This window comes from Myxocyprinus asiaticus, chromosome 27 (assembly GCF_019703515.2).
Source record: "Myxocyprinus asiaticus isolate MX2 ecotype Aquarium Trade chromosome 27, UBuf_Myxa_2, whole genome shotgun sequence".
Classification (NCBI taxonomy): domain Eukaryota; kingdom Metazoa; phylum Chordata; class Actinopteri; order Cypriniformes; family Catostomidae; genus Myxocyprinus; species Myxocyprinus asiaticus.
In genome coordinates this window covers 15,761,070-15,832,484 of record NC_059370.1, presented here as the reverse complement: position 1 = coordinate 15,832,484, position 71,415 = coordinate 15,761,070, and the positions used below count along the sequence as shown (strand labels likewise).

General features: G+C 37.4%; 5 protein-coding genes across 10 annotated transcripts in view; 2 read left to right on the top strand and 3 right to left on the bottom strand.

Moving 5' to 3' along the window:
• Positions 1-19,915, bottom strand: part of LOC127418023 (uncharacterized) — a 21,980-nt gene extending 2,065 nt beyond the window's left edge. Inside the window, exons 1-4 of one of the 2 annotated variants that reach the window (XM_051658335.1) lie at positions 19,290-19,915; positions 2,927-3,095; positions 1,327-1,530; positions 1-969 (exon numbers count right to left, since the gene is read on the bottom strand). The exon at positions 1-969 is cut by the window's left edge and continues 2,065 nt beyond it. In XM_051658335.1, coding sequence (XP_051514295.1) covers positions 1-969; positions 1,327-1,530; positions 2,927-3,095; positions 19,290-19,526 — 1,579 coding nt within the window. In that variant the 5' untranslated portion in view covers positions 19,527-19,915. Of the gene's footprint in view, positions 970-1,326; positions 1,531-2,926; positions 3,096-16,584; positions 16,689-19,289 lie in introns of those variants that run through there. The other variant, XM_051658336.1, reaches the window with a different exon arrangement.
• A 3,830-nt stretch (positions 19,916-23,745) lies between these two features.
• LOC127417739 (microtubule-associated proteins 1A/1B light chain 3C-like) lies at positions 23,746-28,583 on the top strand. Of its 2 annotated transcripts, none has more exons than XM_051657927.1 (4): positions 23,746-23,994; positions 26,975-27,030; positions 27,513-27,619; positions 27,899-28,583. In XM_051657927.1, the coding sequence occupies exons 1-4, from the start codon at positions 23,937-23,939 to the stop codon at positions 28,053-28,055; spliced, it is 378 nt and encodes a 125-aa protein (XP_051513887.1). In that variant the 5' UTR covers positions 23,746-23,936; the 3' UTR covers positions 28,056-28,583. The 2 variants fall into 2 exon arrangements, with proteins under 2 accessions (XP_051513887.1, XP_051513886.1); XM_051657926.1 differs by having other exon boundaries at positions 23,752-23,994; positions 27,896-28,583.
• A 2,818-nt stretch (positions 28,584-31,401) lies between these two features.
• On the bottom strand, positions 31,402-43,089 carry LOC127417736 (EH domain-containing protein 1-like). The gene is made up of 5 exons (XM_051657923.1): positions 42,537-43,089; positions 39,107-39,204; positions 35,300-35,712; positions 34,794-34,958; positions 31,402-32,635 (listed from the first exon to the last, which is right to left on the bottom strand). The coding sequence occupies exons 1-5, from the start codon at positions 42,932-42,934 to the stop codon at positions 32,108-32,110; spliced, it is 1,602 nt and encodes a 533-aa protein (XP_051513883.1). The 5' UTR covers positions 42,935-43,089; the 3' UTR covers positions 31,402-32,107.
• A 6,346-nt stretch (positions 43,090-49,435) lies between these two features.
• LOC127417737 (UBX domain-containing protein 1-like) lies at positions 49,436-57,915 on the top strand. 2 transcript variants are annotated; one of them, XM_051657924.1, is made up of 10 exons: positions 49,436-51,198; positions 51,743-51,805; positions 51,887-51,940; positions 52,055-52,176; positions 54,632-54,707; positions 54,782-54,973; positions 55,123-55,174; positions 57,010-57,132; positions 57,326-57,503; positions 57,619-57,915. In XM_051657924.1, exons 1-10 carry the CDS (start codon positions 51,110-51,112, stop codon positions 57,657-57,659), a joined length of 990 nt encoding a protein of 329 aa, XP_051513884.1. In that variant the 5' UTR covers positions 49,436-51,109; the 3' UTR covers positions 57,660-57,915. The 2 variants fall into 2 exon arrangements, with proteins under 2 accessions (XP_051513884.1, XP_051513885.1); XM_051657925.1 differs by lacking the exon at positions 49,436-51,198 and adding an exon at positions 51,205-51,380.
• Positions 57,916-58,065: 150 nt separating this feature from the next.
• Positions 58,066-70,470, bottom strand: LOC127417735 (pre-mRNA-processing factor 39-like). Of its 3 annotated transcripts, XR_007893323.1 has the most exons (15): positions 70,395-70,470; positions 69,736-69,965; positions 69,513-69,638; positions 66,184-66,302; positions 64,107-64,274; positions 63,556-63,739; positions 63,364-63,468; positions 63,008-63,244; positions 62,724-62,850; positions 62,306-62,577; positions 60,804-60,988; positions 60,567-60,638; positions 60,305-60,476; positions 59,604-59,812; positions 58,066-59,050 (listed from the first exon to the last, which is right to left on the bottom strand). XR_007893323.1 is itself a non-coding variant. In XM_051657921.1 (14 exons), the coding sequence occupies exons 1-14, from the start codon at positions 70,450-70,452 to the stop codon at positions 59,732-59,734; spliced, it is 2,136 nt and encodes a 711-aa protein (XP_051513881.1). In that variant the 5' UTR covers positions 70,453-70,470; the 3' UTR covers positions 59,302-59,731. The 3 variants fall into 3 exon arrangements, 2 of the variants coding, with proteins under 2 accessions (XP_051513881.1, XP_051513882.1); XM_051657921.1 differs by lacking the exon at positions 58,066-59,050 and having other exon boundaries at positions 59,302-59,812; XM_051657922.1 differs by lacking the exon at positions 58,066-59,050 and having other exon boundaries at positions 59,302-59,809.
• Between the last annotated feature and the right edge of the window lie 945 nt (positions 70,471-71,415).

The following is a 71,415-nucleotide window of genomic DNA, read 5'->3' as shown; positions in this document are numbered from 1 at the left end:
TAGGAGGGCTATCTGATGCTTTGGATAGAGGACAACCTTCTGCCTCTTCTCTTGAGATGCCATTCCAGTCTAATGACTTTGAGAAGCCCATTGGGCTAAAGGTCTTTCCAGATATCTCTAGAGACCCACGATGGTTCACTGAGGAAGGGCAGGTCGAGATCCTTGATCTCCTACTCCAGTTTGGAGTGCTGGTGATGGTAGATGTAGAAGAGGAAGGGGAAGCAGTTGGAGTGACTATGCTGGCGGAGAGATGCCCACATGATCCCGACACCTCCCTTGTCACATTTTTAGCATCAAAACTCTTGTTCAGGTTTGGATTGAGGTTTAAATTCAGATTCAAGTGTAAGCTGATGTTAAAATCCTCTCCCGTTACAGAGGGCAAGTTTCCAAGGTTGATGGAATTGCGACTTGCCCGTTTACCAATACTGCTCAGGCTGACTCTTGCGGAATTGCCCAGTATAGACTTACATGGAGTCACACTACCTCCAGAGAGGCTGGAGGAGGAAGCACTTCTCGGGTGGACTCCCTCATAACCAGCACCTGCAATGGTCCTTTGGGGTCCACGACTGGCAGTTTCAGCTGCCACCCTGCTGTGATGCTGGTGGACTAATCTGTTGATGTATTGCTCCAGCTGAGTAAATGAAAGAGAGAGTGGGGGTTGGCCCTTCATGGGAGGTTGCTCAAGTGCTGGCTCCACAGGTTGCTCACTTTCTGGGCTCGGGGAGAGGCGAATGGGGGAAGATTCCTGGCAGGAGGTGAACAGGGGGCTCTGGAGGGCCACAGCATGGAGTGGACTAGGGTAAGGGTAAACCTCTTTTGTCTTCCGAGAGACAAGGTTTGAGCAGAATTTGGGGTCCAGCTGAAGCTGTGGACTGGAGTTGGAAAAAGGTAAAAGAGAGCTTGGATGTATCCCTCCCAGACTAGAACACAGGTCTGTCAGGAACATGAGACTACTGATCTCTAGATCCCCTGTTCATGAAGAATGAAGAATATATGTAATACAAAATATGTGCTGTGATTTATAATGATTCAAATGATTTCAAAGGATTCACTGTTTACCATACAATTAACTGTGTAACTACATTTATTAGAAGACAGTATAGAATAAAATAGACCAAACATGAATGATTACAAGGGTGAGCCTATGAAACCATGCCATGCAATATCGAAAGACAAAATAATAATAATAATGAGACTCTGCATTACAAATGAAGCCTATTTTAGAACCATTAAAATATATTAAGAAATACGACCCAGACATGTTCTAGACAGGTTTCATGAGATTCACCCAAGACTTTATAGCACACTAGACAGAAGTCATCATACCAGTAGAAAAGGGCCTTCTGTCTTGTTTCTCCACTGTCCCCTCAGGACAGTCTGCAATCTGCGATTCAGACTCCCTCCAATGAGTGGCACTGTGATCCAGTGAGCGAGGCCTACAACTTCCTTTCACTGACCCTCCAGGGGCTGCCTCACTGGATACTGAATAACTAGAGTCTGACAGAGAGCTCCCACTGACAGAGTAGAAACCTGTGGTCAAGAGAATGATAGATGAACATAAGAGTGTTGGGGCCAGCAATGTTTCAGGGATGACAGATTATATAAATGATGGGATTGCAATAAAAGGCCAAGGTTAATGTTTGCCAAAATGAAAGGAGAACTGCCAAAACACAGAAATTGCATGTCATGTTGAAGTTGAAAGTTCAACATTGAGCATTTGATTTACACAGAGCCCCAAGTGAACCAAGGTATGAGTCATAATCTTGTGGGAAACTATTTTAGGACTATTTTATGCAGGCTTGTTCCTCAGGCAAGGTTTAGATGGGAACTGCTTTTGATTTAGATATTTTGCATAGTTTCACTTAGACTGATCTCTACAAATCTCTACAAACTTTCCCAAACAGGTTCCAGGGTGTTGTGTAATTTTTTGTTACTTGTGCAAAGCTGCAGTGTGCAATTTGTTTAATGTTAAAATACAACCCCAACTCTATTCACCCTGTGCTATTTGGAAAGCACTACAAAAAAAAAAAAAAAAAAACATAGGACAATGGCAAACCAAAAAATGCCCGGATTACAAGTGCCTGGCTGTGTAAGCAGAGAGTGTGGGTGCTAGATTGGCCTGCCAGTAATCTGACCTGTCTCCAGTTCAGAATGTGTGACATATCATGAAGCACAAAATATGGCAATAAAGGCCCTGTACGATTTCATAGCTGAAGACATGCATAATGGATTAAAGAGGGAAAATTCCACATGGTAAGCTTAACAAACTTGTGTCTTCAGTGCCTAAACAATTACTACATGTTATTAGAAGAAATGGTGGTTACACAGTGGTAAACAATCTACTGTCCCAACTTTTTTTGTAGCATGTTGCAATCATCTGATTTGAAATGATTGCATATAAAAAAAAAATACTAAAAAAAATTCACAAGGTAAAATGTAAAATACTGTGTTGTAATGCTTTCAATATAACACAGTGTGAATAGAATTTACAAATCACTACTTTTTGTTCTTATTAGCATTTTTCATACTGTTGGACCATTGTTTTTTTAGAATTGCAGATTTCTTTGAAATTATTTGCATCCAAAGCCACAAATAATATATGTTTAAATATAAGGTATAATTGATGCATAATACAAGTTGTTTCAGACTGGTCATCCATGTATGCAGCTGAATAACATGCACTGCCAAAAATAACCAGCTGTGACTAAATTATATAATGCTCCAAATGCCAAATACTCAAAATAGAAACAATGTTGTTGAGCAATGATTAATCACACTCTCTGTGAATAAAGAGGGCTTTAGAGAACCCAGTTCAATTGTTAAAGTTTCAAGTAGATATAAAAAGGTATTCTATAGCGCTTTAAATGACAATTCTTTTTTTCTTTCTTTCTTTTTTTTTTTTTTTTTTTTTTTTGAATATCAGCACCTGAACTGGGTCTGGAGTCACAGTCTAGCAGTGTGGTGCCGGGGAGGTCTGGGGTGGGAGAGGACAGAAGATCAGATGGGATGTCCCAAGACAAAGTGGACCAGTGTGAGCTTATCCTCTCTCCTGTAGCGCTGATAAAAGGCAGATCCGGGTTTGCAGGGGTCAGACTCTGAAACAGATGGCAGAGCCATGTTACTACAAGTTAGGGTGAAAACACAAAGTCATACATCTGTGATGTTCATTTACAAAACAGAATACCTGCAAGGGAAAATATACTATTAGTCAGTGGCTTTATGATGTCCAAGTCTTAAATAATAGCTCAGACCGATTATAGAACATCAAGGGAACACTTTGGTTAAAGTTCACTTCTGCTCAGAATCTCTTATCTGTAACAAAAAGTGTTTACTGGGGTTAGCTGTTTGTGATCCCCCAACCTCCCCCTGTCCAAAGGAATCTCCCCTAACATCACTTCTAAAGTATCCCATCAAACAAATGACTATTGTGCATATCCCGTTAAGTCTGATCAACCTTCTGCCAGACTTTTAGACAGACAATGCAGGTGATGCATTGCTGAAATGAAAGAGTTGGGGGAGGGCCGTTAATAAGCAGAGAGTTGAGAAAGACAGATGATGAAACAAAGGAGAGAGGGTGAAAAGAAGGGGGGATAATGGGTATTGAAAGAGAGACTTTGACTAGGCTTATCTCTGCTCCAGCAGTTCAACCACAATTCCTTTCTTGCACTCTAAAAATATACATGGTATGGGAGCAAAAAGTGGGAGTAAAGAATATTAAAGGAATGTTCCAGGTTCAATACAAGTTTAGATTAATTGACCACATTTGTGACATAATGTTGATTACCACAGAAAATAATTTGGAATTGTCCCTTGTTTATTAAAAAAAGCAAAAATCGGGGAGTCATGTGACGCTACGCGAAGGTTGGTCACTTAAAGGCGAGCTCCGCTTAAACTTTGCTACAATTAACTTTTAAGAAATATTAACCGGCTGAGAACTGTAATAGTTTTGTTTGCTAACTGGAGGGCAGGATGGTGAAAAATTCAAAATCGTCAGACTGTGGGGACATTAAAAAGCACTTACATTCTCAAGACGTTCTCACGCGTCGACACCTCACAGGATCAAGATGGCAGAGGTCCAGTTGATGGTGGCAGTGAGCTTCATGATGTAGGTCGGGAGATCTCAAACATTTATGCAGCGCTGACGAAAATCTCGACTGACTTGGAGGGCCTCGCAGAAATACGTCGAACGATCACATCTATGGAGGCGAAAATTTCCACCCTGATCACAAGAATGGATGATGTTGAAAAACAGGTTGAGTTTCTGGAATCGGCCAAAAGAGAGCTACAGGCTAACCCGCCTGCTACGAAGGCTGATGTGGAACACGTGTAAGAAAAACTAGAGAATATGGAAAATCGGAGAAGGCGTAATAATGTTCGTTTCGTTGGAATCCCCAAGAGAAAGGAAGGTCAAGATATGACGTTTACTAGATCGACTCAAGCAAAGCGCAACGGACTCAAAGAGTGTAAAAAATTGCTTCACCAACAGAAGGTGGGTTTCGCACTGCTTTTTCCTGCTAAGCTGATATCTAATGCCAAGGGTGGTCGCAAGATTTTACATGCCCACAACAAGCTATGTCCTTCATTGAATCAATGGTGTGAGTGGGTAATTTTGCCTGCACTCAGTCACCAATATAGACTACACATCGTGCATTTTACTGATGCAGCCTGAGAGGGTATATTATTCTGTTGGCTGCCCACTGACTCTCGCTCTACTCTTTTTTTCTTTATTGACTTATTGTTGAGTTCATTTGTTCATTTTGTGGGTTCGATGTGATTATTTACTGAGGCTTATTTTATGGAATACATTTCTGTGCAATTTAATGGCATGGTTTATGTAAATAAAAACAAAAACAAAACAAAGAGAAAAAAAACACCGGACTTGAGCAATCCGGTAGCAATAGTGTTGCGGAAAATCTTGTGAGAATGCATGGACCGTCGGATTTCCAGGGGACGGATGTCAGTTTGGATTGTTGTGTGCAGGGCTGAAGCGCATTTTTTCTTTTTTTCTGTTCAGTGGTATGTTCAAGATTTGATTGTTACATCAATGTTGGAAAGTGGTCTATATAATTTTGCCTTGGGTACACAATCAATCTTTACATGTCAATATGTCCCACTTTAATATAGGTAAAATGTTTCTCTCCATGTGGAATGTTAATGGGCTGGGGCACCCTATAAAAAGGAAGGTAGGTTGTTTCTTTCCTTAAGCGTAAAAAAATATGATATAGTGTTTCTTCAAGAAATGCACATTTCTTCACAGGAAGCTGAAATACTTGGTAGGGCATGGGGTGAGCATGTGTTTTGCAGTGCTGGTTTGAGTAAGAGCAAGGGAGTCATAACATTGATAAGTAAGTATTTACAATTCAAATGTCTCAAAGAGATCAAAGATAATTTAGGAAGATTTATTATTGTTTTGGTTGAAATACAGGGGCAAAACCTTATTTTGGCTAATATTTATGCACCCAACGCTGATGATCAGAACTTGTTTTATAGATCTTGAGGAGAAGCTACAAGCAGCTGGGATCCTTCATGATATGGTTTTGGGCGGAGGCTTCAATCTCTTAATGGATCTAGTCTTTGATCATAGTGATGCAAAAGTGTGTAGACCCTTTAGAAGTAAATCTTGGTCTTACAGACATTTGGAGACTTCTGAATCCATCTGGGAGGGACTACATCTTTTTTTTCATCAGTTCATAAGATTTACTCTAGAACAGATTTTTCTAAATCACATATTCCATCTAACACTGACTGCTCAAGTGGGAACATTTTAGTTTCAGTTCATGCTTTGGTATGTTTAGAGATGTTGCCGCATATAGAGAAAAGAAAATCATATAGATGGTGCTTTAATACATCCCTACTTCAAGACCCTGAATTTCAACAAATAAGACAGAAGTAAATGTTTATGTAGAAACCAACTGGTCCTCTGTGTCCTCTGTGGGCATGGCATGGGAGGTGCTTAAGGTAGTTCTTAGGTGTGGATCAGACAATATGCCTCATTCATTAAAAAGATCAAAGAACAAGAATTCATAGAATTGGAAAAGAGTATTAAAAGTGTTGAAAAAGAGCTGAAGCGCTGAATGTCAAAATATAGGTACAATACTATTCTGTCACAAAAGGTTGAGTTTTGGTTATTCAGGGCAAGACAAGACATATTTTGAGTCGGGGGACAAAGCAGGGAATCTCTTGCCAGATTCATAAAACAGAGAGAGTTTTTTTCCCACCAATCCTTCAGTGATGTCTTCAGGAGGCAATATATTTAATTCTGCCACAGATATGAATAAAGCCTTTAAAGAATTCTATTTCAATATTTATAGCTCCACGTCTTTGTCTATTGATAAGGATATTAGCAACTTCATAGAGCAATTAGAACTTCCTAAATTGACGAATGATAAAAAACAAAAAAAACTCTCTTGACAACTGGTAAGGCACTCAACTGGTAAGGCACCAGGGCCAGATGATTTTGCCACAGAATTTTTTAGATCTTATGTCACAGAACTGGCTCCACTTATGTTGGAAGTTTACACAAAGTCATTAAAGAAAGGTGAACTACCACCAACCATGATGCAAGCAAAAGTTAAGGACCCAGATGAATGTAAAAGTTATCGTCCAATTTCCCTGATCCAGTTAAATGTAAAAATATTGTTTAAAATTCTTGCTAATCGATTAAGTAGAGTAATTACATCTATTATACATATATATCAAGTGGGGTTTATTCATGGTCGTAGTTATTCTGATAATATTAGATGTTTTATAATATTATGTGGTCAGTAGCGAATGATCAGACCCTGATCACTGCCATCTCACTTGACATTGAGAAGGTGTTTGATAGGGTAGAATGGGACTATCTTTTTAGATTTCGGAAATGTACGGGTTTGGGAACACTTGTATTGGGTGTATTAAGTTACTTTATAAACAACCGTTAGCAGCAGTGCAAACTAATGGATTCATTTCAGATTATTTTTCTCTTGGTAGGGGAACCTGGCAAGGCTGTCCTCTCTCCCCTTTATTGTTCTGTCTTGCCCTGGAACCATTAGCAGTCGCAATAAGAAAATAGGACGATTGTCCTGGTGTTGTAGCAAAGGAGGTGTGGTGTATAAACCTCTACTCTACACAGATGATATATTATTATTTGTCTCCGACCCTAGTAGATCTATGCCTAGCCTCCATCAAATTATTAATTCCTTTTCCAAATTTTCAGGATATAGGGTGAATTGGTCTAAATCGGAAGCTCTTTCAATGGCCCAAGCAAGGCATTAGTTATTTAGGCATTTTATTTCCAGCAAATCTGATAGATTTAGTTAGAGTTCATTTTGACCCATTAATGAAAAGGTTCTTGTGTGATGTGGATTTGGCTATGGCTGGGAAGGTCAATGTTATACAAATGAATTGTATCCCAAAATTCAATTATCTACTACAGTCTCTCCCCTTAGAAGTTCCTCTTTCTTATTCTAAACAATCTAATAGAATATCTAAGTCCTTTATTTGGAATGTTAAACAACCTCAGTTGTATTTCAATAAGTTACATAGACCAATTGACAAAGGAGATTTAGGCCTCCCCCCAAAAAATGTATTACTATGCTTTTAATCTTAGACACTTGGCCCATTGGTCTCTTCCACCTGAGAGAGCCCCTCCCTGGTACTACATTGAACAAGCAATCCTTGCCCCAATCTCGCCATTGCAAAGCATTTCTATCAGTATGGAAAAGGTTTCCCGTTTGTTCAATTTTGATATTTACCTAAATATTTCCTCAAGCATATGGCTGAACCCCAAATTGTGTATTAAAAAGTACCCCTTTTGCCAGAAAGAATGGATCGAGAGGGGTGTTGCTACACTTGGTGACCTTTATGAAAACGGAGCTTTGAGATCATTTGAAAATATAACACAGAAATTTGGGGTTTGTAGGTCTCAATTTTTCAGGTACTTTCAGTTGTGCCATTTACTTTTTACTATTTTTGGTGGCAGTACACAGCCCTCTAAAGCTGCAGACACCCACTGTATGGTACTCACAGCCTTTGGAAAGTGGCATGAAGCGTCAGTATATTATTCCTCGTTGATTCAGAGTCTTGGTGACGGGGCCTTAACAGCTCATAAGAGGTTATGGGAAAAATATTTGAACTTGGTATTGGAGGATGGGGAGTGGGAAAGAATTTTATAAAATGTTAAAACTATGTCTAGGGATGTAAGGGAACGCCTTATTCAGTTTAAGATTTTTCATTGTTTCTACTGTACTCCCTCTAGATTGTTTAGGCTTGGTTTAAAAGACACCTACCTGCTGGCGATGTCAGTTGGAGGATGGAGACATAGCCCATGCTCTGTGGTTCTGCGCTAAGATTCAAGAATTCTGGGCAAGAGCCCAGAATTTTTATCTGTTAGGTACTCAGTATTAGGTTTTAGATACCGAAATGTCATTTTCCCCCAGACTATGTATATTGGGTGATGGGGCAGTGACAAATATACTAAAACCTGGGTCCAAACTAGCGTAATGATCGGCAGACAAATAATCCTTAGAAGATGGAAGTCAATTGGCGCTCCCTCATTTCAAGGATGGTTCACCGAATTGGGCAGGGTGGCAACATTTGAAAGGATGTCATATAAACAGTTTGGCAGATTTGACGCATTTGGTAAGAAATGGGACCGGTATTTGTCCTTTCTGGAAGGCTCTCAGTAAGGACTATGTGGAGAGAAACAAAATTATGGATTGTGTTATTGTGGATTCTGTTCTTTGTGGAATTCTTTCTTTTCTCTTTATTTGTTGATTTTTATACCGTTATTTTCTCAACAAAAAAATATACATATAGTGTGCATTGTGTAATTTAGGCTTTGACCACAGGGTTGTTTGTTGAGGGACGGGGTGGTGTTGGGGGGGTGGAGGATGAAATAATGGGGGTTAAAGTTGATTCTATATATATATATATATATATATATATATATATATATATATATATATATAGTCTGTTCATTTATATATGAATTAATAAAAAGTGTTAAAGGGGTCATGAACTGCCTTTTTTTATTTTGTACTGTTCTCTGAGGTCCACTTATAATGTTATCAAGATTTTTACATAAAAAAACATCATAATTTAGAAGTCATAGTCTATTTTCTGACCTGTTTTGACCCCCCTCATCGTAACACACTGTTTGAATAGGCGTGGCGGATTGTAGACTCGGAAGTAAACGCCCACTGGTATGATTGGCTAACAGTTTTGCATATTTAAAAAACCTTTGCTTCTATGATTAGGTCCCAAAGTTCCAAAGGACAGCTGTGTGCCCACCGATGTGAACTTCTGCATGCATGTTTGACAGCCTACATCCTTCATAGATGGACGCTGCTGTGATTTAGGTTAAAAACGCATAAATACTGAGTACATATCAAATGATCTGTAATAACAGACAAAGCAATAGTGACCATGTAATAAAAACAGTTACTCACACTTGTGTGGTGCAACATTACTGTCGGATCCAAAATAGTCGGCACAGCATCGTCTTTTAGTTTCAATCTTTCTGAAAATCCTGTGTCAAATTGTGCCTTGTTTGTAAACAAATCCACGGTAAAATGAAGTGAACAAAGGACCAAGTTCTTACTGACGCGGTCTGGAACTTCATTAAAAATAAAGTTCATCCACTATTTCCTAAAGTTGGGATCCGAAGGTAGGCAATGCAAAGACTGTGTTTTTCCACAACTTGGCAATGCACAGCGTCTTGTTGTCTTCGGAGCCATCTTTATCATTTGGTTTCTGCGCAGACCTGCATTTGCCTTTCTCGTTATTTACCTACTACATGCGTGAATCGGTGGGCGGGGCTAAACAGGCAGTGATGTAGAAGCAGGCGTTGATCTTCTTCTTTGGAGGCGGTGTTTAGCCACACTATTACGTAATAAAGTGGCACATTCCACATTCTGTCGTTTTGGCAGATTGGCTTCAATATAAGCTGTTTTTAGACTAATGAGAAAGTTTTGAGTTCTGAAACTTACAGGATGTTTTTATAGTACAATGACCTCTTCTATATCAAAAGATCAAGGGAATTTTGATTTCTCAGTTCATGACCCCTTTAATAACAAAAAAAGCAAAAATCACAGTTACAGTGAGGCACTTGGTTGACTGATATGGTTTTGTTAATGGCTGATTTCGATATTCAGAGAGCAGGGTGGCCGATAGGCCGATACAATGCCAATTTATCACACAATTTAATATAGTAAATAACATACAGTGCTGTGAAAAATTATTTGCCCCCATCCTAATTTCTTCTGTTTTTTGTATAGCTCAAACTAGAGCCCGACCGATATGGGATTTTTGAGACCGATACCAATTCTATGGGGGAAAATTCACCGATTACAATATGGTGGCCGATATATAAAAATTCTGAGCTGGAATGAAAACAGACCTTTTCTATGTGGATTTTTCACCGATATGACTCTGCAAAGGTACTCAGAAGGGTGCTTTCTTTTTCATATTTGACATTATTATACACTGTCAACCAACTCTAGAAATGAACACTGAGAAAATAAAGAATAAATAAAAATACAATAAATAGCTTAAACATCAGTACTGTATGTTTAGTATGTCAATTGCTGACCATTTAAATAAAGAATAAATAAAAATACAATAAATAGCTAAAGAAACATCAGTACTGTTTAGTATCAGTCAAACGCTGACCATTAAAATAAAGAATAAATAAAATAAAATAAATAGCTAAATAAACATCAGTACTGTTTAGTATCAGTCAAATGCTGACCATTAAAATAAATAATAAATAAAAATAAAACAAATAGCTAAATAAACATCAGTACTGTTTAGTATCAGTCAAACGCTGACCATTAAAATAAAGAATAAATAAAATAAAATAAATAGCTAAATAAACATCAGTACTGTTTAGTATCAGTCAAATGCTGACCATTAAAATAAATAATAAATAAAAATAAAACAAATAGCTAAATAAACATCAGTACTGTTTAGTAGCAGTCAAATGCTAACTATATTAATACTGCCGAGTCAAGATAAACAGCGGCAGCGGTGTTACACCATATTCTGCTATACAAGTTCAGGGGAAACTTTTAACGGTGGAAAACCAGACTTTTAAATATTACATTTTATAAATGCTATGACTGGAATTGTTCGGTTGAAGGGGGAACCAAACTGTGAATCCTGAACAAAACAGTTCGGTGAATACATGTTTACACATTAGCTTCCACTCAGCTGACAACAATGAAAGTAGCTACGTGATTAGCTAGTTAGCTTTAAGCTCGTTGTCACAGAGAGTAAAAGATTGACGTTGTTCTTTTTTACATTCCAGCATTGTGTCTCACCAACTAAGTAATAACATATTGTGAAATCAACACTCAACAGACACAATCCACCAATGCACCATTGTCTGCTGAGCTGCAAAAAGATGCTCTGATGTTTACCTTTCAATCTGCTACATTACTGCACTGACAAATTATAGCTGGCTAACAGCAAACAGACATGGGTGACATGGTTGTCAGGGACAAGGTTAATCATGGTGGTTGTAGTGTGATTGTGTGGGGATGCTTTGCTGCTTCAGGGCCAGGGAGACTTACAATAATTGAGGCAAACATGAATTCTGCTCTCTACCAGAAAATCCTAAAGGAGAATGTCCGGTCATCAGTCTGTGAATTGAAGCTCAAGTGCAACTGGATTATGCAGCAAGATAATGATCCAAAGCATAGGAGTAAGTCCACCTCTGAATGGCTCAAAAAAAGCTAAATTAAAGTTTTGGAGTGGCCTAGTCAAAGTCCTGACCTGAACCCGATTAAGATGTTGTGGCAGGACCTTAAACGGCAGTTCATGCTTGAAAACTCTCCAATGTGGCTGAACTAAAATAGTTCTTCAAAGAAGAGTGGGCCAAAATTCCACCACAGCATTGTGAAAGACTGATCTCCAGTTATCAGAAGCATTTGTTTGCAGTTGTTGCTGCTGCTAAAGGTGGCACAACCAGCTATTACGTTTAAGGGGGCAGTTCATTTTTCACATGGGTGATATAGGTGTTGCTAATGTTTATTTCTTCAATAAAAAAAAAATATATGTTTGAAAACTGTATTTTGTGTTTACTCAGGTTACCTTTGTTTTATGTTATCTCGTTTGAAGATCTAAAACAATTTAGTATGAAAAATACACAAAAATAGAAGTAAAATACTTTTTCACATCATTGTAAATATAAAATTGCTAAAAAAAATTTTTAACTCTTATCTAGCACTATATTTACTAAATTTCACAAAATGTTTTAACTTTGTTTAGATGGTATAGCAGTTTCTTCTGATTTCTGTTTAGTCATCAAATTTTAAAGAGCACCTATTATGGTTTTTCAAACATTACCTTTCATGTAGTGTGTTATATAGCTGTTTGTGAATGTAAAAAGTCTGCAAAGTTTCAAAAATCAAAGTGCACGACAAATGGAGTTATTGACTCCCAAAAGAAAGAACCGATTCTGAACACCTGAAACGAGTCGCTAGTAATTCCAGACTTACTTCCTGTACTAACCTACGTAATTTGGTAACAAAAAACCCGCCTCTGGTCTGTATACGTGTACAGCCAGTGCACACTGTTAGCCTGTTAGTTGTTAGCCTCCACTAACCAGCTAACTCACGTTATTGTCAAACTACATATAAACTTACCACTGAGAAACATCCTGTTCTCGTCGTACTTGCAATGGTGGTTCGGATTGATCTTCCGATGTATCACTATCGGACTCGGGCTCAAATTGGTAAGGTAAAACAGAATTTTTTTCAGACAGAGCTGAAACTCGGATACGGTAGTGGGTGTTTCCTTTCCAACACGCGCTGTAAGCGGTAGACCAATCACAACAGACTGGAACATTTGACCAATCAGAGCAGAGTAGGCTCTCTGAAAGGAGTTTAGAATGAATCCTTTAGAACGGATCATTGAACGAGTCGTTTTTAACACTGGGGAAAAAAAGGTAATGTTGCAATTTAAATTATGAGCAAATTAAAGTGTTTTTGACCTTGGATGCATGTAAATCTATTATATGAGACCTTTAAAACAAAATTAGGCACGTTTAAAAACAATAATAGGTGCTCTTTAATAATTTATTTGCACATGACATTTTTTATATATATTAGGAAGAAGGAAATAACAGTACACACAGTAGTCCAGCAACCATGGATGGCATGTGCGCATTAACAATCGCATTTTCTCAAAAAATACAGAATCAAACCAATTGTACATACAGTGCATAGTGAATAAGACATATATTTATAACACACGTGAAGCGCTTTTACTTTGAAGTTGCATTCACACGCTCGTGTGGATCCAGCGTGAGCAGCAATCTCCTGATGGTTTAAACGGCCTGGATCACCTGCTTGGATTGTCATGGAGTCACCGTCATGATTTGTGAATCAGAGGAATTTTTTATCCTGATCCTGAAGTTTTGATTCTGGCTGATGGAATACGCACTTCAGAGGAAGATATTAGATGAGCACTCGACGGGAAGAAAACGCTGGATTTTCGTGAGTTTCGCGAATTACATCAGTTTAAATGAGATATCTGAATATTTGCAGACGGTATATAATAGAAGTTTTACTGATATTTGCCTTTTATCATTAGAAAAGATATGTAAAAGTTACAGGGAACTGCTGAGGAGAGGCTGATAGAGTACGTGCTTTAGAGGTAAATAAATGAATGTTCCACAGGATTTGCTCAAGTTTTGTGAGGTTTGTTTATTACATCTGTTTAAACGAGATATGCACATTTTTGCAGATGGTATATGATATAATTTGTTATTGATATTTGCCTTTTTATCATTAGACAAGGCAGTTAAAAGTTACAGGGAACTGTTGAGGAGAGAGAGGGAGAATGAAACAGGCGAGTACTTTAACATGAAGAGCTCAAACACGTCTGCCGCGGCTCTGATATGCGGACCGTTTGAATGACACTGTGTTTTACACCGGTCTATTATTGTGATAACACAATGGCACATAACAAGAAAACAAACCGTGACTGGAAGTGAATGGAGCCAGTCCATAAACATTAAAATAAACCCCGTTTTAAAAGCATAGCCACAAGACATAAACATTATACATGTTAACATGATTTTAGTGTGATGATAACTCTTCTACTTGATTTTGGTGTGATGAAATAATTTACCAAAATTACAGGGTTTACAAGCGTTACTTCATCATGACAACAAAGTTGATATATTATGTGTAATTTTGCACAGATAAGGTTAGTAAGTGATTTTTTCACACTAATATTATGTTAACATGTACAGTGTTTACGTCTTCTGGCTATACTTTTGAAACAGTGAGCTTATTTGCATGGACACCACCAAGCCGTTTATTGCGTTTATTGCCCCATGTACATGCGGCTCGGTCAATAAGCAGCTTTCTCCACAGCAACATAATTTCCCCATGATGTCATGCTTGTGTAAATAACAAACATGGTATCTGGTTAAGACTTCGCTATTTCATTCTTTGATTTTTCGCTTTCTTTTCAGATATTCCAGAGTTGCTGCTATGTTTGTTTCCTTAACTTTCAGCTCCTCTGTAGGTAGCGATTACGCTGCAATAATGGGGTTTCCCTCTTACATAAAACTCTGGGATTCCCCCAATGTACAACAGCATATATGCGAATGTGAGGGACAGTCGATATTTTACATTGATGTGTATAAATGGGTATATTTTATAGTATATGTGCTTTTCCCATTGTACTCCCAGAAAAGTTGAATTCTTTCCGCTGTGTTGATTTTTTGTTTGGCTCCATCCTATGACATTAATTATTCAGTCTGTTCACGCACACGCACTCTTCAAAAACATTTAAGAACGCCGCTAATGCATTTACATGACCACATAAGCCCCGTTGTTCAGGAGAAACCTGAGTGTGTTAAACTGCTTTCTCCTAATCCCTTGAATGGCGTAAGTAAATGCTGTTCTCGTTTACATGACTTTTCAGAACGCTGCTTTCTGCAAAAACCCTGGAATAAGGGTTTTCTTAAGTGCAAGTAAACATGGTCAGTATAACATTTATGGACTCGCCCCATTCAATACCAATGTAAGTAACTACTGTAACCACGTTTTATTGTTCTTTTTTTTATTTTTATAAAAAGTCAAAGTCAAAATCGTTTTTGTGTGTGTGTGTGAATCAAGAGTATGCCACAAATGCTGCTGATTGAGCTTGTAACTTAACCAGCAACCAGAACATGATAGTTCTGAATTCAAATGAAATGTATGAAAATTCTGAATTTGTTTACTCACCCTCCCTCAAATCTGTATGACATTCTTTCTTCTGTGGAACACAAAAGGAGAAGTTAGGCAGCATCTTATTTTCAGTCATCATTCCCTTTTAAATGTACAGAAAAAGGATGCAATGAAAGTGAATGGTGACTGAAGCTAACATTGTGCCTAACTTCTCCCTTTGTTTTTCACAGAGGAAAAAATGTCATAAAAGTTTAGAACAACATAAGGGAGAGTAAATGATGAAAGAATTTCCATTTTTGGGTAAACTATACCTTTAACATCCTACTCACTCTTTACTCAAGGTTTTGCTCCCATATATCTTTACAATCTGTTAAGAGATGAACTTTGAATTCTCATAGAGCGGAACAGATTGATAAGGAAGCCAGAAAAAGAGGGGAGTTTTGGAGAAATTAAAGAGCACGGGGGATGGGTTGTCAAGTGAGACGAACAGCATGAAGGAGGCATCTTTTCTGTGTTACTCCCCCCAACCACCACCAGCACCACTCCTGGATATAACTGCCTCCCCCACTTCACTTCAGAGAACTGTCAGGCCTCGCTTCTCTTTCTGCCCTCTCTCTCCTTCTCTTTCTCTTGGTTCCCTCTCTCCTTCTCCTCTCCTCGCCCACACATCCAATTTAGCAGCAATACTTTAACTCTCTCTTTTCTGGTGGAATATAAACTGATGCGCACACTTACATTTCTGTATGCACTGGACGAAAAACCACTTCACTCAAACTTGCTCAAAAAGACATACAATTTCCCTCCAATAGCCTCTCATCGGTTCATATGCATCCACAACATGCACACAAACATCTAGACAGAATCTATACTGCATGATCTCATTATACAGTTGCATTTTATTTCATTTCATGGAGAGGGGGCATGAAAAGGAGCATTTGCTCAATGAGGGAAACCTGCTACAGGTCTCACACAGCATGTACTGGCCATTTTCCAGCTACCGATCAATTCATGAAAGAACACTCAGGCACATGGAAATGGCATTATATAAGTGAGGTAAATGGGCATAAAATGATGAGGTGAACTTTCCATAGTCTGGTCATCAGCTCCACTGATAGAGCATCTACTAATTCCACCATATCAATGACACACAATATGGTTTAATGCCATATTATCATAATAACAAGGTGAATCTGTGGGAGGCAGTAGGAAGACAGCTTTTCAATCACTGAAGTGGCGCAATCAATCCTTTGATTCTTACAGACAGAGAAACCATTATCACATTGTAACAGTGTAATAAATCAATGTCAGTTAAATGAAATACAATGTACATATTAGCTAGACTCATGAAATCGGATACAGCATTATGCCATAACGTAGTAGTCCTAGTGAGGGGTTAATATATCCATAAGCTTGTACAAACATTGCTTGGCATGGCACTCCCCTGTTCTCCATCTTTCTATCCATCTCTCTCCATCCTATCTTTCCCTCTGTGGTAGCAAAGGAGAGGTGATATCAGTGATGCCGATAACAGAAACATTTCTCCATGTGGTGTTTATGCAAATGGAAGTTACGTAGGTGGGGAGGCAACAACATTGCCCTATGATGACTAATACTTTTGTGTCATGATACACATTACCATTTCTCATGGATACATTTTACTGGACTGAGTGGCTAAAAAAGGGTCTTTTCAAATTGTGAAAATGCTTTTCTATGCTATGAAAGAAAAGATTCTTAATCATATTACTTTGATTTGGAGATGCTAATAGTTGCTGATTTCTAGTGGGCAGGTGGCTGATGGAGATAATCACATTTTTGGCCAAATTTCAACCGATAATTTCAAGGATTTTAATATTATTGTGTGGGAAAGGTTGTTAGATAATTCATGTGTGTGATAGAAAGAGTTAGAGAGTCTAAATCTTTTGAGTTGGTTTTTAAATATAAATTAGAAATAATTACCGCAACTTACTTTTACTGCTGAAACGTGTACCAATACCTTAATAATTTAGACATAAAAGAACATTTTAATCATTATGACATGCAACCATTTGACATTAGGGAAAATTATGCATCGTGATTCTTTCTCCAATGATTCTGAATTGATTCTCAAAAATTCAGAATCGATTCTGAGTTGAATTTAAACTGCAGCAGTGCTTATGGGCACATACTAAAGCCAAGCACACACTACACAACTGATCACAGACTGTGTGTATCAACCACACCACCATCGTCCTCGACTGAAACTACGATCCCCAAATTCATTCACAAACTCAAGCACATAGCAACGGAAGAGTTTATTCGTGATAACACGTCAACAAACACTTGTTTATGCACTGATTTCCATAGAAAGGGAAAAATCTACTAAAAACAATGATGAAATGGTGGTTCGGGAGACGTGGGTGATGTTTTTATTTTCTAAGTATCTTTTGTCTCCTGCTTTCCAATGACTTTCTCTCCTCTTGCGCTCTCTATTTCTTTGGCTGTTGCTCATTGCCGGTCTCTTGTTTGTTGGGGACAGTGCGCATACGAGATGCTTGATTGATTTCTTAAGCAGCAACTCTGCTATTTGTGTCACTTTACTATCACCTGTGTTGTGGTAAGGAGAAGCTGACATCTGCACTCTCACAGAAGCAGATATCTCATGTTGCCATTCTGGACCAGCAACAGATAGTTGTGGTTATAGTTACAGGCTAGGGATCAATTCATTCTAAATTAATAATCTAATACTATTTAATACTGAGTGTGTACATTAATAAAAAATTTAAAAAAAATAGGAGGACAAGGTGCATCATAATGCATCTAGAATAGTTTTGTAATCGAATCGTAACACTTTGATTCGTAATCGAATCGTGACGTCAGTGAAGATTCACGCCTCTAATAGAAATATAGGCTAGTTTTTTAAAAAACGACATGGATTAATCTGAAAAACATGACAAACATGGTACAAATTTGGTTGATGTGTTTTGGTAATGAAATAAAATGTTAATTGTTAAACAAATTTGGTAAGGACTCCAAAATACAGATTTTTGGCCAGGGTTTGTGTGTTGCGGTAATGAGAAATTTACTGGACATGATCCAGAAAATGCTTTCAAAAATGTGGAAAAATTTTAGAATATGTCTTGATTATACTATTTATTTACAATGATTTCAACCTTTCATTTACATGTTCCAAAAGGAAAGAAAAAAATCTTTAACTTTATAGCAAACAAGACTTCTGCTTTTTTCAATATACAGTTAAAGCAATCGTTCACCCAAAAATTTAAATTCTTTCATCATTTACTCACCCTCATGACATTCTAAACCTGAATAACGTTCTTTCTTGTTTGGAACACAAAAAGAGATGTTATAGAATACCAGCCCTCATTCACCTTTAACTTTTATTGTTTGGAGAAAAAAAAAAAAGGCAATGAAAGAGAATGGTGACCGAGGCTAATATTCTAGCAATCATCTCCTTTTATGTTCCACAGAGGGGAAAAAAGTCAAAGGTTTAGAACCACATGAGGAAGAGTAAATGATAACAGAATTTTCATTTTGGGGGTGAACCATCCCTTTAAGTCCATTTCCTATGAAGAGAATGTATACCACAGGTCACTCAAGACTTCACCTGCACACTGTCCTTTATATAAAAATCACACATACACTTCTCTTCTTCTCCCATTACACCTGAACTGCACCTGTCATCCCGTGTCCTCCATACCTGGTCAACAGCACTACCACATGCCCACATCACCAAGAGAAAATCAGCACATTCTGTACAACATCTAGATGAGATCATTAGCATGTCTATTTTAATAACAGAGTTCCATGTAAGTCCACCAGGGCCCATTTATACCCAACTGGCTGTGTATTTTCCAATGGCGCAATCAACATGTATTGTGTGAATTGGCGTAGAATAAGTGCCTACTTAAAGGGAAAAGTGTGTGCAAGTCTGAAATGTAAACACAGCAGCGATCTGTACAGGTCATACAACCTGAGATCCATTGGCTGCCACAGTCACCACTATCTCCAGACGAACATTTGGCAGGTGGACCAGCACCCCGTGGGGGTTCCTGTTCGACGTCGAGATCAAAGTTAAATTTACTGAGGGAACATTATGTTCCTGTGGTATTTTCCCACGTCCCCACTGACCTGTTGCATGCGGGAGGTTGCGGCACCATCCTCGGCGGCGGCACTCTCCAGTCTTTCGTCCTGCTGAGCGGCCGCTTCTGCATTCCCGTCCAGTACCGCATCCACCATCTCCAGCTGTCGTCCTCTGAGAAGGTCCAGCTCCATTATGCCGGCCAGAGTGGCTTTCAGCCGCTCTCCAATGCGAACCCGCTCGCTCCCCGACCAAAGCGAATTCACACACCCGCGGCGCCCTGCCATTGTGCGTGTAAAATCGGGTTGTTCGCCGGTGAACGGGAGCACTTATTACTGTTTGCCTCTATGCGAAGCCAGAGCATCGACTGTCAATGCAGCACCGGCGCTGTGCGACATGGGCAGAACCGTATAACGAGAGCCGACGCTTAAAATTCAGAGCCCGTAACAATGTATCTCTCCAGCTCTAGAGAATGCAGTACTCAAGGGCTAACTTTTGCACGGAGACACATGTAACAAAGGCATACTTTCAAGGTCTTAAAACTCCGATTTTACTGGTGTGGATAAACCGATTATCCGTGAGCATTCCCCACCTAACCATTTAGAGAAGCTACAACCATCACGTCAGCTATCACTCCGTTAACGGTGATTCTATGGATTCAATCATATGCGACACCCTCGCGCTCAGCTCATTGCTGTAATGAAAAGAGTATGAAGAGGGCGGAGATAGAACGCGAAAGCTCGTTGCTGATTGGTCGATGAAGTTTTCGAACAGAATTGACTTGATTTTTTAAGACGAGGAATGTGAATCTAGTACTAGGCTGCTGCAAATGTTGACATTATTGCTTGTTATCGGCTGTTGCCTAATATTTTGGTTTGTTGACCAACTTCAGAGACTGAACGTTTATCGGATTACTTTGAAATCTAAACGCCTCGATGTAAATAAAGTAAAAAGAGATGAGATGACCCAGATTGTGATTTAAAATAAGTATGATATTACTTTAATGACGTGTAGTACCTTTTGTCCTTTTCCAAATGATCTAATGTCCGCTTGTTTTGGATGGTTTCAAGTAGCATTTTCTTGTGTCGGCTGCTTGGCAAGGAGAATAAACGGCAAAGACTGTTTGTGACCAGCAGGTGACACTCTCTACCTGTCCAACCTGTAGCTAAAGTGAGTAAAGTGAAAATTATTCATCTGTAATAAATCACCTGTGACATGAGAGTGGGACGAGAAAATAAAAAAATTATGTAGAAATTTCATGAACCTCGATTTGTTTTTGTGTTGATGTCAAACAATTTCACTATTAATAAATCTAAAATACGGTAATTTCTTGAACAATGCTTATATGGTTTTATCTATACAACTAATACAACTAAATCAAGCAAATTTAATTAGATCAATGTGGTGATATGTTAATCTAAAATTAACAAATTTAGCTCAGTTATAAAATATAATTATGTTGGTATAACCTACACTGTATTACAGTGTTTATATACACTCACTGAGTACTTTATTAGGAACACCTGTACACCTACATATTCATTCAATTATCTAATCAACCAGTCCTGTGGCAGCAGTGCAGTGCATAAAATCATCCAGATACGGGTCAGGAGCTTCAGTGAATGTTCACATCAACCATCAGAAAGGGGAAAAATGTGATCTCTGTGATTTCAACCATGGCATGATTGTTGGTTTCAGATGGGCTGGTTTGAGTATTTCTGTAACTGCTGATCTCCTTGGACTTTCATGCATAACAGTCTCTAGAGTTTACTCCGAATGATGCCAAAAACAAAAAACATCCAGTGAGCGGCAGTACTGTAGACGGAAGAAAGATTGTTTAAGAGAGAGGTAAACGGAGAATGGCCAGACTTGTTTGAGCTGACAGAAAGGCTACAGTAACTCAGATAACCACTCTGTATAATTGTAGTGAGCAGAATAGCATCTCAGAACGCACAACATGTTGAACTTTGAGGCGGATGCGCTACAACAGCAGTAGACCATGTCTGGCGCTTTGTTAGGACCATATTGTTCCTATTAAAGTGCTCGGTGAGTGAATATTCCCACTTATTCAATTTTTTTCAGTGCTCTATTAGTTGTATCTTCTATAATATGAAGTAGTCTTCAATTATGTATTTATGCTTAATAAATGTAGGGCCTACATACCTTTTAATCAACACCAAGTCTTCTTAATTATGAATCTCAAAAGACCAAATTTTTTAAAAGTTTGCCTTTATTTTAAATGTATTTTAGTAAATCTTTAACTCTTAAATGCATAGGCATTTTGCCAAACATTATTACACACCCGGCACTTGTATTTATCACAAATGGATCTACAAAATGCCCAAATAGTGTAACATTTTCGAAGTATTTTTAAGAAAATAAATAAATAAATAAATAAATAGAATAGGATATATTCTGTTATTTTAATTTTTTCTGGTGTTTTATTTTTTATATGCTACACAAGTTAAACATATGTATTTTATCTGGCACTTATTGAGTCTAAATAGATGTAAAACCTACCTGATTTCAGTAGGCTACACCCAAATGACAATAGTCATATCATACTGTTCATGTGTTACACTTGCTATAGTTTATTTCCATGTTGATTCTTCATCAAATAGCATATCAAATGTAAATCAAGTCAATCACTAAAACGACAGTCACCTTGAGTAAGAAACAGCATATATAATATGTATGAGTACACGTATATTGAATACTGATAATTCACCAACATTGAGCTGAAAATCTACATGATATAGTAGTCCTTTGTATAAATATAGTACTCATTTGTCTTGTAATAAACAAATAAATAAATCCTGTGATAGTAAACTTAACTGAATATGAAGTAATCATAAAATATGATTTATAGAAGTGGAAATATACTGTAAATTGCAAACTATTACATATCTCAGGTCACTAAAGACCCTATACACTTTTGTTAATGCTAATTTGATTTTTTTTTTTTTAAATGTGTCGATTCATAAGAGAAAGGCTTAGGAATACTAAAGAAGTGGGGGCATAACTCCAAAAAATGGTTGAGGTAAAGGAGGAATTAGGTCTCTGGTCAGTTAAGGCCCAAGGTAAGTATTTAAGGGTTTCCACTGAAAAGAGCTAAATACATTCTAAAGGTTATGGATATTCCTGTTCATTCTTTCTTTTAATTTGCCATCACTCTGCCCTGAATTAAACAACATTAACTTGAGTATTCATACAACATCGAAGTTGAGACCGCTTATTTTCATGTGAAACCTTTTTTTGGCCATTTTTCATCAGCCATTTACTTTCTTTAGATTATTAATGACGCATCTTGAAACATGAAGTTAATGAAATTAATGATGTTTTCGTAACCTCTGAAAGAGTGTTTTGAAACTTTCCCTGTTTTAATTGAACCCCGTGACATGTCACACCCTATTGTTATCTTGGCCTTGCTATTGTTTCATTTTTGTCACATTTCATAATGTATCTTCCTGACCTCATTGGGAATGGGGGTATGGTGAGATTGAGCCTTCGGGTAAGTGAAAATTATTTTGTTCCAAACTCTGAGGCTCTTGGATTCTGTTCGACCGTAATGCATTATGTCTTTAACATAATACTAAGCCTTATTGTGTTTGGGGCTCTGTCATCTATCACAAACACATGATAATTAGGTCATACAGTATATGGACAAACAAAAACAATTTAATATTACATAACATTGGGCAAAATATTGAATTTTATTATGTAGATTTTCTAGATATGAACATACAAGATCAAATAATAAAGAGACATGTATTTTAGACCCTGCTGAAACAAAAATAAAAACAGTCTTGTCCAGTCTGGTCAGTTGGCTGGTTTGGGATTTTGGGCACTTTTTAGCTGCAGGCTGGGAGACCAGCTTAAACAAGCTAAGACCAGCCAAACCTCTTAAGCTGTTTTTGGCCGGGTTTTTTTTTATTTTTATGAATAGAGATATTCTATAAATAAATGATTTCCTTTTTTAACTAAAATTCTGTGCTGTTGTAAATCCTTTAATACAACATGCTGAACATGCACTCAAAAAAATAATTTTAAGATATACACATTTCAATTTCATAACAATTCCATCAAATTGAATTTTAGGAAATTAATTAAAGGAAATTTAAATGTGTAAATCTTAAAAATAGGTTTATTTGTATCACAGCACTCTGTGGTTAAACTGTCTACTTGAAATGAAACACATGCTTGTCCTGGTAGCCTACTCGAGTGCAATGAACTCTAAAGCAGTTCCTCACGTCTTTCACGTCTGTTGTTTGTGTGTTATTACACAAACCGTTACACAAACTGATGCCGTGAGTCGTAAACCAATTAAGCTGTCATAGCACCCACATTAGAAAACTAACGGAGGTGGACTTCAAATAACTGGTGCTTGTGAATGCATGGCTCGTTTACGGTGACTGGCTATTATTGATCCAAGGCCCTTCACTGCTCTGTTTTGAAGGCTTATCTAACAGTTAATATCCGAATTTGGCCGGTTGAGACTGCTTCAAGACCAGCACCTAATATTGTCGCAGGGCCTTTAATTACGCTTGCATCTTTTCACATATCCTTCAGACTGTCCTCCCCCTCCACACACACCTCAGACTCGTATAAATGCTGTGTCCCTCCAGCAGCAGAGAGGCATTTCAGACCACTCGTACGTCCTACTATACCATCGTACACATCTCCAGCCTCAAGCCAGAATGCCTCCCTACGAGAGATCCATGGAAATTATGCCTTTCAAACAAAGAAAGTGCCTGGGTAAGTAATAACTTCAACATTCTATTTACTTTGCTATTGTATATTACAACCCCAATTTCCGAAAAAGTTGGGACAATATGAAAAATGCTAATAAAAACAAAAAGGAGTGATTTGTAAATTATATTCACCCTTTGCTATACTGAAAGCACTACAACTAAACATTATTTGTTTTACCTTGTGAATTTCATCTTTTTTTTGAAAATGTACAGTCATTTCAAATCAGATGATTGCAACACACTCCAAAAAAGTTGAGACAGTTGAGTGTTTACCACTGTGAAACATCACAATTTGTTCTAATAACACTTATTAAGCATTTAGGCATTGAAGACAAGTTTAAGTTTAGAAAGTGGAATTTTCCCCCATTCATCCATTATGTAGGTCTTTTGCTGCACAGTTGTACGGTCTCTTCGTTGCCATATGGTGTGCTTCATAATGTGCCACACATTCTCAATTGGAGATGGTAAGAACTGCAGGCAGGCTAATCTAGCACCCACACTCTGCTTACACAGCCAGTATGTGGTTTGAAGTTGTCTTGCTGAAAATTCCAGGATGTCCCTGGAAAAGACAGTGCTGGATAGCAGTATATGCTGATCTAAAATTTTTACATATCCATCTGCATTCATGGTGTTCTCACAGATGTGCGAGTTACCCATGCCATGGGCACTGACACACCACTGGCCCATACAGATAATGGCTTTTGGACCTGATGCTTTGGATGGTCTTTTTCCTCTTTGGTCCGGAGAACATGATGGCTGTGTTTTTCAGAAACTATTTTCCACTGTTCATCTTTCCATCTAAGATAAGACTGAGACCAGAGAAGTCGGCAGCGCTTCTGGACAGTGTTGATGTACGGCTTCTGCTTTGCATAGTAAAGTCTTAACTTGCATCTGTCGATGCAGCAGTGAATGGTGTTGACTAACAAAGGTTTACTAAAGTAATCCCAAGCCCATGTTCATGATATCTATTACAGATGAATGATGTTTTTAAGACCGTGATGTCTGAGGGATCAGGGATCATGCGCATTCAGAAGTGGTTTTTGTCTTGCCCTTTACGCACCGAGATTTGACCAGCTTCCTTGAATCTTTTAACTATATTGTGCACTGTAGAGGGTGAAATGCCCAAAATCCTTCCAAACAGTCTTTGGGGAACATTGTTCTCAAAGTGCTGGATTATTTGCTGAAGCATCTGTTGGCAAACTGACAAGTCCCTATATACTATGACACGATTGCCTCACCTGTTATCATCTCCTGTTTCACATTGCCTTGTTGTTTTAACTCGTCAAATTGTTATTAGTCTTAAATTGCATAAAAAAATGCATAAAAAAAACATTTAAAAAAAAATAAATAAATAAATAAATAAATAAAAAAAGATAAGGTAAAACATCATATATAGTTGTAGTGTTTTCAATTTAGCAAAGGGTGAATGTAATTTACAATCACTCCTTTTTGTTTTTATTAGCATTTTTCATACTGTCTCAACTTTTTTGGAATTGGGGTTGTAATTGATCTGTCTCTTGCAAGCGTTGTTCGGGGATCAGAAATGTTATATGTTGATTTTTTTTATATATATACACACATTGGCAGCCAAAAGTTTGGAATAATGTACAGATTTTGCTCTTATGGAAAGAAATTGTTACTTTTTATTCACCAAAGTGGCATTCAACTAATCAAAATGTATAGTCAGGACATTAATAATGTGAAACATTACTATTAAAAACTACTTCAAAGAGTTCTCATCAAAAAATCCTCCATGTGCAGCAATGACAGCTTTGCAGATCTTTGGCATTCTAGCTGTCAGTTTGTCCCGATACTCAGGTGACATTTCACCCCACACTTCCTGTAGCACTTGCCATAGATGTGGCTGTCTTGTTGGGCACTTCTCAAGCACCTTACAGTCTAGTTGATCCCACAAAAGCTCAATGGGGTTAAGATTCATAACACTCTTTTCCAATTATCTGTTGTCCAATGTCTGTGTTTCTTTGCCCACCCTAAGCTTTTCTTTTTCTGTTTCAAAAGTGGCTTTTTCTTTGCAATTCTTCCCATAAGGCCTGCACTCCTGAGTCTTCTCTTTAATGTTGTACATGAAACTGGTGTTGAGCAGGTAGAATTCAATGAAGCTGTCAGCTGAGGAAATGTGAGGTGTCTATTTCTCAAACTAGAGACTCTGATGTAATTATCCTCTTGTTTAGTTGTACATCTGTTCTTCCACATCTCTTTCTGTTCTTGTTTAGAGCCAGTTGTCCTTTGTCTTTGAAGACTGTAGTGTACACCTTTGTATGAAATCTTCAGTTTTTTGGCAATTTCAAGCATTGTATAGCCTTCATTCCTCAAAACAATGATTGACTGACGAGTTTCTAGAGAAAGCTGTTTCTTTTTTGCCATTTTTGACCTAATATTGACCTTAATACATGCCAGTCTATTGCATACTGTGGCAACTCAAAAACAGAGACAATGTTAAGCTTCATTTAACAAACCAAATAGCTTTCAACTGTGTTTGATATAATGGTGATTTTCTAGTACCAAATTAGCAATTTAGCATGATTACTCAAGGATAAGGTGTTGGAGTGATGGCTGCTGGAAATGGGGTCTGTCTAGATTTGATAAATGACTTTTTTCAAATAGTGTTGGTGCTGTTTTTTATATCAGTAATGTCCTGACTATACTCTGTGATCAGTTGAATGCCACTTTGGTGAATTAAAGTACCAATTTCTTTCCGAAACAGCAAAATCTGTACATTATTCCAAACTTTTGGCCGCCAGTGTATATATGTATATAGGTCATGTTTAATTTGTGTTTTTTAACTTTTTATTTAAAAAAAAAAAAAGCCACAATTTATTTATTTAATATTATGTATTTGTCAATGTCATTTAGCCTATGTGTTGGTTATTTTATATGCATTTTAATAATAATAATAATAATAAATATTTTCCATCTAACTAGGGTATTAAAAAATGATTGAAATTAGTTTTCTTTCCATTCAGCAACAAGAAAAGATGAAGTCTGCACTATTCGGTCTAAGTTCCCCAACAAATTGCCGGTATGATGACTTGCTTTTTTTTTTTTTTTTTTACAATTAAATATTTCTTAATTGAATAGAAACTATAACTATTTTCTTTCTTGTAACCCAACAAACACAGAATGTTCCTCAGAACATATATTTATTATTATTTGTTATAATTATTGTTGTATTGTAATTTATTATATTTGTAAGATTTACCCATTACAATTTTTAACTAAAGTTAATACAATTTAATATATCTAGTTTTCTTATTTTGTTAAAGATTACTCAATTCAGTTTGATGGAATTTTGTTATGAAAGTGAAATGCGTAAATCTAATAATTGTTTATAATTGTTGGTTTTATTTTGTAGAATCATATTTTATTATTGTCATTTTCATAATGTTCCATAAATATTATATATAGTGTTTGATACACAACAATGACTAACTTAAGTTTAGTACAGAATTTTATTTACATGTAGTTAATGTAGATATTAAGATCAACCCTTCTGAATCTCAGGTAATCGTTGAAAGATACATTCGGGAGAAGAAGCTTCCCCTGCTGGACAAAACCAAATTTCTTGTCCCATTCGAGCTTACATTAGGACAGTTCCTCAGTCTGCTCAGGTATGTACACACTTTTCTCTCACTTAAAATCTTGGAAGATGCTGTTTTTTTTTTGTTTATTGAGAGCCTGTGCCAGTTTATGCCATTCTTTTATAGAGAATGGGTCTAAAATAGGTTTGCATTGTGTGTGTTGAAACAGAAACCTGTGTCACTAAACTGACCTTTCCTGTATTGCTTAGCCCATTGGCTCTCTGCGTGATGCACAACATAACATTTCAGGTATTGCGAGTTGTTGTTTTCAGTGATGCCAACTTTCTTTGACTCTTTCTCTCTTAGAAGTAAGATAGCGCTGGAGGCATCTCAAGCCCTGTACCTACTGATCTCAGGAAAGAACATGTCCTGTTTGTCAGCCAACATGGGAGAGGTTTACTCGCAGTACAGAGATCCTGATGGCTTTCTCTATATAACTTATGCTTCCCAGGACATGTTTGGATGAAAAGACTCTACTCGCATACTTCCAGACTGATGCCTCTTTGAGATCATAACTTACTATTTGCTCCTAAATGAAGACTCAATACCACTGTAAAACCATACAATCGCACCTGCCCAAGAAGTCTCTTCTGACCTCATTTCTTAGTAATTTTGTAGATTTCCTTGAGGCTAACTTTAATGTTAAATCAATGACCTTGAAAGAGGTTACATTGAGCCCTGTAAAATGAAGAAGTGAAGAGTGATGCTTCTTTAGCACTGTACTCTTCAAGCTGCTCTTCCCCAGTCATGGTTCTCTGAGTTCCTACAGGACACAAACAGGACATCCTGTCCCTCAAAGGATCTGGCATGTCCTGTTACAAAGAGACAGGGAGAGGGTTCTTGTTCATCCTCGATGACTGTGCGTCAGTGTTGCACATGTGCATCAAAAATCATGGAGTAGACGGACAAACAAACAACAGTTGAGCACCTACTCTGGAAGGAAAATGAATGCAAACAACACATTCATTCTGTACTCAGTTACAACTGTGGTTGGAAAATCCTCAATAAATCAGTTTAGTTCTTTTTAACTGAATGTCTGGATTGTTTTTTCTTTATACATTGTTTTTTTACTCTACAGTATGTAAGCCAGATCTTGCCATGTGATAAAAAATAAAAAGTTAATTCTAAAACTGTGTGATAAAATCTTGCAATTGCGAGAGTCATAATTCAGATATAAAGTCACAATTATAAGAAATAGTAAAAATAAAGTCACAATTGCAAGAATTGAAGTCACAATTTTGAGAAATACATATGAAATTGCGAGACAGTCACAACTGCAAGAAATAAAGTAGAAATTGCAAGATAATCACAGTTGCGTGATAAAAGCTTGCATTGAGAGAATTAGTCAGAACTGCAAGATATAAACTTGCAATTGCAAGAAACAAAGGTGAAATTCCAAGATATAGTTACAATTGCTTGAATAAAGCTTGCATGGCAAAAATAGTCAAAATTGCAAGATATAAACTCAGAATAAACTCAAGAAATAAAGTTGCAAGAGGTGCAATTGCAAGAAATAATCGAAAATGAGAGACATTGTCTCAACTGCAAGATAAATTGCAATAAACAGTTGCAATAAAAATGAAACTGCAAGATATACAGTAGTTGTCATTGTGTGATAAAAGCCCTCATTGCGATAAATAGTCGCAATTCCAAATAGTCACAATTGCGAGAAATAAAGTCACAATTATGAGATATAAAGTCACAATTGTGTTAAATAATCTCACAATTGCAATGATAAATTCAAAAAGAATGATAAAGTTGCAATTGCGAGAAATAAAATCAGAATGACCTTTTATTATTTGTTCCACCATGCAAAGATCAAGGAACCATATGATTCAGAGTATTCTGTTTGACAGGGCACTAAGATTAACAAACACCCACAAAAAAGGGGTGGGAACATCATTTCATTTGCTCTTGGTTATTGCTAATGGACAACTATTTAACAATTTATATGGTGGGAGGACATTTAAATGCTCTAAACTTGCATGTTGAAGCAGCTCTCGGCTAAGAATTTGATTTAGTATGTACTTTTCAGCATCATGCCTCTCCTAAATATGCATCACCTTCTCACACAAGGCTGTTATTTAACCACCATCTTTAATAAGTCTTTAGGTTACTGTGTCAGTAAGCAGTCTCATGGTGATGTGCTAAATGGGTTTGGTTTGACAGATGATACATCTAAATACAACTATCAAAATCTATCTTCATATTTCTTTTAGTAAAGCATTTATTTTAAAATTAAGGACAGCATATTTAGAGTGAGTTGGAGGGCTGATAATTATAGATGCTTCAGGTCTGCATTCTTACACTCATTTAGGACATAACTGGGAACTTTAGCACTCACCTGCAAAGTGTATTCTGAAACCAGAATGCATTAACTCAGAAATGACAATGAGAAAGTTCAAATGAAGGTAAATAGAGGTCTCTGTTAGACAGGGAGTCTTCTGCATAATGAATGGCACATATCACTGCCAGAATCAAGTAGTTATATATGTAGCGAAAATAGACAGTTACAGCTTGATGCAAAGTTACATCTATTTGTGGCATCCAGAGACACATCTATAGCAATTATCTTGACAATTGTGCAGTTACACAAATTTATTCTCTCTAGCAGCGGTTTTATATGTTTCAAACACTTAGTTCAAAAAGCCCTTAAATCAGATTTTTTTTATTTTTTATTCTATCCTTTACACTAAAATATCATTACCAAACTCAAATCTCAAAACAATATCATTATACTTTTTTTAATAGCTGTTGGGTAAACAAATAAACATAATAAAATTATAACTGACATACATTCAAGGGCAAAGGTCAACAATATAATGATGGTAGATTTTAAACTGAAGACTGAACTGTGTTCTTAGGACAAAAGTATTTGATGTCAGGTCAGGTCATTTTTATTGGGGCAAGTTGTTACAGTGTTAGAAATGTTATGTAATACATAATCTATTAATTACAATATTTGTTGGCCAAAATAGTTGTTGGCTACATCAAATAAATTGATTTAATCAATAATTATTGGCTAAATTAAAATGATTTTTGTTGATTCATGAATTGTTTTACTGTTCAGCTTTGCAGAAAATCCTGTAATACACTGTTTAATTGTGACAACCTACCGCATGCTGTGACAACATGCCCCACTATTGTCACAAAAGGTCATTGTGTGTGTAAACTCCTTTTCCTTTCTGTAGAAAAGACTTTTCTGTATGTGCCTTCACAGAAACTGACTTTCCAAAATTATTCTATCCTGATAAATATTCACTGGAGTACAAACACAACAACAAGCCCCGGCCGGTAATTATGTACAAGCTAATCTCTTTTGCAGAAGTGCAAATATAAAACTTCCATCCATCCATTATTTCATTTACAGTAAGGGTTAAATAAAAATATAATGTAATTGATGACCTTTTTCTAATCAGGCGTGAAAGTGTTGCAAGAGGGATCACATTTCACCAAACCAAGACAAATGCATTGGAAAAAGAAAAAAAAAAAAATCTCAGTGATCCACTCCAAACAGCTGCCAAAGCAAGCAAACATAAGATGCTGTACAGTAAAGCACCTCAACATGCCTCGACATAACTAGAGAAAGAGAGAAATATAACACTGTCATTACTACCATTCCAATTCAGACCTGTTTTTTCACTTACATTCAACACGTCTCTTGAAGCAAGTTCATATTTTCTTGATGTGTGAAGTCGATGCTCATGAAAACAGATGACAGATATATGTGGGTAAAAGGCACAAGCCTTTCATAATTGTCAATGGTTACAACATTTGGAAAATGTTTCTCAATGAAATAAACTCAAGCAGTCTTTGAAGCACAGCTTACAAATAAACTCTTTTATTGGTCAATGTCATTTTTGAATTCAAGTGAAGGTGAAGATTTCAAAGCACGAGGTCCCAGAAGAAAGAACAGATACACCCTCAAAATTACAGACTACATATTTTGTTGAATTAAAGCAAAAGAAAACATTCAATATTCTACTTTCAAAATTGAAAATACAAAATACAGATAAAATAGCTCTAAAGGAAAAGAATAAGTTAAGGAAGTTTAGCAAAAATAATAGTAATCACATTTGGAGTTATATTTTGTATATGGAATATTTTTCACATTGTACTGTTTAAAGAATCCCCCTTCACAAATCTTTCTCACACAAACATCCCGTTCAGTGCCCACCCAACAGTACCATGGAAGTTTTATATAATCAATGTAATTGCTTTGTCTGTTCATAGTGGTTTCTCCATTTCCAAACCATATTTAAAAAAAAAAAAAAAAAAAAGGAAGTCTCTGACTGGCACATAACTTTTTGGTTTGTTCTTGCAGTCCCTTGATTCATACCGTCGCACTTTCAATTCCTTTCCCTGAATGCAAATTCTTTTTATTCAAACTAAAGACAGAAATCAAGTTCCTGATGACTAGCTGGTCAACTTAATGGTCAAAATGAGTTAGAATTGTTCAAATATGGCTTGGGCACATTGGAGCCACCGTTAGTGATTCAATAAACTCAAGCCAGGTCCTCAAAGCTGCTCTTGCCGTTTGGAAGGTGGAATAAGGTGAGTGGGCAGTTTGGCTGGAAGCTCGTGCCCCTCCAGCTTCACCTTGATCAGGTGATTGGCAAGTGCAAACTCTTCATCGTCCAGGTAGCCATCTTTGTCCACATCTGCCAGGCTCCAGATCTTTCCAAGCACTGTGTTTGGCAGCTTGGACTTTACAAACTCCTTCTTGGCTGTGGCACCTGATATCTTTCCATTGATGGGAGAAAGGGTGTAGAAGATTTCATCATAGGATGGTTTATCACGCCCCACAATCCATTCCAGCTCGTCGATGCCCTCGCCTGCACCTTCCCCATATCCATGACCAAACGGCCCATTCATGGTTCCCTCGAAAGCACCACCCTTCACTGTCTGGTTGGGCATGTCGGCCTCCTCCTTCCTCACCTGTGTCATGAGCTTAGCTATATCGTTGCCCAGCATGTCTTCCACTGACTCCAGCAATTTTGGCTTTATGACAGGAAACTTTGTGAAGTCCTGAGCAGCTAGTAACTCCTGCAAAGCAAGAAAAGCTCTTTATGGACCTAATTTAAAGGTATTTTTGTCAATAAAGTGAGCTAGACCACAGGCGTTGCTAGACCATATTTAGCAGGGCTTCAGGTCACAGTCTTTCATCTCACCCTTTGTAAAAAATATGCAATTAACTCAGATGTTAGCAGCCCTTCAATCAGGGAGTACGTTTTCTCTCTTCAAGTTTACTGAAAAGAGCGGCTGAAATAAGACATCCAAAAAGGTCTCACAGAATCACGTTACTATACCTAAATTAGGGCTGGGCGATATGACAATATATATCAAGCTGACAATATAAAGTGTTAATCTATAGAGATTTTGCTATATCGTGTATATCGTGATATGTAAATATTCATGTGCGCAGCGTGAGCTTATCTATCAGCGGGCAGAGCTTCACGTGAGACTGAGAGAATTTAAGAAACATAGACAGGGTTTCAAAAATATTTGGCGGACGCCCAAGCAAATTCAATTACATTCATCTCGCGTTCATCTATGTTTGATGTGAGTGTCGCGTGCGATTTCTCTGGAGCACACAAGTGCACGTGAGTCCGGCAGAATTCTCGATATTTACAGGAGAGCGCAGAGGGGATCACTCGTACTACTCAATAATTTTTAACCCAGTAAAATCCCTGAAAAACATCTCCACATAACGGGATGACTCCCAAACAAGTCAAGAAAATGAAGAGGAGCTTATTATTAAAACATGTGCAACATCTGTGGTGTAGGTAGCCGACACAGAGCAGAAAAATTTCTTCTGCAAACTGTCGCACAATGACCACTCGTCATACAAGCAATTTGTTTTACCTTCTCAAAATAAAGCAAGGAAAAGAATATTATGAAAGCCAAAAGATGCGCTCTGCATTAATTCGTAAAAAAAATTCAAGAAGTGTTTATATTTATTTAATATTTATTTTCTGCAAGAAGTATTTGCATAATTTGGGATATTTTCTGCAAAAGGTGTTTTACTCATGCATTGTTTTCTTTGCTGCATTGCTTTGCAAAGATCTTGAGTTTCATCAGGAAAGTTTATAATAATAATAATAATAATAATAATAATAATAGTCATCAACATATTGGGCAAAAATGTGGCATAATTTGAAATTTAGCATTATGATAAGAATGATTTAAAACAAAGTTGAATGTTTTTTATTTTATTTATTTATTTTACTTTGATTATTGCCAAGTTCCAAATAAAGAGGCGTTAGAGCAACAATTTCTTTTATTCACTTTCACACAAGTCACCAGTAAACTGCAGATTATCAGTTTGTAAAAATATTATTTTCGCTCTGTTCCTCACACAACTCTGTCTTACGTCAGTGAAAAACTTTTTCCATATTGCATGACTTCTAAGGCGATACATATTTAACATTTGCATTAAATAACCAACTACATTTACAAGCTTGTTCAACTGCGATCAAATTGCATGGTAGCTTGACTGACAGAGCATTGCACATGCAACGCAAAGGGTCGGGGTGAGTGGAAGGTGTGATAGAAGCACCACAAAATAACATGGTTGCATCAGAAACTGCATTTTAGTTTAAGGTTTAGGGTATGGAGGTAGACACTGTTGATTTCAAACTTGACCCATCTGTTTGTGAGGACATTTGACTCATTTTTCATGCCACACAGTGGACATTTCACATCTGAACTACTGCAATACATGCTTTACTCTGATTTGTACCCTTAGCAGTCACTGAAAACTTTACATTTCGTTATATGAATTATTATCCTTCGCTCTAGTCAGTGGCCAATCAGGACATGGGGTGGCAACGTCCGGTACGACATCGCACATCAGCTCTCAAATATGCGCTCCATTATTCTAATGCTCATCCGCCTGCATTTTCATGATCACTCATGGAATAAAGTGCATCTGCCATAGTCAGCACATCAAAACTATCAACTGGAAGAAAAAAAAAACAAAAGTGAAAAATCTGTCTGTCACGCAAGATTCGATCTCTTGACCTCTCCCTCATTAAGCCAGAAATATTCCTCTGAGCCACATAGTCTCTTATTCCGGCAAGAAGCTGAACTGCTGTATAATCGTCTGTGAACTTAAAAACTCCTCATTTCATCTTTCAAACCTCTTTCTTCTTCCATGCTATGTAAAATAAAATCAAGATGGAAAAACTCCGTAGCTTCATACCTGCATTTTCTTTAGGTTAGGAAAGTCTCCAGGTGAGATGTTGTGTTCTTTCTGAATCTTTTCATATATGGCGCCCAGGTTGTTGATAAGCTCTTTCTTCTTCGAGTCCTTCCCAAACACACTTGGCATCTCCTTCTTCAGAGCACTGATGATATAAGCATGTACCTAGAAGAAAAGTATTTGATAAACGTATTTTAAAAACAAATATCATGTGTTGTTCGACGTGTCAAAACTACACTTCTCACAAGTGTTCTTTATCTGTGAGATCAAAATACTGTAAACACTCTGTAATTATTAAAGTTCTTAAAAGTGTCCAATGCACCACCTACAAGACACATTCCGCAATCACCCGCTGATCTCCCGCTAGTCTCTCAAATAATATCAGGTAATAAAAGCTGCTTGCATAATACTTTATATAAAAGACTTAGCAAATAGTTTCAAATGGAGTACGACATGTCAACATATTTCAGGTTCTTACAAAAAAGTGTCAAAGTTATAAATTTCACCTTAGCGAGACGTGCTCTTTTAATCAGATCATTCAGCTTCCTCAGAACTGCGTTCCGTGGAAGACTTTGAATGTCACGGAAGAGGTCCTGCTCTTCTGCCTCAAACAACTTCCTGTTGTCTGCAATCAGTAGTGGCTGTGCCCAAAATGAGCCGATATACACCCTCGCCACCTCTGGGGTGTTTATGATTTTCCCCAGTGACCACATGAGGGCACCATACACCCTCATTAGCTGCTGGGTGCTGATCTGGTCAGCTTTGTTCAGAACCACACGCATCTTGTCCTCATGGTTCTTCAGGGCCCTGATCACCTCTGAAAACTCATCGGAAATGTCCAGCTTGTGGGCATCGAAGAGCAGGATGATTCTGTCCACTCGTTCCGCAAACCACTCAAGAACTGCAGCAAAGTCATAGCCTGTAAATGAAAGAAGAAAAAGGAGGACTATGTTTTAGATTTGGTCCTAAATCAAAGATCAGGCTCTGGAAAGAGGAAGCCAGCAGTGCTGCAGACAACATGCTTTGTTAAAAAAAGAGGTCAGGAATGTAATAATGGATTTGATTAGCAACAGTGTCATCTGATCTCAATGAATTCAGCAGTTTGTAAATGGCAAGTATAAAGCCATGTAATCAGAGAGATCTGCTCCCTGTGAATTCCTCTATGTTTGTGCACTTGAAAAGAAACATGTTGAGAAAATCCAGAACACCAAAGAGACTTTATGAAAAACGATATCAGGGTTCCCATACCTTTTAACCAATTAATTTCCATGACTTTTACAGTTGTTTGTGATAACTGGATGAAGACGATTAAAGATTATTTTATAGAGACTACACTCACAAAGAGCAATTTCTAGCAGATTAATTATTTAGAGCTGGGGATAACTCGCATAGATTTACGTGGAATTCACAATTTTCCTAATATTTCTATATAAAAAAAATCCATAACACTTCCATATTTTCCATAGTCTCAACCATGCACTGAAGCTCTATTCTGATTTGCTGTTTTATGCAACTTTATGGATTAAGGGCATATCGTTTTTTTTTTTTTATCAGTCCGTCTGGAAACAAAGTTGAGTTCACAAGGCACCAAGCTGACAAAACAAGCAGTTTTGAGGATGAAATAAATCACTAGATTTGCCAAAGTTGACCAGGTTAGTGGCATATGTCTGAAATAGTCGGAACTTGCCTTCTCTACAGTATCTAGACTCTCTACTCATTTTGCACTATTTCTCTGTGTTTTCTGTATAAATGTTTGTGGAGACTGCCACGCCAATATTTAAATGAATCTTTCAACAATAATTTATTATTATTGTAAAAATAATTCTCAGAAAAGAACACAAAAACAAAACAGACTATGACTGATCACGTCACATGTCAATATGACGGCTCGTCATGTCCAAGTGGGCGGTTTTTGGGCAATTTTCCAGAATAAAATGCAATGCGGACTAGAGGTCAACCGATAGTAAATTTTGTAGGTACCGATAACTAAGGTGGTGGGAAAGGCAGATAACCGATTAATGGGCTGATGGTTCTAAAATGTATTTATTCAATGTAAAAAAAAAAAATCTTTGTCTTTCCTTACTGTGAAGGGCACACACACTGAGGCTACAAGAGTCAAAAATGTGTAAAATCCCAGATGCGTGTTTGTTGTGCAATCCCAATAAAAACCAGAAAAAAATTCAGATTTGGTGCATAACGCTGGACTTTTAATTATAAACAAGCCTGGACTCTTATTTCAAAATGTCCATGCTTCCAGCTCATACAAACACAGAAGGGAAACAAAACATGCACTCTTACATTCTACTCTACTATGTATTGCAATAAAAACACAAGTAAGTAAGTAGACATTGTCATATGGGCTAATAAATTCTGTATGAGCAGAAATAAATTAACAGTATCATCATTCATTAATAGTAAATCATCAGCGATCACTAGTCAATAGTCATGTGTCTATTTTATGACATTTTGTGTTAATAATCGTGAATTAGTCCATAACAGTGATGATGAGTCTTGGCTGCGTTACAATGCTCTATACTCTTGTATCCTCTATGTCTGTGCCCGCCATAGTAATTAAATATATATATTTTTTACATTCAATACATTGATTTTTTTTAACTATCAGCCGATTAATCGGTTAAAGGTCTTTTCCAACTCCTTAATTATTAGTATTGGCAGAATCCATTTTGGGTCGACCTCTAGTAGGAACCCTGACAATATGCACAAAGAAAAGAAGAAAAAGATCACATGATCAAAAAGATTTGAATTGAAAGGAAGCTGGTCAGTGAAAGTAAGAATAGGTGCTTGTGGGAAAACTGCTGACATTTCTAAGCCTCTCACATGAACTGGTACCACACAGAAACTTCTAGTTCCACATGGCGTTTTCATGTCTCTATTTCCAGTCATTCAGTGTGAAAACACACCTTCCCACTCAGATGAACTCAACTGCAAGAGTAATTTGCAAGTGATATCATAGAAGTAACCAACGCAACAATGGAAAACAAAGGCCGTTTGGGCTGTAGCTAGACAGGAATGATCAAACCCCAATTCATGCTTAATCCCTCATAGACACAACTGCTCCACAGTCAGTTATGTCTCTGCTTGGACTAGTGAAGGGGTGGCCCTCAGGGTCTCTGTGAAATGACTACTACGTGTCTGTGGTATGTAGGGGCACCGTGGTCTCAGTATCTTGTTACCAGCTCCATTGGCTCCAGAAGGGACGACAGAGTCACGTGACTAATGACACATACACCCAGTAACACAATGACACGTTTCTGTTTCCTAACAGCTGCCTTATTGTAAAATGTTTCTTGTCATAGTACACTGGGCCTTATCTGTATCTACAGTCTTACTCTGCAGCTAGTTGACATATGGGCCAGCTCAGCATTTCCTTCTTATTCTTCCTCTGCGCAGCTGAGTGAGGATGGAGTTCAAGAATACTGTCAGATAGTGACTGTGTGGAATATTGGACTGAAACATATACCACACTTTACCTACCAGACAAAGGAGAAACCAAATGCCTCTCCACCCACAAAATCTTTTTAGTGACATTAAAAAAGGGAAATGGGATCAATGTGGTCAGGATTATTTTGGCACAATAGTATTTTCCATACCAACATTAGGCCAGATATTTGAGTGCTTTCAGATGTGGGCTTTATGCACAATACGTACGGCAGACACACCTGCCCGAACAGCTCTGACATCCTGTTTCATTTAACTGCAGTATAAATAATATGAATAATATTAGAGGACAAAATACATTTTTGTTGCATCAAGACGGCAATGCACTTAAAATTTCACATGACAAAGCATGCAGGAAGTCAGACTTGTTTTACTTCTCTTCACAAACAGTTTACACAAAGCTACAGTAAAATCTAAAGATTTGCATTGTGTGAACCTAAGCACTAAAACTCAATGACTAATGATTCCTTAAGAGGAAGAAAAGATACAAAGTAAGCTAAAGAAGAGTGCATGAGTAATGTAATAGGTAGAGGGAACAGACAATGAAGCAAGGTTAACATGAAATATTTATGATAAAATGCAAAGATTATATAGAATTATAAAGAAAGGAGAGATTGAAGGTATGGATATGAGAGTGATGAGGAATGAAAAAATATTTCATAGTATTAATTTATTATGTATTAATATAGTACCATATTAACTTATTATAAATGTATTGTTATTAATAAATTATTGATTTTGATTTATTATGAATAATAACTTAATATAAATAAAAAGTAAAATTAATGTAATTTAATTTAAACATAAAAGTATTTATATATATATATATATTAAAAAAAAGCTGAAGTGCTGACCTCTGCTGATCCTCTGTTTCTCCCCTGACAGGATGCCTGGAGTATCGATGATACTGATGCTCTCCAGGACGGGGTTGTTTAACTGAGCACACATAAACCTACATTGAGAGAGAGAGACAGGGAGAGATCAACAGTCAGATAAGGAAAGTCAGTGCACATGAGACTGTAACAGGTTTGGTAAGTCTGAAATCAAAATATTAAACCTCTCTATTTTCCTTCGTTCTTTACAGAGTTTTTTTTTTTAACAATGATTTTGTGCACTTCAATTGATTTTAGAAACCACAGGAATGGCACACTCACTGTGTAACAATATGTTTCAGTTACTATAAGCTCAGGACTTCGGCTGAAATCAGTTTCACACTAATAACATAAATGAACTTTGGTTATACAAAGAAACTCATTGTATATGCTGATTTATATTATTTTTCTCTGTCAGCCTACAACACAACCCAACCACTTGTTTGAAAGTAAAGATTCAAAGCATGCATGGATCTCTGTAACAAGACTCAAACTTAAAGCTGGAACTTTCTTAATGAAGCAGAGAACCCACTAGAGTGAGGCTTTTATCCAACAGACATTCAGAGCAAGATACTAACAGGATTAGGGCATAGGCTTACCCCTAATATTCCCAAAAGTCTTTGCTCAAAATGTTTTATCTGTCTGTTTTGAAGCTTGCTTCTTCTAATGGCAAGACTTTGATATGTAGGTCAAGACAGGGAACAGAAAAACTGTTGCTTGGTAACTTACTGGAACACTGTGAAGAACACAAATGGGATTCATTGTTTCATTTTACTTACTACACTATAAACCCTAAGGTTGTCATTACTGGGAAAATTAAGTTGTCTTAATTAAACATTACTTGGAATGTCAAGTTTTGGGCTCAGAACTCAAATATCTATGTTCCTTAAACATATCTATCTTACAAATCTATAGATCTGAGATTGTAAGCGTTAATAACTCAAACGAATGAGTACAAAATTGAGGCTATGGGGAATACCCATAATCCCTTGCATTTTAATTATTTAACTGTTTCCTTGGTCAAAGGGAACATATGGGTGCATTTAAATAGTTGGTATTAAGAACTTAGAGGTTTTAGCCCTTTTATAGTATTATGTTGTTTTGTTTAATGACACTATTAGTGTGATCTGTGTCCACTTTGGTCAAGTTTGGACCCTTTTAACTCTAGTTTAGTTCACCTTGTGCATGTGCAACTAAAGTACAGGTATGTAGAATTAAGTTGACTCACTGCAATGACTGAGTGAGAATGAGTTATAATCTTTATTTGAGCTGTGTGTTCTTGTATGATCTATATTTGAGTCAATTCAAGTAAAATTATTGAGTAGATACAACACTATTTAAATATCAATTAGAGTTAAGTCTACTTGTGTCTAATTACCTTAACTTAAATCGTTAAGTTAATCCTATATGAACACCAAGTTAAGTGATCTTAATTAAAGAAGTTTTGGAGATGTCATTACTCAACTCAATTGAATAAAGTCAACTTATTAGGGTTTTCAGTGCATTTTATAATGCTCTTTTGTTTCTTCCAACAAAGATAGCAGTGTTAGAAATCACAGCAGGTTTGGAGAAATGAGAGATGAAAATTCAGAACAGGCACTTATAAAAGAGTTAACACACCCTTTTTCAGCATGTCAAAAATCATCCTGGAGGCCACTATGTCAACACAGTCACTATAAATGTAGGTTTTGAAAAATATTATTACATTTGTCCAAATGTTGGTTGAAAATTTCAACAACAACAAAAATCACCCTTGTCTTAAAACACGTCACTTGCTCTGCAAAACAGAGGAATTTCTCACGTTTGAATATTGCACACGAGTTTCAAATTTTGAAATCTTAAAAACTCTAAAAAGCAGATCCAGTTTTTATGGCTTACAGCCCAACATTTCATAATGACCACAAATAACCATGGGCATAAGAGCAGAAGTGAAAAAAATGGGAAATATTTTAAGACTGAAACACCATTATTATGCCACTATTATATTGTGGGTTTTGTGGTTTTCATGTTGGGATCAAATATTGAATTCTGCTGCCTCAGCCTTGAAACTTTTCAATCTAAACAAGCACATGGCACTGGTAATCCCTGCCTGTGACAATCCTCTTGAATGGACAACACATGACACCATGCAGAAATCTGGTTACGTTATTTTACAGCCAGTGTTGAAGCTTGTCAGACTGACATCGCAACAGCATATGTTCTGTGTGTGTGTGGTTGGGTGTTTGCCTCGGATGTTCAGTAACTGTAACTGTGTGATGGTATGTAGTTTAAATGTCAGGAAAGATAAACAAATATCTTAAAACCTCAGCCATACAGCCCCTGTTCTTGAATTTTCCTTACATTTACTCTGCTAAATGATTAAATGTAAATGTAAGGAAAATTCAAGAACAGGGGCTGTATGGGACAGCTGCTCTCAGCATATGTCATGATGTCTCAATCCTCAGATAACACATGGAAAGTATGACACACACACTTTCTAGAAACAGGGTAATGTTTAAAGGAGTAGTTCACCCAAAAATGAAAATTCTCTCATCATTTACTCATCCTCATGCCATCCCAGATGTGCATGACTTTCTTTCTTCTAATGAACACAATCGAAGACTTTTAGAAGAGTATTTCAGCTCTTTTGATACATACAATGCAAGTGAATGGTGATCAGAAATTTGAAGCTCCAGAAAGCACATAAAGGCAGCATTAAAGTACTCCATAACACTCCAGTGGTTAAATCCATGTCTTCAGAAGTGATATGATAGATGTGGGTGAGAAACAGATCAATATCCATTTTCACTTCCACATTCTTCTTTTGTTTTTGGTGAGTCGCATTCTTCGTGCATATCGCCCCCTACTGGGCAGGGAGAAGAACTTAAAGTAAAAAAGGACTTAAATATTGATCTGTTTCTCACCCACACCTATCATTTAACTTCTGAAGACATGGATTTAACCACTGGAGTCTTATGGAGTACTTTTATGCTGCCTCTGTGTGCTTTTTGGAGCTTCAAAGCTTTGTTCACCATTCACTTGCATTGTGAGGAGCAATAGAGCTTAAATATTCTTCTAAACAACTTTCATTTGTGTTCAGCAGAATAAAGTCATACTACACATCTGGGTGGCATGAGGTTGAGAAAATGATGTGAATTTTTATTTTCCTGTTTGAACAACACCCTTACTGTCATGGGGTGTTGAAGGGGTGTGTGTCTTTGAAACACATACTGCCATAGATGAAAATAAGTAAAGATCTTCGACACTACAACTGCAAGATTTTGATAAGTCATTTTTGTGTGGCTATAACTCAATTTCCTGTTTTACAAACATTGGGCAAAGCTCTCTACCCCGGACGCGTCCGTTGACGCAACGCGAAATAATATAATTGAACCTATTTGAGTTTTTTTTCTTTCCCCAGTGGATCCGTTACCTGTTAAGGAAAGCGTTCCCAAAAGCGTTGAGCTTTCTGAAAGGTTTCTTCGGGTCAACAACCAGAGCATTACCGGGTATCACGCCCTCCTGATCGCCGTGCATCACCGCTATGAAGGAATCCGTCGTCGGCTCGGGGCCTATTCTCATACCGGGAAAGTCCTGCTCCATTAAATGTCGGATAAAGGTGGTCTTCCCAGTAGAGTACTGTCCCACCAGTAGCACCATGGGCTTGTTGTCAAAGTCAGCATCCTCTAAAGCCGGTGAATGGAAGTCGTGGAAATGGTAAGTGTCCTCCAAAGGGAAGAGTTTAGTGCGGTAAAGGCGTTTCAGTCCCTCCGACACGTTTTGGAGAAGTTCTGGGTCTTTCTTCCCTTCTTTCTTGGACCAGCTGAACATGATGGTCGTTATACAACGGTCTTAATTCGAAGAGAGAAAAAAACGATGCTGCCTATTTCAAATATTCGCCACAAACTAGGTGACGTCCTGTCGAAAGTTTGCCTGTCCCACCCCTGTGCAGTCACCTCTGTCTGTAGTTCCCTCTGACTAAAAAAAACCCCCCCTGAACTGTAATGCAACGCTAATATCTGAGGCTGTTGCGACACACTCCTACGACTGCACGTCGTTTCTTCTTTCTAAACTGCAACAGTTCTAGTCTGATCGAGCTTCAACGTCTATCAGTCCAGACCTGCTGTAGTTCGCATGCGGAACTGTGTTGTGCACTTCATAATAAAAGCCTCGATTTAACCTAAACAAACCTGCCAATTGTTGTAAACAAAACGTTTTAAACATTGTAATTGTTCACAATCATGTTGTATTACTACACAACATTATTATGAGGACATTCCATTGTTTTATGAACATAATACATACACTCTTGATACAAAATCGAAAGGGACGAACAAGCTAATGGGAACTTAGCAACAGCAGTGGACGGAACGTCTGCGGCGGGCTCTGTTCGACTTTAACGCGCTACTTCCGGCCGGTGTACAGCGTCCCAATCACCGCTGAGAAGTTGCTGTTGCTACGCGACAGATTTGGTAAGTAAAAATGTTATGAATTATGACATGTGGTTTTGTAATTGTGTCTGCAATAGGTTTTTGGCATTAGTCTTTTTAATGAATTCTTTGTAGCAATTTTTTAAAACTCTGGCTAATTATATTGTATTTCCTTTTTTTTTTCTTCAAAGAAATGTCCTCTGTTGCCAACACCACCTCAGATGGTGTGAAGCGATTACAGTGAGTAGCCAAACATCCTCCTCAAAAATCTATAAATTGCCCAGTGTCGCTTAGAATAGACTTTGAATAAGTTAGCCAGCAACACAGGTAATTATAGGCTTCTTATTCATGTATGAGCTAGTAAGCCCAAGTTTCATGTTGCTCATGAGACATTATGCACTTCCCCTACTGACAGAACCATACAGGTACAAAAAAAGGGGGAGTGTTGAGAAGGGCAAAGCCTGGTCTGCCATTGCAGAAACATTAAATAGCTTCCAAGACCTTAAATTTAAAGTTTCACAGAGGTCTGTGAGGGAGAGATTTAACTTAATACAGATAAAATACAAGAACAAAAATAACAAAGATGAGTGATGAGAATAGGAGGAGGATAGAGGCAGACTGTACCAAAGCAGAGGACAAGGGACAGGATTGTAGAACCAACAAACATAAAAGGAGAAGTGGGAATGACACCATTGAGGTTTTTGAGGGAGAGAGGACAGGCTGAGAGGAAGTTGAGGGAAAAGGAGTTGAGATTGAAGAGCAAGCAAAGGCAGCACAAGAGCTACAAAAGCAGATGACTGCAAGGATGCAGCTAATGCAAAACCACCAGCAGCAAATGCAGGCAATGCAGGCTATGCTACTTCAGCAGCAGCAACAGTAAGGGCAAGCATTACTTGCCCTCATTGAAAGTATGTCAAAGATAAAGTTATTTTACTGTTCATACACATTGATTTATTTATTTCATTCTGATTTCATAAAACATTTTAATGTACAAATGCTCTCTTGATAATAATAAAATATAAAATCAGGTGTCATTCTTTTTTCATTGCAATTAATGCAACATTCTTTATATATGCACATATGTCTAAAGAGTTTGTGTGTGTGTGTGTGTGAATATGTACAGATGTGTAATTTATTTAATGCAATTATTTATATAGAGTTTAATGTGCATGTTAAAGTGTGAGCTAGACATTATGAAAAATAGTTTTGAATGTGTGGAGGATCCAAGTTAAAAAACTGACATGTCTGATTAGCATACAGACAAGTGCATTTCTTAACAAAGCAGATACCACATACAGTTTGCCAACAATGCTCAACCCTTATTCTTTTTGAAGTCCATGAACTTGGAAGTAATTTGCTATGTCTCCAAACAACCATTCCACAGACACTCTGACTTCACTCATACTTTTGTTGTATGTCTGCATTTGGTGGGTGAGGTGAACATTTCTAAATGGGCTCTGCGGGTGCACACGCAATGGGTATGCTGGGTCCCCATACAAACACATAGGATGACCATCCTCAGACACAGGATGATGCTCCACCAGTGGTAACAGTCCAGATTCTGCCAGCATCCCAGTCATGCTTCTTTCTCTCTGTTAAAAGATTTATTATTATTATTATTTTATTAACTGTAAGGATAACAACATTTTCAAACATGGAAAGTAATTCAAACCTACCTATAGGGCCATACAGATGGGCAATTAAACTATTAGGAATGGCAACTGTCTGATATTTTAAACTGTGAATCCGCTTGTGACCATTGTATAGGACCCTCTGTGTTATACCAGGTCTGGCTATGGGTCGCACAGTGCCATCTATAAATCCAAAGCAGTTATCTAGAGGGGCTCCCATTTGCTGGATGCAGTCAGCATATGTTTTTAATGCAGCAGAGTTCAGTATGTTGTTGTTCCACCGAGTTATCCTCTGATGATGTGCAGCATACGGTATAAGTAGTCAAGCACAGAGTTTGTGGCCATACACAGGACCATTACTTGTCAGTGACCAAACCTTTGCATCATGTCACTGTATCGGCAAGGGTATATCAACCTCTTCAGGAGCATATACAGCGCTTCCACTCCTCCCACATGCAACACTTTTCTGATCACACACTATCTCCTTGGGAATGCCAAGAATATGAAGGTAAAATAATGCCTAAATTATTTGCATGTGCAGGGTGAGATTTGTAAAGGTGTAAATCAAGTTGCAAGCGTAGGTAAAAATGATTAGCAATACTTGTAATTTGTGTTGCGAATCTGTAATTTCATATTAACACAAAGTAAACGTGGTCTGTATTCTTCTGACTACCTTTTTCGCGTGTGCACTTTTGGCAATATGAATGATAATTAAAAATAAATATAATAAAAATAGCCTAATGAACAACAACAAGGAGAAACATTTGAACACCAGATTGAGAATCATATTTATATCAAAAAATGGTCTGCTTAACTTTAACAATAAAAGAATGTGTATGTATTAATATTTAAGTTCAATATTTAAGAGAGGAGTGATACCCAGAGGAATGACGCTGAGCCATATGAAGAAGAAGCTGTCTGTCATGTTGTTAAACCAATCAGGTCTGAATACACTGTTCAACGAAAACCTCATCTGATTGGTTACTAGAAGCAGGTAGACCACCTTCCCCCTCACACTTGCAAAACACTTTACAGTGAGAAATCCGTGCCAAAAGTGTGAGCGCAACAAAGGGAAGACGGAACAGTGTATATCGGATTATTTCTGGAAAATATTTATGCCACAAACACAAGTCATTTACATGTTTGCAGTAGTATTTTACACATACAGACTGATTCTACGCGGTCAATCCGTTTTGCTGTTCATGACACCCTTTCTTTTCTTGCATATCACTGATTGCAGGTTTGCAGTGTTTTTGGCCATGTTTAGGCACAAAAGCAGTGCCAAAAGTGTAAGCGTGGGAAGTCAGAAGAATACAGACCACATTTACTGTGTGTTAATATGAAATTACAGACATGTATAATTCAACACATGAATTACACTTATGCAAGCATTACGCTTGCAACTTGATTTACACCTTTACAAAATGTTCTGTGAGCATGCAATGTGTATTGCACATTTTGTGCATGCACATTTTTCTATCACGCTTGTAACTTGATTTACACTTTTACAAATCTTACCCTGCGCATGCAGATCATTTAGGCACTATTTTACCTTCATACAAGAACATCTGCCAGGATTGGTAAATCACATTTTCTCACACGAAATTAATTTAAACACTCATCCTCCTCCATGTCATCGAGATTGAAAGATAGGTATTATTTACATGTAAATCTAGGTTTTTATAGCTATTAACATCATACAAGAGTAAAAACTTTTTTTCTGTCAGTAAATGATCATTTAATGCTGTAACTGCCCTTCTCTTCCTTTTTTTAAATGACATTTTCATAATTGTGAAATGAATGATTAAATTAGCTGTTCTGCTGTCCTCTGTGTTGTTGTTTAATGATCTTTTCGTTTCTTGGCAACTGCGGTTGACCTGTTTACTTCCGATCGCCGTAGTCGCGAGTTTTGCTTAAACTCCGGCTGTACTTGTAAACCAACTCAAATGTGCTAGTTACTAAACGTGAGTGTTTTTTATTTCATCCTTTAAAAAAAAAAAAAAAAACGAAAACAAATAAGTGAATGTAGATTTTCTTATTTATTTTTATATTTTGTTTTATTATTCTTTAAAACAAATTTTTTGTTTGTTTTTACTTTTATTAGAAACAAGCGAAACAAGCCAGGGGTATACATAGTACACAATAATTCAAATATACTTCACAAGAGTGCAAAGACATTATATTCATTACACAGTGCAATGGTTTTCAAAGCTTTGGAGTTGCTGGAGTTACAAAGGGTATTTAAATAATATTTCAAGTCTTTACAAAAAAGTGTAAATAGGGGCTTTACAGACAGAAATGTACATTTATGTTTTAAAAAATTAGCAAATAAGTGAATGTAGATGATAAATATTGACACGTATAATACATTATGTAAAACACAAATATATTGTCTTATAAGACACTGATTAGACAACAGTGCACCCTTGTGGATACCAGTGGTCATTATCCGTGATTGCACACGTACAACATCAACACAGACGTCTATTCGAAGTGTGTGTTTACATCTGGAAGATGTTTGTTTTGTTTTGTCATCTGTAACAAGATATTCAGCAGATATCTTTGAGACGTTTGTGATGTAGAATGTTTGTAAATCTGATCTTTTTAAGATGTTTAGCAGATGTTTATTAGAATGTGACGCTTTCCAGATCAAAAGTTTGTGTGCTATCTGCAAGGGCGTAGGTTTGGTTTGAAGTTAGTAGGGACATATTGCAAGTATAATATTAAAAATTTTGGTATTAAGAAAATGCAAGAAAGTCAGTCTGGTAATACTGAGGGGGAAAAAACATTATTTCCTTATATAGCAAGTCTCATTCTTATATAAAGAATTTCGAAAGAATAAACAAGTTAAGAACTAAGCACTAGGGCTGGATGGTTAGGAGGAAAAACATGATATGCGATAAACTTGGATAATGTGACAGCGATATACAATGCATTAAACCTAAGATTAATTGGTCAAAATCAAATGTTATCTTTTTCAAGAAGATTTACCTTGAGAAAATGATATCCAAGCGACATGAAGCAACATTCTGTAAAATGTATTACCCAGCATTAAACAAATGGAAATCTAAACAACGGGTAGGATAAATTAACAATTTACATGTGCAAAATGACAGTTCCCCCCACTCTATACTTTCCAACTCCCCTCTCTCCAACATAATCTTTTCTCATATTGCTTATTTGAACTTACTATAAATGTGTGGTGTGAAATCTCTCCTTTAACATACCTGACATACAGTATGTTCAGCACTCACATTAGTACTTTATTAAAAATAAAAAATAAAAGGTTATAATGCACACACACGCACAATTATTTGTGAAAAGACTATTGATCATATTATGAAACATTTTTTTTATTAAACTAAAAATATGCAGACATACCTATGTTACATAATTGTACATATAATAAATTAAATGTAGATAATAACTTAAAAACCTTAAGAAAGATTAGGATGAGGCATGGATATTGCATATAGGGAGGTCTGTAGCCACAACACTTCCAGCTTCTGCCACATGATGTGTGTGACTCTCTGCAGGTAACAGCTTCTCCACTGGCACTTCAATAGTTTTCCACATGGAGTGGCTGTTACACCCAGTGAGCACTAGGAGCAGCTCTCTTTAAGCCTGAAATTACAGTGCTGGTTCATTCAATGCTTTCAGATAAGAGACGAACAGAAAACACACTTGTTTCATTCATTTATAACATGATGCAGTTTTATGAATAGTGATGTGTTTTTAAGAATAACGAAACACTGCATCTATATTTTGAATAACATGTTAATATTTGTTTAATTTAAATGTATAATGTACAGTTTTTCATTTGCACACTGTACTCTTTCTTCGCCCTCTGAAAAGCCTGTTCCTTCCGTCTCGGAATCCCAAGGACTTTGGCATATTGAACTTTACCCACTTTACACCTTGACTGTTCAAAAGAAAACATAAAACAGTCATTATTAAAGACATATTGGTTCCAATTTAATCTCTGTCTGTTCTTCCCTTGTGCAATACACTAAACATGCTTTAAACATTTTGTGCATCACGTAGAAGTTAAGAGTAGGCTACATTTAGAAATGTTCAGCCGTGTCCCATCTGGTAATACAAATCCTTCCTGAAAACAAAACTGCACACAACATCTACTATATAAATGAGACTTTATGTAGTTACATAAATACTAAAAATAATGAACTGTCACTGTAAATATAACTCACCCTCTGTGTTCTCACTGACTCTGTATCAAAAGGCAGAAATTAAGGTTCAAGTAAGGATCAGCACAAGGATATATTAAAGCACACAAATGACTTGGAAAAAGAGGGAAGAGAGAAAGTATAAGGGTATGTGTGAGTAGCATGTATGAACTTTGGTGTCTGCCAGTTGAAGAATGCCAGAGCATAAAATGTTGGCTGATTAATTATTACATAATCATCCAATAAGTAACAAGCTGTGAGGCCCATCCCATACGGCACTGTTTGCACGTCCACCGGTGTAACATCTTGTCTTCACAGAGTGACAATGGACACTGTTGCTAATTTGAGTAAATAATGTTAGCTCTAACCCTTGATGTAACATAAATGAACTCTGATGCATAGGGGGGAAAAATGGGAAATAGTAGCAGAATACTGGTTGTCTTTTTTTTTTAGCTGTTGTTGTTGAACACTCTTCTGTATTAAATTTTTTTTCTGAGTATATATTCAAAAAACTTAAATGTAATAATTTATTTTACATAAGTTCTCAATTTGAATAATTAGATTGAGAAAATATATTACCTCATTCTCATAAAATTAAATCAACATCAAATAATATTTTATGCGATTATAACTAATTACTAAGCTTGGAATAGAATATTAAGTACTACATCTGATGTTATAAATAAATAAAAAATAACTAAAAATGAACTAAATTTAAAAAACACAAACTGGGGCATTTTTTACATCATATTTTGATTTTCAGGGTCATTTTTGTTATTTTTGGAGGCATTTTTGCCTCGAACCCCCTTAAAGGAATGTTCCGGGTTCAGTACAAGTTGAGCTCAGTCGACAGCATCTGTGGCTTAATGTTGATTACCACAAAAAATAAATTTTGAAACGTTCCTCCTTTTCTTTTAAAAAAAAAGTAAAAATGGAGGTTAACGAGACACTTACAATGAATGTGAATGTGGCCAATTTTTTTGAGGGTTTAAACACAGAAATATGAAGCGTATAATTTTATAAAAGCACTTGCATTAATTCTTCTGTTAAAACTCATGTATTATTAACTCTGTAAAGTTGTTAAAACTGTCATTTTTATAGTCGTTTTAGGGTTTGTTGACATTACATCGTCATGGCAACGGAGTTGTAAAATTGGCTATAACTTTACACAGAAAAGGTTAGTAAGTGATTTTAATCACACTTAAATCATGTTAACACACATATTGTTTACATCTTGTGTCTATACTTTTGAAAAAGTGAGTATTTAACGTCCAAAAATTGGCCTTCATTCACTTCCATTGTAAGTGTCACACTGTAACAGATGTTTGCTTTTTTAAAGAAAAAGAGGAACGAGTCAAAATTAATTTTGTCGACTGAGCTTAACTTGTTTTGAACCCCGAACATTCCTTTAATTTCTGACGCTGTGTAATAGGCTACTATGTAATAATATATAATAACAAGTTTATAACCTATATAATAATTCTGTTTTAATAATAACTCTCTATAGAATTATTAACTCATTGAAAAGATCAAGAGTGTGTTAGATTTATTTATTTATTTATTTATTTATTACTATGACTTATTTATTTGACTTTATGTGCTTTATTTTCATTCAGTTGTTCACTTGTTTATTTTATGTTGTATCAGGCTAGCTCTTTGCTGTATTTATATCCCCTCTACTGTTTCTAAATTCAAAAGAAAACATTTAAAAGAAAAAGTACCAATGGAAGACCACCAGGCAGGTCCTGGCGTTCAGGAGAAATGCAAATTTTCCAACAGCTTCGCAAATTGTCCCGTTTGTCCCATACGCATTGCCGTAGTTGTGTGTGGATTGGAAGCGACACAGTGGTGTAAGTAGATATGGGGCGTTGTGCAAGGCTAATTTATGATGAAATTGAGTCAAAATATCATAACTGGTTTATTGAAGCACTAGTGCTCTCTATAAAAAACAGAACTGCTTTGTAGAAAATAATAGTAATACAAAAATAATTAGCTATTGCTGGAGGCTGATCAGTGTTAGCTTGCCAGCTAGGTGAGTTTGATCATGTATGTATCAGTATAAATACTGGCTGACTGTCTAAACACTTAGTATTGATTTCAGTTATTTTAATCCATTAGATTTGAGTGTGATACTTAGCGATGCCTTTATTGGGCGGCAAACAGGCGAGTAGAATTGAATCATGTCTTTGTTTCGAGACACTTTGGTAGATTTTATCCCTTTATATCTTGGTCAATATTCTTTCTGTATTATAACTTTAGCCAAAGTATTTGCAGATTTTTCTCAAGTGTGAAACCCTTTAATACCAGTCCATTATGTGTAACTCATAACCCTGTTTGAAGAGCAGTTTTCATTTGCAGTTATCTGTAACTCTTATAATGAACATCTCTTGTTAGCACAATGGCAGAGTTCACCACATTAGAAAGCTTGCTGGAAATGGGCTTCAACAGAAACAGAGCGTAAGTGGTGTGTCTCTACATTGACATTGGCATTTACACAATGACCCAGTAATTTGCACTGACCCATTGGTTGTTTTGCAGGGAGAAGGCTGTAGCACATACTGGAAACCAGGGCATTGAGAGAGCAATGGACTGGTGAGTCACCTGGTTGGAGTTGTAATGGATGAATTTGGCTTGTTGCCACGTATAGACTTTTCAAGGGTGTTGAATTATTATTGTTTTTATTTATTTTTATTTTTTATTGTACAGGTTAATGGAGCATGAGAATGATCCAGATATAGACGAGCCCTATGTCCCACCTGTCGGGAATGTTCTTGGCTCAACAGAAGAACCGAGCAGCCCATGCCAGTCTCCTACAGAAACCTCTGAATGTATGTTCTTCTCATAGTCATTTCATTCTCCTTATTTCCTAACAGAACGATCAGGATTTAATCACAACATAAAATTTTACATTAAAGTGATAGTTCACTCAAATATGAAAATTCTTTCATCATTTACTCACCCGCATGCCATCCCAGATGTGAATGACTTTCTTCTGCAGAACACAAATTAAGATTTATAGAAGAAAATTTCAGCTCTATAGGTCCTTACAGTGCACGTGAATGGTGGCCAGAACTTTGAAGCTCCAAAAAGCATATAAAGGCAGCCCAAAAGTAATCCATTCGACTCCAGTGGTTAAATCCATATCTTCAGAAGTGATTTGATAGGTGTGGGTGAGGAACAGATCAACATTTAAGTCCTTTTTACTGAAAATCTCCACTTTTCTTGGCGATTCACATTCTTCATGCATATCGCCACCTACTGGGCAGGTAGGAGTTTTTTTTTGTTTTTTGTTGATTTTCTCCCCAATTTTGGAATGCCCAATTCCCAGTGCGCTTTAAGTCCTCTTGGTGGTGTAGTGACTCGCCTCAATCCGGGTGGCGGAGGACGAATCTCAGTTGCCTCCACGTCTGAGACCATCAACCAGCGCATCTTATCACGTGGCTTATTGAGTGCGTTACCGCGGAGACATTCACGGCATCCACCACGTGTCCCTCCGAGAGCGAACCACATTATAGCAACCACGAGGAGGTTACCCCATGTGACTCTACCCTCCCTAGCAACCCTAGCAACCAGGCCAGTTTGGTTGCTTAGGAGACCTGGCTGGAGTCACTCAGCACACCATGGGATTTGAACTCGTGACTTTAGGGGTGGCAGTCAGCATCTTTACTTGCCGAGCTACCCAGGCCCCCTGGAGATTTTTTTTTGTAAAAAAAGACTTGAATACTGCTCAGGGCCTCGTTTCCCAAAAGCATCGTAAGCCTAAGTAGATTGAAGAATCCTTCTTATGATTTATCTTAATTTTGTGGCCCGTTTCCCAACAGCATCGTAACTTAAGTAGTACTTGAAAATGCTCGTAGATTAAAGAGTGCAATGCTAAGAACATCATAAGGACACAGATTTATGCAGACACCTGCAGGACAATTGTGAAATTACACCTGATACAATTTAAATACCAATAGCTACACTTTATGCTCATTTAATGTCAGTATACATATGTTTTATTTTATTATTATTTTTAACCGAAAAGGCTAATAATAATAATAATAACAATAATAAAAGCAGAAAGTGGTTAGTCAATATTGGATGAACAGATAAATTAATAAGTAAACAACTAAAGTTATTTGTGGGCTAGTTAGTAACAACAAAGTGGTGGCATGATTGTTGCAGAGAACTGTAAAAATTACAATCAGAGAGAGAAGGGAAAAAGTCAATAAATTGCTGCCGTGCATGAAAATCGTCCGTACAGTATATTGGCTCCTGATCCTCGTCTCCTCTTCCTCGCTCGCATGACGTGCTGTGTAGTACCAAACATGTTGTGTAGCATTGCTGTTACTGTTATCACTTTTGGGAGTTAAGAGCAGATCTCCTTTTGATTGGTGAATGTCCCTAAATCGCAGCTTCCACGCGTCTCTGTATTTTGCGCTCCACATTAACACGGTGAACCTTGTTATATTCAATTAATGCTTGTTGTCATTAGCAGGACCATAGGCTACACATTGACTCCGCTGTCTTCACTGATCCTCGAAGCTTTAATCTCAATCTCCACAGAGCAAATTTTGAAAACTATATATTAAAATGCACATCTGATGAACGAAGCACTGATTGTGTAAAATAAATGGTTTGTTCTGCACAAAATGATTGCAAAACAAAATGCAATTATGTGGTGAATTAAGTTGTACATTTTGGGAAATATTTTTAAATATTTCCAGCGAGGTAAATTACAAACATTTTTAAAGTTATGCACAAATATAATGAAGTTGTAATGATGAACAGCACTATACGGTCACATTTCAGCACTTCACGTTTATGGACAGCATCTCTCTTAAGTAGCACTTAAAGTGTGTCCTCGCTCATTCATGTTATTATGTGCAGTTTTGGGAAACGCACATAAAAAAAATAATGAACGTTTGTAAAATCGCTCGTAGAAAACGCTCTTAACAGTTAAGATCAATCGTTATTGGGAAACGAGGCACTGTTTCTCACCCACATCTATCATATCACTTCTGAAGATATGGATTGAACCACTGGAGTCATATGGATTACTTTTATGCTGCCTTTATGTGGTTTCTGAAGCTTCAAAGTTCTGATCACCATTCACTTTCACTGTATGGACCTACAGAGCTGAGATATTCTTCTAAAAACCTTTATTTGTGTTCTACAGAAGAAAGTAAGTCATATACATATGGGATGGCATGAAGGTTAGTAAATGATGAGAGAATTTTCATTTTTGGGTGAACTATTCCTTTAACATTTATTTTCACTTTCACCCAAAACAAAAACCAGTCACCGAAAATGTAGCAGAAGACGGAGATGCCAAACGACCCATGACAGAGGAAGAGAGGCGGGAACAAGTAAAAAGGTCTGTGCTCTGTGCAGATTTTTTCTTCAAATACATCTTTGAAAGCTGATGGAAATTATTCCTCTTTACTGCAGACTGGAGGAGTTGATGAGGGCGAGACAGGAGGAGAGGAGAGAGAGGGAGCGACAGGAGGAGATAGAAAGAGAGAAGCAGAGGAGGAAACAAGGCCAAGAGCTGCTGCAGGTCAAACAGAAACTTCAGGACGACGAAATGAAGAAGCTGGCGGACCAGCGCAGGAGGGAGAAGATGGAGGACAGACTTGCCAAGTAAGAAAAACATTAATGAAGTGGATGGTAAGCTTATAGCAGCTGACACAATGAGAGATTTCTGTTTGCAGTGGTGTCTGTTATTTGTTGCAGCTTTTCAGTCATGTCGGATTCCAAGTAGTAACCTTTGCATTGTGATCCTTTCTCAGGCAACGGGTTAAAGAGAAGATCGCACGAGACAGAGAGGAGAGGGCGCGAAAGGTATTATTCATCTGATAAAATAAATATTGAATTGTTATATATAACACCCTTCAGGGGCCGTTCACACTGAACCTGTTTTTGCATTTGTCTGTGCATTTTTTCAACTATTTTTCAATCTAAACATGCACTAGACTGACCTCTTTGACCATTGTGCCACATCTCGCTGTGTTTTTCAGACCAGCGGTTCTCAAACTCGGAGCTGTGGCCCCCTGATGGGCCTTAAGGTGGTGCCAGGGGGGCCGTGGAAACATTTTAGAATGTGATTTTTTAAAATGAATTATACATGTATATACTCATGGATTGTAAACGTTAAAACTATGGTGTGCATATATGAGAAATATTAATAAAATAAAATGTGCTTACTGATTATATTTTTAAGCTGTCCCGCACACAAAGCTGCAACGTCATTGAACAGAGACATCAGTAGGTATATTGCTAGTTAACACAGATAGAACATTTGATTGCTATGATCGAGGGGGTCCATTCGGTCTGCAGGGGGACCACAAAAGGATGTAGGATACACAAGGGGGGCCTCACACTGAAAAGGTTTGAGAACCACTGTTTTAGATGGCATGTTTAAATATAGAACGCATATGTAACTTCACCCCCCATTAAATGCATATGTTGGTCAAAAAAGACCCAGGTGAAATCTAGATGCGTATTCTTTATAAAACTGCTGATTTATCAAGGAAAATTAACTCTGATGATAATTTTATTAGTAATTTAAATGTTTTAATAGTTGATGTGTCTTTTGTTCAATTGAAAATGGAGCAGGTGTTTTGGGTGACAGTGTAAAAAAGCTTGTATAACAAGATAAAATATTCATTAAAAAAACTTCATAAAATGAAATGTCTCAACAACTCTACCTACACAAACACATACTGTACATACTCTATAAGTACAATGGACTAGGATAAAAAAAAAAAACATTTTGCCAATTTTATTTTATTTTTTATAAACTAGTAAAATGACAACCTTATGTACTCTATAATGACGAATGACACTATATTCCTTTATAACTCTATGAAGCTATATTTGTTGTTTAGAGTGGTAAGGCGTACTTAAAAAAAGAAAAGTTGCAAGTACAAATACACTAGAAGTGGTTTAGGATCTATGACCATTCATGCCCTTGCAGTGAACTAGACATCTAACCTCAGGTTGCTCCATGAGGACTGTCCCTGTAATGGATGTAATGTCAAACACTTTGGATAAAAGCATTGGCTGAATGACAACTTTCTATTCTTGCATACGTGAACGTGGTATTTAACATATATTTAATTACATAAATGAAAACTGAAAAAAACAACAACAGTGTATTTCAAAACTAATACCAGTGTTATGCATTGAATCCAATAGGAAACACATATGTATTCTAGGGCTGTGATGCAAATTCTCTTATAATCTTAAAATTGTTCAACTAAATTTAGAAAAAGTCACTTCACATGACACCTTGAGGAATACCTGGAGTGGCAGATCATAAGACCACTTCATTTAAAAAAAGTATGCCTTAAAAACTAGACGCTGGGATATTTTTTGACCCACGTGTTCTATGGTTAAAAGAACTTCTTCAACTTTTAAAAACAAGTCTTGAGACTCCTTCGTTTGTTCTATCTGTTGCTCTATGTCTAGATTTTTTTACGGCAAGAACACATTCGGTCTGACTGAACAGCCCTTTAGAGATGTGAATTTGCAAAGTAGCACTAGAGAAGTAGCACTCCTCTTCCTCGTCCCTCTTCTACTTTTTGCTGGTTTCTGTTACTGTTAACTAATCTGTCATGCCGACTACAGTACATTAGGAATATATTTAACAAGTAATAAAACCTGATTATGTGCAGTTTGGAGGCTGTTCATCAAGCACAGATCTGTCATCTCCCCCCTCTGAAGCCCCTCCCCAGTCTCTACCTGACAACCAAGGGCCTCCTCCAGCCAAGAAAGACTACGATGAATGTCGGATACAGGTACTGTAAATTACAAAACATTTTGAATGTGTGTCCACCCCTATGGATACTTCTCATTTTATTGTAAATGTGCAATGCCACGAGGATGTACTGTAACTGTTAGAAGATTTGTAATTCTAAGAATTGGATTTTGAAATGATTCCACAAATACATCAGACATTTCAAACCCCACTCCATCCCTCCTGTTATTAAGGTGCGTCTTCTGGATGGGTCTACCTTGAGTGCTGTCTTTAAGGCTCAGGAACCTCTGGCTGCTGTGAGAGTCTATGTACAGATGAACGGGGCAAACGGAGAGGATTTCAACCTCATCACCCCGTACCCCAGACGTGTCTACACCGATCTGGACATGGAAAAACCCCTGCGTGAGCTGGGTAAGAGAACTTGCAGCTGGTTATATGTCTGTATTTGGAAACAAAATAATGCTTATTGCACATTTGCTTTATTTGATTGTGATTAACAGTCATTTGTGGGTCTTTTATTTTACAGGTTTGGTGCCTTCTGCAGTCCTTGTGGTTACCAAGAAATGAAGGGAAACAAATATAAACACAGCGTTCTTCCACGTCCATGCAAGATCAAACAAATGTCTCTGTGAAGACCATCAAATAAATGGACTGCTACAATGGTTTCACTCAACAAAATGGCAAACATACACTGCATTAGAACTGATCAATAACGTCCTTAATCTTAAACCTGTTACTCCCAATAAAAGGTTGAGCGAGTTTTCATAATAATGAACCTTGAGAAGGTAGTTGTGATTTTTTTTTTTTTTTGCCATGTAAAAATAACAACATTTTTAACAATACAAATTACAGCACCAGTCTCATTCATCTGATCTTAGTTTTAGCATTTGAAAGTGAAGGCAGAAGCTGTTAACAAGTAGGAGCTTTTGAGTGCTGTCAGCAGTAGAGAACCTCATGAAACAAGCAGAACAACTTTTCATTTCAATGTGATTATTTATATAAGAATTGTTTGACAAATGATTTAAACAAAAATTAGTTCTGTTCGAGTTTCATAAATGAGGCCTAGTGACATTAAAGTAGCTGTAAGCAATTTTTTTCATGAAAAGGTATGCATAAAATGTTCCTACTCCCTTAAAGATATTAATGAAATAAGTGTCCTGAGATATCTCACTGGTCTCTGTGACAGCTGTAGACTTTGTAAACAGCAAACAAAAAAGTTTCCGGGGACATTGACGCTTTTCACCTGTCAGTCATTTTGCTCGGGTATTATTGTGACACTGCTGAATTTGACAGCCACAAGAACAAACAATGCTGCTCTTTTGCTCAGTTTTGGTCTCAAAATTATCTTTGGAGGGCGGGGTTTTGCAATGAGGGGCCCAGCTAATTCAATGGCTCAGTCACGTGAACACTTCAGAACTCTAAAATCACTTACAGCACCTTTAAAATCTTCAAATATTCACTGATATCTATGAGCTGGTAAGAGCCTGTGCAATGCCAATTTTATGTTCTGAATCATAGCAGAGACGGGCCACTTCTATTTAAATGAATGGGAGAAATTGAAAAGCCCAACCATGAAGCTCTAATGCCCAACTGATGTAGAAAGGAAGTCGTGCTTTACAGGTAAAAGAGCCAATCACCTTTTAGATACAGACATCGCCTGTTAATCAACTCGCTAACGCGTATGCGCATTAGCTATACAAGCCGGGAAAATTGCATGTTTTTAGCGTAATATTAGGTAAAGCAGCACAATTTATGATTCCAATATTATCACATTTTATTGCTGATTTTAAATATGTTCTTTGATCGTAATCTTCACCAACCGTTTTTGAGATTTCGGTGTTCCCCCATTCAAGTAGATAGAAGCTGCACTGGCATGACTGGAAATAGTCTCCCGAGGGCGTTCCAAAGATGGCCGCCAGTGGACTGACTTGCTAGAAAGACTTTGATTATAGTCATGTCTGAAAAAGGGAAATCAGCAATTATAATACCTTTTGTCATTGAAGTGTGCAGCCAGGCACAGTGAATTTAATCTAAAGCTTCCTCTAAACCATTAAAAAAAAGCACTTGTTAATATGAAGAAAAAAATAAATAAAAAATGTGACAATAAGTAATACATTTCACAATTCAGGATGCAACAGACTCCTCAACTGCTGCTGTTCACTACAAAATATTTAAGTCAATTAAGTTAATAAGTATCATTACAAGCATATTTTAAGAAAACAACTTTGTTAACTGTATTTTATTAGAATGATAAGATGTTGGCTGCACAGAATAAACAACTTTTAAAACATTTTAAAAGAACTTGGTACAAAATTGTCAACATTCACATAAAACATTTTATGGATTTAATAAAAGTGCCTTTAATTTACACATAAGCTGCTTAAAAACCAAGAATGAACCTGTAAATCTACCAATACATTTTAAGTCTAAAGGTGGCACAGAGTAATTTTTAGGGTAAGTTAGGGTAACAGACATTAAAAGCATAAGATTTTCAAAACTTATACATTTTACCCCTCATTGTTTTGATGCCCCGCATACTGGCTCATAGTTAGACGCTTTCCTATGTTGATTTGGGAAGACTGAGGATGTTTGAGTGGATCATATGAAGCAATACTCCAGACCTCAGTCTCTGAACAGGTTTAGCTGTGAGGGTAGTACTGATTGTACTGATTGTACTGATTCCAAGGGTTCTGGTAGCTGCCGTACGCCCCGTACTGCTGCTGAGACACAAGGACAAGATGTATTTATGATAAACATTTTCATTCAACATGCAATTTCTTTGATATCTACTTTTGAAAATGGAAATTTGAAAATAGGGGGTCATCCCTGTTTTTAGATAGCCAATAGGCTTTAGTTGCATCACAGCCATTAACCATTGCTATGTTCTAAATAGCTTATGCTATTCCAAACTTAGCTATGATTTACTTGCTGGTTGGTTGCCGGGGGAGGGACTGTCTCATTTACTAGAGCATTTGATCGGACAAAAAAAAATGTGTAGTGCAACATGAATAATCCATATGTTTGGTCCATTTTGCCATCTGAGAAAGAATCTGCATACTGTATTAAATCCATTCATCTATTAAAAAATGAATTTTGTTCATGTTTAGTAGTACACTAGCACGAGCTAGTACACATGGACTAAAAGCCACAAAAGGAATTTTGATTTCATAAGGTCTTGGCATACATGCAAATGATAAGATTCTTCAATGTACCTGGTACCAGCTCCCATAACTTCCATACGATCCACTCATGTCTCCACCCATCATAGGAGGAGGTGGTGTTGTAATGGGAACGTGAGGCATAGTGGGTGGAGCGGTCTGTGGAGGCACCGTCATGGCAGATCCATCATCCATTTTACTCATCTTCTCTGGATCGTCACTATCACTACAGCAATACAAAGAGAGCATTAAAAAGACCAACCACAAGAAAACAAATTCTCACAGAATATCTCTGGGCTTATTTTGTTGGGCTCACCCGTTCTCTGCTCCTCTCTTTCCATCGTGCTCCTTTAGCAGCTTTTGGTGCTCGTCATACATACTCAACACACTGATAATAAATTAGAAAAATATACAAAATGTAAATAAACCTAGTAATGCAGAAGCAAAGTTAGAATGTACTATGCAGTAAATACAATAACCTTTAAAAAGTCAGATTTCTCATATTTATCAGTTATTAATTGCTATTTCCGCAATGGTTTGAATGAACTCTGACCTTTGTACTGTAGTCCCAAAATCCTCAGCGTACTGTAGGCCACGTTGGGAGAAAAGGATTTTGGTCTTTGGGGAGAGAGGAGCAGCAAGAGCTTTAGCCACACACTGCTGGACCCCTCCACCATTAGCACGCAGGTCACCTGACATCTCCAGATCCAGAAGGTTCTGATACAACCTACTGTTATCCTGAAAAGCCAATCACAGAATATCAAAACATCAACGATTGAGTCATGCAAGCTAATGGTATTGTGGTGCAACATTTGCTGCATATTGTGAAAATACAGTATAATCACTGCAAGGGTCCCAATGTCCTGGTCCTATTTTACTCCAAATCAAAAGAAACAAACAAGAGACATTATTTACTATATAGAAAATGAAGCCTATTTCAGGGCCATAAAGATTATTTTTGTTAAAGTTAAGAACTTTTTACCCCTCCAATTCTCATTACTGCAATGCAAAAAAGATTGTGGTCATTATGATGCTCTCATTACTGCTCCCTTGGTACTGCACACATTTTCCCACATTTTATTGCATGTTTTTATTGTAATACCATCTGTATTACATTGCTTACTGTAATTCCATCATTATTGAAAACAGTGGGAATAGTAAAAGTAAAATGTCCAAAAGCATTATGGTAATGAGTATGGGGGGGGTAAAATGTGCTTAAAGGAATAGTTCATCCAAAATTATAAACTCTCATCATTTACTCTCTCATCCCAGATGTGTAAGACTTTCATTCTTCTGCAGAACACAAAGATTTGCTCTGTAGGTCCATACAATGCAAGTGAATGGCAACCAAAACGTTGAGCCCCAAAAAGCATATAATGACAGCATAAAAGTAATCCATCAGACTCTGGTGTTTTAATCCATATATTCAGAAGTGATTTGATAGGTGTGGGTGAGCAACAGATCAATATTTAAGTTGCTCTTTTACTATCAATCTTCACTTTCATTTCCACATTCTTCTTATTTTGTTTTTGGTGATTCGCATTCTTCATGCATATCGCCACCTACAGGGCAGGGAAGAGAATTTATAGTAAAAAGCACTTAAATACTGATCCGCTTCTCACCCACACCTATCATATCGCTTCTGAAAATATAGATTTAACCACTGGAGTCTTATGGATTTATTTTATGCTGCCTTTATGTGCTTTTTGGGGTTTCAAAGTTCAGGTCACTATACACTTGCATTGTATGGACTTACAGAGCTGAGATATTCTTCTAAAAATCTTTGTTTGTGTTCTGCTGAAAAATGGGGTGTCATGAGGGTGAGTAAATGATGAGATAATTTTCATCTCTTTAAGTGTCCATACAATGTCACAATGCAAAACATCTTAATGGTCCTAAATGTAGGCTTCAGTTTGTTTATGCAAAATATAATTTCATAATTGTACTGATTTGGGACCAGCCATTTTGAGAGGTTTCATGAGAATCACCCAGTAAGATATCAAGACAGAAATACATAAATGTAAAACAGTGTGACTTTCATCACTTGTGTTATACCGGACTGAGCTCTATGGCCTCCTGTAGAACAGTGCGGGCCCTGGCTGGGTTCTTGCACAGCTTGAGAAGGAAGCGGGAAAGTTTGATCGAGTAGAAGGCATGAAGTGAGGGATTGTCTTTACTCTGTTCTAGTGCCTCCTTCAGTAGCGATTCTGCCACATCAAGACGACCTGCCCTCCTCTGCTGACTTATCCTCCTCAAACGCACCGCAGCCAAACCAGGCAATGTCATCTCCAGAGACTCTAGAATGCGCTGTGCCTCTAAAATATTACCTAGAGATGTTTTAAATTGCGTGAGAGAATAATATGTAAACACTGTGGGTTGAGTCAAGAACCAAATCATAAAAATCCCAATTTCTGTTATAAATCACAACAATGTCTTAGTGATGGAGTTTTTTCTGTGATAAGTTGAATCTCACCATGCTTTTCTTCGAACGAGGACCACTGAAGATGGATGCTGTGTTTGTATGGAAGATGGATTTCACAAGCTCTGCGGTACACGTTACGCACTTCCTCCAGACACCGTGGTTCCAGGTAATGCACATACTGTGACACACACACACACACACACACACACACACACATTACAAATGACAGCTAAAACACTACAGGTCTTGCAATTCAGCACTATAAAAAAAATCATAATTCCGTTTTCCATAATTAAGCACTTCTATAATCAGCTGCCGAATCTCCCTACACTTACTTTATCCCAGAATTCCTCATAGAGTGCGCAGGCAATGAGACAGCGCTCAAACAGAATCAGTACTCTCTCATGTCCAGCCACACACACTTTTTTGGAGCTTTCCTGGCCTTCCACAGACGTCCTTTCGACATCCATCTCTGCCGTCTCAGCCTCTGCCATCTCCCAGTCCAGATAACTCTGCCAGGCTTTCAGCTGGGCTCTGTCCAGAGGCTTCACATGGAAATACGGCCTTTTAATCTGAAACAGAGCAAGAGGGAGCAAGAAAGAAAGAAAGAAAGAAAAAAAGTCAGACTAATGGAACAACTAAATGCAAGAGAAAGTGAGAATGAGAAGAGAAAGTTTAATATGGATCTTACAGCATCCTCAAAGTTCCATCTCTTCCTGACTTCTGCCTCATTTTGCTGGTACACTTCCTCTCTGCTGGCCAACAGAAGCTCCTGCATCTTCTGTACTGCCTCTTCCTGTAATAAAGGAAGACAAAAGATGTTACAGGTCAAAATGAATGTTTATAAACCAAGGGTTCATGGTTTGGCTGGAAAGTGAGTTACCGAGTCCTTTCCGTTGTCTGCAGGCTCTTCCTCCCCTGGCGGTCTCTCCTCTTCATCTGCAGCGATATCAGTTCTCTCTTTTTTGGCCTGAATTTGGCTCTGTTTGTACTCAGCCCTCACCTTCCTGTACTCCTCTGGGGACAGGACGTCATGCGGCGGGTGGGAAGTTAAGTGTGTTTTTAGTCTAAGGAAAGAGACAGAAATTCAGAAAGGGACCATCAGCCTAATGCAACACAAGTGTCATAATGATTTTTATGGACTCTGAAAGCAAAAGACATTTTGTGATATTTTGGTGATCTGGATTTGATGTGCTTAACTGCAGGTGTTTGACAGTTTACCAATTAGGCTTTTGTTGATGCATTCAGCTGCATCTAAATATAAAGGGGGAAAGAGATCACAGAATATGAGCGTGAGAAGAAATTATAACAAATCCTCACAAATCCATGCGTGTGTGTGTGTGGTTTGTAAACTGCCGTGCCTCAAATCTGAGGAGTGCGAGGACAAAAAATTATGTTAACACATCTAACATAAGGCCCATTAGTATAGCATACTTTTCATAGTGCATGTTGTAAAACTGTGTGGGGACCCGCAGTACTCGGTCATAGACCACTGTCATGGCCTTTAGGTTTCCCTGCTCCTTCTCCCACTCGGCATACAGATCCCACAGCCTGTCTGAATGGAAGTCCCAGCCAGCGGCTGCCACTGCCTCCTCAAACACACTGAGAAGAGATCAGAGGACTCCATTACACCATTCCAAATGACAGAACCAAGAAGATCTTGAAAAAGCATGAAAATGGATCAATAGTCTGAACAGTCTTGCCCTTTGTTTTAAGTTGCTTTGGTAAGAAGTCATCTTACTAGAAAATAATGTAAATGTGAATCCAAATTTGATTGAAAATACTGAAAGGAAACAGGAAGTGGGTCACTGACATGACATTCAAGCAGTGCCTTGTGGTCTGACTTCATCTGAAACTACTTTAAGCATGTTTTCTAATTATTGTACAATTATTATACATGCAATTTTATAACCTCATACTAATTGGAATATTACATAGAATATTTGTACATTGAAAAATTCACACCACAGTTCTTTTTAAGTAAACTGCTTAAAGGGACAGTTTACCCAAAAATGAAAATTCTCTCATGATTTACTCACCCTCATGCCATCCCAGATGTGAATGACTTTCTTTCTTCTGATGAACACAAATTAAGATTTTTAGAAGAATATTTCAGCTCTGTCGGTCCTCACAATGCAAGTGAATGGTGACCAGGATTTTGAAGCTCCAAAAAGCACATAAAGGCAGCATAAAAGTAAAAGTGGTTAAAGTCATGTATTCTGAGTGCAGACCAAAATATAACTCCTTTTTCACTGTACATCTTGCCATTGCAGCCTCTAGTCACGATCATGATTTCAAGCTCGATAACACTTCCTAGTGCTCGAGAAATGCGCAGAGCGCTAGGTGGTGCTAGGAAGTGTAAGTGAGCTTGAAATCATGTTCATCAAGGAGACTGCTGATGTCAAAGTTTATAGTGAAAAAAGAGCTATACACTCACAGAGCGCTTTGTTGAGTACACCTATACACATACTTTTTCATGTGATTATCTAATCAGCCAATCGTGTGGCAGCAGTGCAATGCATAAAATCATCCAGATACGGGTCAGGAGCTTCAGTTAATGTTCACATCAACCATCAGAATAGGGAAAAAATGTGATCTCAGTGATTTGGACCGTGGCATGATTGTTGGTGCCAGACAGGCTGGTTTGAGTATTTCTGTAACTGCTGATCTCCTGGGAATTTCACACACAACAGTCACTCAGAATGGTGACAAAAACAAAAAATATCCAGTGAGCGGCAGTTCTGCGGATGTTGATGACAGAGGTCAACGGAGAATGGCCAGACTGATTTGAGCTGACAGAAAGGCTATATTAACACAGGTAACCCCTCTATACAATTGTAGTGAGCAGAATAGCATCTCAGAATGCACATGTCAAACCTTTAGGACCATAGTGTTCCTAATAAAGTGCTCGGTGAGTGTATTTTGGTCTGTTCTCACTCAAAACCAATTGGATTGCTTCATTAAACCACTGGAGTCGTATGGATTACTTTTATGATGCCTTTATGTGCTTTTTGGAGCATCAATATTTTGGTCACCATTCACTTGCATTGTGAGGACTGACAGAGCTGAAATATTCATCTAAAATTCTTAATTTGTGTTCTGCAGAAGAAAATCATACACATCTGGGATGGCACGAGTAAATAATGAGAGAATTTTCATTTTGGGGAAATTGCTGAAAAACGTGAAATTTTTAACCTAACCTAAAGTTACAATTTTAACCTAAAATCTTGATGATAACAAAAATGTAATGTTATTTATTATTACATATTATTTGTCAATTACTCAAATCTACCTGATCACTGAATTAAAATAACATTTAACAGTAATCTTAAAAGGGATCTTAGATCTTCGAGGTGTTGAATCTTGGAAAAGTCCTAAGAGTTGACAAGAACCTAAAAAGGAGTGTCTTATGTTGTTATTTAGAAAATATTATAGAATAAAAATGGAAGCAGAGGCATTGTGGCAATAAAGTTGGAAAATAATTGTATATGGTGTAGTTTCTCTGTGGTACCAGCGGATGCGCTGTGCTGACTCAGGCAGGTTCATGTTGAGCGTTCCCAGCAGCAGATTGACATAATGAATCCAGAGATCAACACTGAGAGGGATGGCCTTCAAACCTTGTTCACACACCTATCACATGGGGAAAAAAAAAACAGAGCATTACACCTGCACCAATATTTCCAACAAATATTTGATATTAAAAACCTTAGAATCAGAATAGTCAAGTCAGTATTATACAGCACTTCCACAATACATATCGATCCCGTTTACACCTGGTATTAAGATGCGCCTTGGGTGATCTGATCACATCACTGTTCACACCTGGTCACCTAAATGGGTCTCATGTGACCACTTGTGTTTGGATTTCAGGGAGAGGATTTCTGTTTTATGACAACATACTGTACATCAATTACTATGTCAGTGTGTTACTGCATGACTTTAAAGTGCAACAAAGTCAGAAAAGACAAAGCGCGAAAAAAACAGTGCGCTATTTCTCCCAGATGCAGCTGAAATTTAATCTATGCACAAAAGCAGAATTGTCAAGCAGAATTTTAGTGCAGGGATGGGCAACTTTGAAGGGGGCGAGGGCCAACATTTTTTTCTCCATTCTACCAAGGGGCCGGATTACAGATCTACACTGTAACAATGTTCACCCCTTTACTCAACTTCCTCATTATTGTGGGTAATCAATGCACAACTAATGCAATGTTCTTTTAAAGATTTTGTTACCTATATTAATATTTTTATTTAGCAATATTTATAAAAACGAATAATTATTTTGTAGCTTGCGTTTTTACTAAAACATGCCGTTCACATGTGCAAATTCATGTTCAATTGACAAGCAATATACTTCAGACGTACATTTTCAAGAAAATTTCTCTCATTTGCATTGTCTACATTTGCAACAGACAACATTTTCAACCCCACCTCATAAAACAACTTACAGGTATTAGTTCAAATCTAAATATTATCATCAATAACAATACTGGATACAAGAACATAACATTTCAGTGCATTAATACAAAACATTTCAGCACCACAACATACACGCATGGAACATTCTCACTATTCGCAAGACTTTTCACAGTCAGTCAGGCATTTCAATCGCCCATTTCTTCAAAGTTTCTCCCTCTTATAACAACTTTTTCGTTTTTCACAAGCACGAGCGAAACAGCATTAGATGTCTTTGGTGATTCCCGCACTGTCACGGATATTTTATTTACCCTTTATATCTATGCAGCTCTGGTGTATGTATCTCTCATACTGTACGTCTCTTTGATCACTTGATCAATGGTGTTTGTGAATCAAATTGAAATCTTTAATGACAGATTTCGTATCCAGGCAAACAAAAGACATGGGTTCCACCTGCGTACATTAACAATAGCGCGCACTATGTCTCTAACAAACTGAGGTAAAATTTAGCTCAATTTAATAACATTATAAACTGAATGCAATATTTACATAATCCCTTTTTCAAAGAAATAAAATCAATCCTCAGTCTTGCCCGACGGGCCGTATTCAACGATACAGAGGGCCGTATATGGCCCGCGGGCCACCAGTTGCCCATCTCTGTTTTAGTGGATTAGTTGTATTAACCTGAGCTGCAGATGTTCGTGCTTCTCATAAGTGTCTGTGCATGATTCAGATACATGAAGAAGATCCATAAAGTTCTCTTGTTTGTATCTGCTTTTTTTTAAAAAAATTATTTCCTTTTAAAGTTGCTTGTGACCGGCAAAATTCAAACTCTATGTGATGAGGAGGAGGGCGTGGCCAGGCCGTAAGGATGCACGCCTGGCGCTGTTACCCCAATCAGCCAGGAGGGGGGATAAGGAGGAGCCGGAGAAGCCAGTTGGGTGAACAATCATGAAGACTTTTAATCAAACACAACACAAAAACTGCTTTTCAGCACAACCAAACATTGACATGCACACACAGCTCTGCATGCATCTCTCTCTCTCGCTCTCTCTCTCCCCAACTGGCTTCTCCGGCTCCTCCTTATCCCCCTCCTGGCTGATTGGGGTAACTCAGTGCCAGGCATCCATCCTTACGGCCCAGCCACGCCCTCCTCCCCATCACACTCTAGCACAGCGGTTGATTGACAGGTGAGGGGTGGCGCTTCACTGCTGTCCGGGACACATCAAGACGGATTAGCATTTACACAAGGGCTGGGAGATATGTAACAAATATTTTAGAGATAAATGCCTTAAAAATATTGCGATTACATCGTCAACCCCCCCTGCCGAGGGTCGTGAATTTTTTTGCTTTACTGATCTTGGTTTAAAAATGTAATTCATTCAAACAAAACACTTTTCTAAATTCAAATAGCACTTTAAACCAAACAAAAAAAGCAATAAAATAATGAAGTGATCAAAAATCTTATTTAACCACTTCCCCAGATCCAAACATTTACTGTCTCCAATGGCTCCATTTGCCATCACGGAATCCGCAATGCATGCCAACTGTGAGGAAATAAAGAGCTTTAAACTCACAGCACCTCCCGATATGATCGGAGATCATTTTCAGCATTCTCATATTATTCTTGCAAACAGTTTTCAGACGAATGAAACAGATTAAAAAAAGAGGGAGAACTCTTTACATGCGCTTGGTCCCCTTGACAGGCTCGTGCTTCAGATTCAGACACGAGCATTGACGGCTTTTCTGTTATCTGTTCTTAAAAATATGATAAAGTGTGTCTCTTCAAGCACGTGTCTTTGTGACTAACAGCAATTCTTGTCATGTGTCACTCCGAGACGTCTTACAGGTCGCCCGCCTGTTGCGGGTAGATGAGCAAAATTACCCGTGTGTGAAATACATCTGGACAAGGAGCTTGCGAACTGGATTCAGCCTCGTCGTATTTTGCGGGTGCTAGTTTCACACCCTTGCCACCGTTTAATATATATTTGGCGACTTCCTAGATCCATGGTTTTGCCATTTCCCAATATTGTCGATCATCATCTGGTCGCAATCGGCATTGGGATCTTTGTAAGACATTGTCGATATCCAATTACTTTGTCACATCACCCAGCCCTAGTTTATACCTCAAATGTATTGTGGTCACATGCATTTTGACCACATTCGTATGTGCTTTTTGTGATCGGTTCCCAAAATATTTTACATCCTGTTTAGACCTGCATTTAGCTCTGACCACATGTGATCGGATCAGCCAAAATGCATCTTACCAGATGTAAACAGGGTTGATCATTTCAAAGCAGCTTTACAGAAAACAGTGCGTTATTGTCCCAAGTGAGCAAGCTGAATCCAATGTGGAAATGTAAAAACTCTAAAAGATACACTGTCCTGAAACACTCATCTTTGCATGATGGACATGCATGTTCTTACCTTTTCAGCTTTGTTGTTGTGACCGGCTCGTCTCTCGAGATCTGCAAATTTTTTCCAATAACCGTAACACAGAGGGTACCTCGCCAGAAATGCATTCAGGGATTGACGACAAGCCCTCATGTGGCCCTGCAATAAATTACTGTCATAACAAGCTCTAGCTCCAGTAATAAAGTAGAAATGCAACCTTGCCTATAAAGTTATTTGTTGTCAGCATTATGATCACCTCTTGTTCACAATACTGCAGAAGATCAGTCCAGCTGTTGAAATCCAGAGGATTGTCACTGGTCAGTTTCCAAAGTCTCTCGAAGTCTGCTGGTAACTCTCCCTCTTCCTCCTCCTCTCCTTCTGCCGTGTAGGATGCTGTTGGGGCGCTCGTGTCTCCCCCATCACCACTCTCCTCTGACCCAACAACATCTGACTTGGGAAGTTCTGCAACCTCAGGATCATACAACCCTGTCATTCAAACAGATGTGTTCAAACACAAAGCAATTCATCTAATTCACTATATGGAAATTGGTTCAGTAATAAAAGTGAGTATATCGCTGCTTGTATGCATGTGTCTTTCTGGATCCAGTTTAAACTTTGTTGACGACAGGTTTTTAAGAGACAAGATATTTCAATGGTCTGCAGCTACAACCTCATTATAAAACTGATATTACGTGTAAAAACAGAATAACCTTTTTTTATTTTTATTATTTAGTTTAAAATACTGAAGTACTGTATTAATACTCAAATAGTAAGCTCGCTAGCTATATTATGAAGACGCGCTGGTGTAATAATTGATGTATTGTAGCATTTCAGAAATCAGTAAGACAATAATTTAGCTACACACACGGTTGCAATCTTAAAAATGTTGTAGTTAAGTAAACAAAAATGGAAAACCTGAAGGGTTTGTCAGATGCCCGTTGTTGCTCAAGTCGTCTGTGCCTTCCGCCGCCATTATTGTCCACACAACAAATGACGCACATAATGTGCAACTGCTGTCACTGGCGCAGCAGATCGACGAAATCAAAATCACCGACTATTTTATTAATTTATTTTTATTTTATTTTTATATTATAATTTTTCTAATTTATTTATTTTTCATCTCACTTTATTTTATTTCAATAAATTTGTATTTAATATAACTGTTCAGGTCCGTGGACAATCCGTGTGTTCGTTTCATATCCGTAAAAAAAATTAAAAAAAATAAATAAATAAAAAATGGAAAATGAATAAACAACTTGTCTTTTTATTTAGCAATTATATGCCTTGGTAAATTATTTACTAAAACAAAGGCTAACGGGAATCGACACTTTTAACTTTATATTCTGCTGTTCCTGTGAGGATCATAGATGCTGGAACTTATGCTGCCTTCATGTACTATCTGAATTTTCCTACATACAACTTCTGAAGTGGTGATTAAGAGTATGTCGCGTTCACGTGCTTTGTTGTCGGAAAGAACAGGAACGACACTAGGTATATATTTCTTGAGGAACTTTTATTTTGACAACATAATACATATCAGTTAGCTTGCTGACGATAATGGAATTCAAGCTATTCAAGGTCAAATACAAGCTATTTTCACAATGTAAAAATGTACATCATGCATCAAATGGGTGCTGATATATATAAATTAATTTGATCAAAACGGCAAGCACTAACAATGAGCTGTATTTAGAAAAATGAACAAAATCTGTCATTCACTACAGAAACTGTACTCTTCTCCGCCATGTTGAAAGTTTATGATTCGTTCCATCTCGGAAACTCGGGCATCATCATTATCTCTGAGTTTCCCTGTCAATTACGACTTGAAGGGTTATTCATGTGCAGCTTCCGAGTGGGAAACTCATATTCACGATTATTCCGAGAGCACGTGAAGGCAGCATTAGTTTTATATGGGGACGTGGGAAAATGTAATAAT

Bases quoted from the DNA above. Each gene is read 5' to 3' on its own strand.
- LOC127417739 (XM_051657926.1), top strand. From the start codon at position 23,937: ATGCCTCCCTACGAGAGATCCATGGAAATTATGCCTTTCAAACAAAGA. The intron at 23,995-26,974 runs GTAAGTAATAAC...CTTTCCATTCAG, and splicing joins CAAACAAAGAAAGTGCCTGG to CAACAAGAAAAGATGAAGTC. The intron at 27,620-27,895 runs GTATGTACACAC...TTTCTCTCTTAG, and splicing joins CAGTTCCTCAGTCTGCTCAG to AAGTAAGATAGCGCTGGAGG.
- LOC127417736 (XM_051657923.1), bottom strand. From the start codon at position 42,934: ATGTTCAGCTGGTCCAAGAAAGAAGGGAAGAAAGACCCAGAACTTCTC. The intron at 34,959-35,299 runs GTGAAATTTATA...CTTTTCTTCTAG, and splicing joins AAAGAGCACGTCTCGCTAAG to GTACATGCTTATATCATCAG. The intron at 32,636-34,793 runs GTATGAAGCTAC...CTTGCTTTGCAG, and splicing joins CTAACCTAAAGAAAATGCAG to GAGTTACTAGCTGCTCAGGA.
- LOC127417737 (XM_051657924.1), top strand. From the start codon at position 51,110: ATGCAAATTTTCCAACAGCTTCGCAAATTGTCCCGTTTGTCCCATACG. The intron at 57,133-57,325 runs GTACTGTAAATT...CCTGTTATTAAG, and splicing joins ACGATGAATGTCGGATACAG to GTGCGTCTTCTGGATGGGTC. The intron at 57,504-57,618 runs GTAAGAGAACTT...TTTATTTTACAG, and splicing joins AAAACCCCTGCGTGAGCTGG to GTTTGGTGCCTTCTGCAGTC.
- LOC127417735 (XM_051657921.1), bottom strand. From the start codon at position 70,452: ATGGCGGCGGAAGGCACAGACGACTTGAGCAACAACGGGCATCTGACA. The intron at 62,578-62,723 runs GTGAGATTCAAC...AAACATCTCTAG, and splicing joins CTCGTTCGAAGAAAAGCATG to GTAATATTTTAGAGGCACAG. The intron at 60,989-62,305 runs GTATAACACAAG...TTGGCTTTTCAG, and splicing joins AGGCCATAGAGCTCAGTCCG to GATAACAGTAGGTTGTATCA.